The following is a 64861-nucleotide window of genomic DNA, read 5'->3' as shown; positions in this document are numbered from 1 at the left end:
TGCTCGGATGGGTCCAGCTCCATTATCACCAGTGGTTAGATTTTTCAAAGAAGAAACCAAGACATCTTCTGACTTTTAGAATACTGGCTTTTTTCCTTTCCTTTCCTGTTTTTTTAGATTATGAAAGTATGATAACACATTTACAGGAGACTTGGAAAATACAGAACTACATGTAGTTCCACTATATATTATAATTATTTTTTTAGGTAGATAAATTAAGATTTGTAGTTGGAGTTTCAATATCAAACATTCAAAAATTAATAGAATGAATACACAGAGAAGCAAAAGGATATACTAGCCCTAAAAAGCACTGTGAATCAATTCAGCACAATTAAGATTCATACAATTCTCAAACAACAGTAGGATACAGATCTATTCAAGTTCCCATAGACTGTAAACTAGGAGACACTGGAACATATCTAGGGACGTAAAACAAGGTGCAAAAATTTCATGGTCTAAAGCTGAAACTCCAATACATTGGCCACCTCATGCGAAGAGTTGACTCACTGGAAAAGACTCTGATGCTGGGAGGGATTGGGGGCAGGAGGAGACAGGGACAACAGAGAATGAGATGGCTGGATGGCATCACTGACTCTATGGAGGTGGGTTTGAGTGAACTCTGGGAGTTGGTGATGGACAGGGAGGTCTGGCGTGCTGCGACTTGCAAAGAGTCAGACACGACTGAGCGACTGAACTGAACTGAACTGAAAGCTATCAAAATCATACAGAGTCTAAGCTCTTATCACTGTGGTTATGTTAGAATTCAATATCAAAAGATATTTGAAATTAACCCAAATATATTTTCAAGTGCAATCTGGTTGTCTACAGTAAGACAAAAGAGTCTGTCTGAGATCCATTCTGAGAGTGTGTTTGTAAGTCCAATTTGTTTGTAAGTCCAACAAAGTTAGCCTAGGGACCCAACTAACACAATAGGCTGTATAGACTGTACTGTAATAGGCTTATAATACTTTTCACACAATACATAAAAAACGAACACAAAATATAAAGAAAATCTTTGTAATCTTACAATTAAAAAAAAATCCTCAATAAAGTTAGACTGAAAAAAACAGAGGGTGCTTAAAGCATTTAAGTGAGAAATTAATATTGAAGATACTTTAAACAAATCCCCACGTATTTCGAACGTAAACGTCCATTTTTAAATGATGTGTGTATCTACCTTTTTTCCTTTTTTTGTTTTTTTAATGCTTGCGGCCACTCTCACAATCAGCCCCAGTTTGTGAACTCTGGACTAGGTGTGTGATAAGGAGCATTCCAGCCTGACTAGGAGTCCGTGGGGAACAATGGAACAAGAGCCTAAGAACTGCCCAGACTCCAGGAGGAAATAAAAGCCGTCATTAACTTAAAAGCCCCTGAGACTGCCAGACACCCCTCCTTTGACAGACGATGAACAGGAAGGAAACCGAGACTGGATAAAAAGCAACCAGACAAGCCTGCTGGGGCCTGCCCGTGGCACCTCAAGCGGAGAGGGTCCTGACCACCAGCGGCCGGGCACCACCTTCCTCAGGCCGCAGGATGCCATGAGGTCTCCGTCCATGAGGGGCTTCCAGAGCTTGCACGTGCTCAGAGGCCCAGGCTCAAAGAGCCAAGAATTAGGGCAACAGTTGCTCAGCTGGGGACCCTGAGGCCAAGGGTGGGGGAAGGTGCTGGGCAATCTTCTATTTTGACATTTTTAAGTTACACAGGCATCACTCTGCTTGAAACATGTTTAAAATATGTTTAAGATCCTGAACAACCCCACTGCCCCACCACCACTAGGCAACCATATGGTATCAGTGTGATGGCGTCCTGGGCTGCGGACATAGATGGTGGGAGCAAGAGCAACCAGGTCCGAGGCTCAGGGTGGAGGCGATGGGGGAGGTGAGAAGGAGCCAGACTCTGAGCATGTTTGGAAGTCAGAGCTGATAGGATCTGCTGATGCAGGGTGTGCAGGAGGGGAATGAAGAGGAAACCAAGGCTTTAGTTCTGAGTATCTGAAGGTGGAAGTTCTCATTTCCTGAGACCTTAATCCCATCACCCAGGATATTTTTGATGTCTTGCCCTCCCCCACCCTGACCTCTCTGCCTCCTGCAAGCTCCATGATTCAATCAGAGTCCTGAGTGAGACTGCCCAGACTGCAATCTATTTTTTTTTAATTTATTAATTTTAAAAATTTTAATTGGAGGATAATTGCTTTACAATGCTGTGTTGGTTTCTGCTGTAAACCATCTGCTGCTCCTGCTGCTGCTAAGTCGCTTCAGTCGTGTCCGACTCTGTGCGACCCCATAGATGGCAGCTGACCGACCAGGCTTCGCCGTCCCTGGGATTCTCCAGGCAAGAACACTGGAATCAGCTATAAATACATATATCCCCTCCCTGTTGAGCCTCCTTCCCACTCCTCTGGCATCCCACCCTCTAAGTCATCACAGTGCAGGGAGCTGAGCTCCCTGTGCTATATAGTAGCTTCCCACTAGCTATTTATTTTACACATGCTAGTGTATATGTCAGTGCCGCCGTCCTGACCTTGATTCTTTCTAGTTGATGATCTGAGGCAAGCTACTTAACCCCAGATTCCTCATTTGTAGAATGGGATAATAAGGAATACCTCCTTTATAGAGTTATATGAAGATCAATTGCTGCCTGGTATGTAGATGGCACCAAGTGTGAGCCCAAATTAGTATATAATCATGAAGTTGTAATCACCTGAATGCAGTTTTGCATCCTGCTTCTTCTAAGCCCCAAATTATCTCATGAGTATTTTTATGAGATATCTTAAAAATATCTTTCAAAAATATTTTCAGGGGCTTCTTTGGTGGCCTAGTGTTTAAGATTTTGAGCTTTCACTGCTGTGGCTCAGGTTCAATCCATTGTTGGGGAACTAAGATTCTCCAAGCTGCCCAGCACACCCCCCAAAAAAAAATAATGACAATATTTTTCAATGGCTGTATAATATTCTAGCATATTGCCAAATCATTTATTTAATTAGTCTTTTATTTTTGGATAATTTAAAATATGACCAAGAGTATTGGTAACACACTGCAGGGGTTGTTTTTTTTCTTGTGTATGTGTGTACAATATAAATAAAATCCTAAAGACATACTGTCTTTATTCTTTGCCAATTCTATCCTGAGGATTCACTCCTAGAAGTAAGATTGCTGTGGTAAAGAGTATAACAGTTTTACACCTTCTAAAATAGATTATAAATGGGCCTCTAGCAGCTTTCTCCCAAAACATATTTTGTCAATACAATGTTAGAAAGTACCTGCTTCCCTGGACCCACCAAGACTAAATAATCATTAAAAAAAATTTTTTTAAGAGAAAGTATGTTAAAATTTCTCCAAACTGATTATGAAATTGAATATACTGTTTTAGTTCACATTTCTTTGCTCTCCAGTGAGACTGGAGTTTTAAAATGTGATTATTTGTGTTTCTTCTACAAACTGTCCTTTATCCATCTTTGTGTTGGCATGTTAGAGTTTTGCTAAAGAAAGTGCTAGTTATATATTAAAACTAGCAAGACTGTTAAATTTGTGGCAAATGTTTTTCCTGCTGTCTTAAGTTTTATGTTAGATTTTTATGATACATATAGTCAAACCTATCTTCCCTTCCTGAGAGTATGTGCTTCCAACCGCACCTGGGAAGCCAGAGTTCAGGCCCTTCCTGCCCTAACTTGACGTGCACCTGCAGGCATGTGACATCTGTCAGATCACAGAGCCTCTGCCTGGCAGTGGGGGGCAGATCTGATTAGACCTTGGAGCTTCCTCCCAGCTCTGGCATTCTGTGATTCTAGTTCTAGAACCGGAAATTTGCCTCTGAGCGCACATTTCAAGAAGCTGTCATTGCCAATTACAATACTCTGTCTTACCCCAGGCTGCTCTGACAAATTACCATAGCCTGGGCAACTTAGACAGCAGACATTTACTTCTCACAGTTTTGGAGTCTGGAAGTCCAGGATCAGGGAGCCAGCATGGTCCGGTTCTTGGGGAGAAGCCTATTCTAGTTACAGATGGCCTCTTTCTTGCTGTATCCTCACATGGCAGGGAAAGAAAGCTCTGGTCCCATCATCCCCCTATAAAGGCACCAATTGTAGAGGCTCCACCTCTCTGACATTATTCAAACCCCATTACTTTCCAAAGGCCCTAGCTACAAACACCATCACATTGGGGATTAGAAATTCAATGTATGAATTGAGGGTGGGGGATACAAACATTCAATCCCATTTGCGACCCCTTCATGGTCTGATCTTTTATTTATTTATTTATGGCTGTACTGGTCTTAGTTGCAGCATGTGGGCTCTTTCGTTGTGGTGATGGGCTCAGTTTGCAGTGCCAGGACTTAGTTGCCCTGTGCCCTGTGGCATGTGGCATCAACCAGGGATTGAACCCACATCCCCTGCATTGCAAAGAGGATTCTTAACCACTGAACCGCCAGGGAAGTCCCTTCATGGTGTGGTCTTTTAAGTGGCATTGCTATCAACAGGGACCTTCCTAAAGGGAAGCTCTGAACACCCTGCTCAAGGTTCGTTACCAGACTCCAAGCAAGCCTTTGATCTCCTTTCCTGTTCTCCCAGGCTTATCGACCCCTGCTCTCTGTCAAAATGAATATTTGTGGTTCCCCAAATATTTCTGTTCATGCCATTACCTTTGCCTTTACAGTGCACCCACACTGTAAATTTTACGTGGAAAAATATTACTTAACTTTTAACTCCAGCTATGCACTGCCTTCTCATAAAGGCTTCCCAGTCCAGAGAGAATTTTCTCTTTGAACGACAGTGTCTTTCCCAGGCCACTTGCATTATGGCCATTGATATTTATGCTTTACTTCCCGAACAGAAGTATACAGACCTCTGAGGCTATATGAGAAGCCACTGCATGTGTGAGCGCAAACTGGCAGTCTGTATGAGATTTTCAGAACTGGGAATTTTCATGTAAAGTCCCAATTTCCATCTTCCGTTGGAAAATCAGAAGATCTGGACTACATTCCTTTAAGGCAGGGGTCAGTAGACTACAGCCCAAGGGCCAAAGCACCCATCATCTGTTTTTGTAAAGCATGTTGTTTTATTGGAACACAGCCACACCCATTTGCTTACAAATGCTCAGTGGCTACTTTCTTGCTACAAAGCAGAGGTGAGTAGCTGCCACAGAGATTATACGGCTCCCTAAACCTATTTACTACCAGGCCCTTTGCAAAAAAGGTTCACTGACCCCTGCTATTAGACACCAGCTGTGGGCCACCACCGAAGCTTCCTCTAAATGGAGCACGTGCCCTCCAGTGTGTGGCAGATCTTCCCCAGTTGTTCTTATATCAAACCAGTCCAACTCCAAGTGTTTATCTTGCTTTCCAAGGCCTTTGAGTCATTTGCATTTTTTATTCTTATTCATTCTCTAAATCATACCCTAATACCACCTGAAAGCATTATGCCATAGAAGCAGGACAACCTCTAAAAAGTACCTAAAACTCATTTATTGCCAAAACTAAATGTGATGACCAAGTCTAATGATCTTTCCCAGTAACTATAGCTGCTGATGAAGGAAGTTCTTGTCGTTCTCAGCTTTGGGGTCTAAAATCAGAGTGCTTGGGTTGATAATTCCAGCTGTACCACAGCTGCAACCGCAAGTAAGCAAGACTGAGTCTTAGTTTTCTCATCGAAAAATGAGGATAACAGCAATACATGCGCTTGGATTGATGAAAGGATTAAATTCCTTCAACTAGTATTTGTTGATACCTGCTATCTGCCAGGCACCATGCTGTACTCTTGGAAAATAGCAGTGAGCAGAAAGAACAGATTTCTCTCACTAAAAGTTTACACTCTAGTGGGGAGACAGGCAGCAGACACCTGAGCCCGTAGTGAAGGCTTTCAGCCTCGCTTTGAATTTAGATAGACCTGTGCTGACTTGCCTCTGGTGGCAGGTGTTAGTTGCTTAATCATGTCTGACTCTTTGCAACCCTATGGACGGTAGCCCACCAGGCTCCTCTGTCCATGGGATTCTCTAGGCAAGAATACTGAAGTGGGTTGCCATCCCCTTCATCCAGGGAATCTTCCCAACCAGGGGATCAAACCCAGGTCTCCTACATTGCGTGCAGATTCTTTACCATCTGAGCTACCAGGGAAGCCCAGAGCCTTCTCCAATACAGCTTTGCAGCTGAAACTAGCTTGGCCCAAAGGCAAGCAGAGCCTAGAAGTCAGGGAATTAAAGCCTCAGAGGCAGCCTTCGGTGAAAGAGCCATCAGAGCCAGCAGTTGAAGGCGTAGCCCCTATATATAGCAGGACAACCCTGTGAGGTGTTCTCTGTGCTTAAAATGGGGCTAATAATAGTATCCAACACAGAGGGATTTTGTGAGCATTAAGCGAGTGAACTTATCGCGGAGGGGGTTAGGACAATGCCTAGCACACAGAAGGCCCTATTTGTGTTTTCCATTCTTTTCTTTCTTTCCTTTTTTTTGGCCACCCTGCTTGTGGGACCCTAGTTTCTGACCAGGGATCGAATTCCCTGGTAGTGAGGCTGTAAACATGCACAGATCTTGTACCCTCCCTGTCTCACTGTCCCTGCATTTTCACTGCTGCTTTTTGGCCACATCTTCCAAATAAGCCATCTGCACCCAAATCCAACTCTCAGTCCCTGTCTGCGGGGGAGGGTGGAGGGGGGGTAATGCAGAGTAGAACAGACAGAAGCAAAGCAAACAGGGTAGTGAGGATCCTCAGAGAACTGAAACTGGCATGAACGAAATTAGTGAGCAAAGGCCACATGACATTGGGGATGTGGAAGGCCTTAGCTGAGACCTCAGGGACAAGAAGAATCTAGCCGTGCAAAGACTGGGAAAAACAATCACCTGGGCAGAGAAAACAGCTGGGCAAAGACCCAACTCAGGAGTGTGCTTGGCATGTTAAGGAAGGGAAAGGCCAGTGACTTTGGGACATAGTAGGAAATGAGGTAGAGGGGAATACCAGATGGTGAGGGATGTAGTAATCCAGGAATAATGATCTGGGACTTCATTCTAAATGCCACGGGTGAGCAGTCAGAGGTAGTTTTTAAGCAGAGCAGCAACACAGATTGATTTGCAGTTTTGAAGGATCCCCTGGCAGCTGTGTGCGAGTGGGTTAGAAACAGAAGTGAGAACAGGACTCCCCAGCGGCAATGACAGTGTCGGACCAGTGTTATCACAGCAGGGGTAGAGAGAAGGAGATTTGGGATATGTGTGATAAAGCATGAAAGCACAGGGGGGTTCCCGCGGTCCAGTGGTTAGGACTCTGTGCTTTCACTGCCGAGGGCCTGGGTTCCATCCCTGGTCTGGAAACTAAGATCCTACAGGCAGAGTGTCCCCCCGCCCCCTGACCCTGGCAAAATAAAAAAAAAGGAAAGAAAGAAAAGAATGAAAAACACAAACAGGGCCTCCTGTATATATTCTTCTAATCCCCTCCGTGCTACTGCTGAGTCGCTTTAGCCATGTCCGACTCTGTGCGACCCCATAGACAGCAGCCCACCAGGCTTCCCCATCCCTGGGATTCTCGAGGCAAGAACACTGGAGTGGGTTGCCATTTCCTTCTCCAATGCATGAAAGTGAAAAGTGAAAGCAAAGTCACTCAGTCGTGTCCAACTCTCAGTGACCCCATGGACTGCAGACCACCAGGCTCCTCAGTCCATGGGATTTTCCAGGCAAGAGTACTGGAGTGGGGTGCCATTGCCAATCCCCTCCATAATTTAACTCATTTAATGCTCACAAAATCCCTCTGTGTTGGATACTATTATTAGCCCCATTTTACCATTGGGAAAATGGAGGTGCAGAGAGATTAATTTGCCTAAAGTCACCCAGAGCAGAGATTTGAACCAAGTTCTTCTGACTCCATAGTCTCAGCCCTGACTGTGGCAGTACCCTCTTATCCATAGAGGATACATTTCAAGATCCTCAGTGGTGTCCTGAAATCTTCAGTTCAGTTCAGTTCAGTTCAGTCGCTCAGTCGTGTCCGACTCTCTGCGACCCCATGAATCACAGCATGCCAGGCCTCCCTGTCCATCACCAACTCCCGGAGTTCACTCAAACTCATGTCCACAGAGTCGGTGATGCCATCCAGCCATCTCATTCTCTGTCGTCCCCTTCTCCTCCCACCCCCAACCTTTCCCAGCATCAGAGTCTTTTCCAGTGAGTCAACTCGTCGCATGAGGTGGCCAAAGTACTGCAGTTTCAGCTTTAGTGCCAAATGTTATATATATACCATGTTTTTTCCTATACATACATACAACTCCAGTATTCTTTTTTAAAAGTATCTATATATTTGGCCTCACTGAGTGGGTATTAGTTGCAGCCTGCAGGATCTTCAATTTTTGTCGAAGAATGTGGAATCTTTTAGTTGTGGCATGCAGAATCTAGTTCCCTGATCAGGGATTGAATCCAGGCACCCTGCATTGGGAGCATGGAGTCTTAGCCACTGGACCACCAGGGAAGTCTCCACTCCTGTATTCTTGCCTGGAGAATTCCATAGACAGAGAAGCCTGATGGGCTACAGTCCATGGGGTCGAAAAGAGTCGGAGGTGACCGAGCAACTAAGTACACACACATGTTTTTTTCCTACACATACATACCTATGACAAAGTTTAATCTATAAGTTAGGCACAGTGGGAGATTAACAACTAATGATAAAATAGAACAACCGTAGCAATATACTGGAATAAAAATTATATGGAGGTAGGCTCTCAAAATTTAATGTCTTGTACAGAATCTGCCTGCAGTACAGGAAACCCAGGTTCAATCCCTGGGTTGGGAAGATCCCCTGGAGAAGGAAATGGCAACCCACTCCAGTATCCTTGCCTGGAAAATCTCATGGACACAGAAGGCCGGTGGGCTGCAGTTCATGGGGTCACAAAGAGTTGGGCATGACTGAGCAACTAACAAATGTAATGCGTTTTCCTTCTTAACAAAACACTTCTCACACACTGTGGTTGTAATTTTTGCAGTTTGAGGTGCAACAGCAAATCTATCATGAGTGTTTTTTTCTTATTCACAAGTTGATAGAAAATTCATTCTTACTGCAGATCCTAGAAACCTCAGTGTATGATTTTTTTTCCTTATTAATCAAGAACTTTCACCTTTCCACTTAAAGGAAGCACTTCCAGCTCTTCTTTGGCAGATCTGAATTACCAGCATCATGGATGGCTCTTGCACTTTGGAGCCATGTGAGTAAAATGAGGGTGACTTGGACACAAGCATTGTGACACCATGATAGTCTATCTGATGATGGAGCCTCGAGTGCTAAGGGATGATTCAGGGAGCAGGAGGGGGGCAGATTTCATCACACAACTCAGGATGGCAAGCAATTTAAAACTTAGGAATTGCTTATTTCTGGAATTCTCCTTTTAATATTTTCAGACTGAGTAACTGAAACTGCAGAAAGACAGCCCTTCCCTTGGATGGGGGGGGGGGGGGCAGGGGCTTACATTGCCCTGCCTCTCTGGAGGGTGATGTGCTGGGGAATCTGATGGGAAGGAGGCAGCTGGGAGTCAGTGGGAGGCCCAGAGTCCCAGGTGGTCCTTTAGGACAGGCTTCCCTCAGCCTCCAGGCCCCTGCGTTGGTGCAGTGGGCCACCGCCTTCTCTGTGCTCCAGGCAAAACCCTGCCCGTCCGGCTCCCCAGCACTCATGGCTTCACCACCACACGATCCAGATCTTCAGCCCAGATCCTCCAGGCCTCCCGTCCCTTCCCCAGGCTCTCATCCCCATGCTCACCACCCTCCCTTGTTCTAACCTGTCCCTAACGTCCACCGTTTTCCCTCTAACCCCAGGCCAATCCTGGGCAAAGCCCCCCACATCCTCAAAGTCCTTTCTGTGTCCCCTTTAGCTTCTATTGTCATTCCGGGCTGCACATTTAAGTCGTCTCCAGGACTCAAGAGCACACTAAAGTCCAGGCTCCTCACCAGACTAATTAAATGAAAATGCCGGATGGTGGGGTCCAGGCACTGACGGAGACACGAAGTCCCCCCATGCTGATCATTTGTGGCTCAGGTGGAGAACCACAGACCCTGGCTCTCCAGGGAGCTCAGCTTCTCAGCCCTCTCTGCAGGTGGAGGCTGTGGCGCTCCTGCCTCTCTGCTTATGGACCTGGAGGTGGGGGGCTCTCCCTGCTCCCCTGTGCCTCTGCCAGACCTTCTTCCATTGTCGTTTCTGTAAAACCTTCTGGCTTGGAACCACTTGTCATCAGAGTGCAGCTCCTGTCACCTTTCCTTATGGCAGTCACCTCCTGACCACTAGCCCATGACTTCTTTGCTTGAGGATTTTAATGTCTGTCTGGCTCACTGTCACTCTCTCTAAGCGACTTCTGTTTTAATTCTTCGTATTTTTAATATCCAAGGAGATAGATGTACCTTCCAGGATTCTGGCCTCTTATTTCTTGACTTCCCATCTTCCAATCACCCCATCTTCCTTACCGTGGTCTCACCCCATCCATAAGCTCAATTTCTAGTTTTCTCCCTCTAGGACCCAGACCCCAATAATCCTTGCAGTCCTGAATCCTACCTCTCTATGGTCTCACCTAGTCCAGATTCAGTTCCAAGGTCAATCAGTTGAGTCACTCTGGTGGCACTAGTGGTAAAGAACCCACCCACCAATGCAGGAGACATAAGAGACTTGGATTCAATCCCTGGCTTGGGGAGATCCCCTGGAAGAGGGCATGGCAACCATTCCAGTGCTTGCCTGGAGAATCCTGTGGACAGAGGAGGCTGGCAGGCTACAGTCCATGGGGTTGCCAAGAGTTAGACATGACTGAGCGACTGAGCATGCATGCACCAAAGATTTCAACCTGATGATACTGATGGCTTTTTCTTAGATTTATGCTTCATCTTACAAATTGTCACTGACTTGCTTTCAGTGATACATTAATGCTGACCCAGAAAGTACCTTTTCATCTGTTACCCATATTTGCCAAGAGGCAAGCTGTGGTTGACTAATTGGAAACACACAAGCAAATGGATTGACTTTATCAATGTGTTCTGCGTACCCAAGGCCATGGCCCATTTCCCATCAAACTTCAATGTTATTCAAAGATTTGGCTAAGAAAAACATATTGTTTCTGTGTTCATACAATGTTAATGAGTAGAATGTCAGTCACATATATTTTAAAGATTAAAACATATCAGCAAAATTCAGGAGCTGGGCCATGGAGCAAAAAATCAACAGATGGGAATTATGTTAGGAGGCTCCATCTGCCGAGGTTCTGCTAGTTGAAGATTTAAAAGAACGCTGTGTGTCGGCACTGTGATAGAGGGAATGGCCTGACACGCCTGAGTAAGCATCAAACGTGATGACCTTTGTTGTTGCTGTTTAGTTGCTAAGTCGAGGCTGAGTCTTTGTGACCCCACGGACTGTAGCCTGCCGGGCTCCTCTGCCAGCTACTAAACAGGGGACCTCGCGGTAGAACCAAGGGTTGTGGGTTCAAGTCTCTAGTTTTATGCTTCTAACTGCAGGAGTCTTGATTTAATTATCTGAAATGGATGACTCCAAATTGCTTCAATTCTGTCATTCACTTTTTGACATTTCTAATACTGAGAGTGTATCTTAAAATTAACCCGTTTGAAGGAAGAGTGTTTGTTTGTAAATGAAAAAAGAATAAAACAGAAAGGAATTCTATTTCTTAGTGTTGAGTTATAGTGAAGCAGAGAGGCCCCTGATGCAGCACATAAGGCTGTTGAGAGGATTAAGTTAGCAGAAGTGAGTTGTTGTAGGTAAAGCATTTAAGGGAGTGCCTGAGCCTGGAGGGTGGGGAGGAAGGGATGCTGCAGCCCTCTGTGTCACCCTCCCCAGCCCCGAATGCGGCTAAGATTTCCATGTCATCTTATCTACGCTGTGACCTGGCAGAGTAAGGCAGAAAAAGGAGAAGGAAAACATCCCTACCCTGCTCTGCAGGGTTACTTCTTATCTATAATTTGTCATAACGAGGTTCAGGGACGTGGATTTCTGTGATGCTATTTCCTACCCGCCTTCCTTTATTTTGTTGATCACCTTGAATCCTACTTCAGAACCCTGTCAGATCTCGCCCACACGGTCAGCACCTCCACAGGGGGATCTGCAGCCTGCATTTACTTCCGGTTTACCTGTGCATCATTTATGCAAAACCATTGTTCAACCGCTCCAGGGACTCTCCAGGTTCAGTTTAGTTGCTCAGTCATGTTCGGCTCTTTGCTACCCCATGGACTGCAGCACGCCAGGCTTCCCTGTCCATCACCAACTCCCAGAGCTTGCGCAAACTCATGTCCATTGAGTCAGTGATACCATCCAACCATCTCATCCTCTGTCTTCCCATTCTCCTCCTGCCTTCAATCTTTCCCAGCATCAGGGTCTTTTCAAATGAGTCAGTTCTTTGCATGAGGTGGCCAAAGTATTGGAGTTTTAGCTTCAGCATCAATTCTTCCAATGAATATGCAGGACTGATTTCCTTTAGGATTGACTGGTTTGATCTCCTTTGAGTCCAAGGGACTCTCAAGAGTCTTCTCCAACACCACAGTTCGAAAGCATCAATTCTTCGGCACTCAGCTTTCTTTGTAGTCCAACTCTCACATCCATAAATGACTACTGGAAGACCCATAGCTTTGACTAGATGGACCTTTGTTGGCAAAGTAACATCTCTGTTTTTTAATATACTGTCTAGGTTGGTCACAGATTTTTTTCCAAGGAACAAGCATCTTTTAATTTCATGGCTGCAGTGTCTGTCTGCATGCTAAGCCCACGTGAGGCAAAGGCCCTTAATGATCTCCTGCCATTGGTTCTCTAGCCAAGGTGGCCAGTTGGCTGAACACAGGGTGTGAGCTGCCAGCTCAAGCCTTTGCCTGTGTCATTCCTTCTGTCTGAAGTGCTCCCCTCCCCCATAGCACCCTCAGATAGTTGCAACTCAGTCTTGAAGAGTGAGATGGCTAATGCTCAAGTGCCACCTTTGCAGTAACACCTTGGATTTCCCTGGTAGTTTAGCTGGTAAAGAATCTGACTGCAATGTAGGAAATCCCCTTCAATTCCTGGGTCGGGAAGATCCCCTGGAGAAGGAATAGGCTACCCACTCCAGTATCCTTGCCTGGAAAATCCCCCTGAATCAAGGAGCCTGGCAAGGTACAGTCCATGGGGTTGCAAAGAGTCAGACAGAACTGAACGACTAAACACAGCACGGTTCACCTTTTCTGAACATAGTCCACCTTTTCTGTCATTAAATTCCTTACCTGCCTCGAACAAGTTCCCTGTGTCCTCTCCTATTGTATTCTCTCTCCATAGTAATTAAGAACACGCAACATATTATATTATCTTTTTAGCTGGTTTATTGCCTCTCTTTATTAGAGTACAAGTTTCATGAAGGCAGGAATCTTGCTCTGTTGTGTTTGCTGCTTTATCAGCACTGTCCAGAACAGAGCTGCACATATAGGTACTCAGTAAGAACTAGTTCTTAGGTGTCCCAGGTGGCTCAGTGGTAAAGAATCTGCCTGCCAATGCAGGGGGCACAGGTTCCATCCCTGGTCTGGGAAGATCCCACATGCTGCAGAGCCACTGAGCCCATACGCTACAACTACTAAGCCAGTTCTCTAGAGCCTGGGAGGCGTACCTACTGAACCCACTTGCCCTAGGGCCTGTAGCTCACAATAAGAGAAGCTACTTCAGCTAGAAGCCAGCACACTGCAACTAGAGAGTAACCCCTGCTCTCTGCAAGTAGAGAAAATCCCACATAGCAACGAAGGCCCAGCACAGTCAAAAAATCAATCAAGCAATAAAATTATTTAAAAAGAAAAGAATACCTAGTCTTTATATGTTTCACACATCCCTTCTTTAAATTGGAACTAAAAGAGGAGTCAAGAGAACTGGGCACAACCTCCAAAAGAATGACATAACCCTTGAGGATACAATATAAATTGGTTAGACCCAACTAGATCCAAGACGGGGAAAGGTTCAGCTTCCAGGAGATCCTGAACCTCTTTACATGCTCATTGTAATATATTCATGGGTGCTAAGTTGATTCAATCAGGTCTGATTCTTTGTGACCCTATGAACTGTAACCAGCTAGCCTCTGTCCATGGGATTCTTCATGCAAAATTACTGGAGTGGGTTGCCATGTCCTCTTCCAGGGGATCTTCTCGACCCAGGGATTGAACTCAAGTCTCTTACTTTTCCTGCTTGGCAGGATAGTTCTTTACCACTAGCACCACCTGGGAAGCCATTGTAATACATTAGCAAAGCTAAATGATACCCATAAGCACCAGGACAGTTCCAAGGCTGACCATAAAAGGCCCAAAAGTGGGTGGTGGCCCAATTGCTGGAAATTTCCACCCCCTCTTCCAAAATAGAGGGATAATCCTCCCACTATTTAGCCTATGAAACTACCCAGCCCGTAAAAATTAGCCACCCCCATATTTCAGGGTCTCTCACCTTCTGAGATGGCCTCCACTTTGTCTGTGGAGTGTGTTTCTCCCAGAGCCCTTCTCACCTTTTGAGACAGACTGCTTGTTGTCTGTGGAATGTGTGTCTCTAAATAAATTCACTTCTTACCTATTACTTTTTCCCTCACTGAATTCTTTTTTATGGCTTTGCTGCATGTGAGATCTTAGTTCCTTGACCAGGGATCAAACACCTGTTCCTGCAGTCCTGCAGTGGAAGCACAGAGGCCCAACCACTGGATCGCCAGGGAATTTCCCTAAATCTGTGATCAATTTTGAGTTACTTTGTGTAATAAAGTGCTAGATTAGGTTGAGATTTTTTTGTTTGTTTGTCTTGTTTTTCCTATGGATGTCTAATTCAGAGCCTGCATTTTAACAGATCTTTGGGAACATCAAGGTCTGAGAAATTTCCGGGAGGGATTGGTAGGATTCAGATGATGATGTGATGGTAAATGTTTCACAGCCAGATCTTGGTGGGGGAGGGATAGTTTCTGTCATATAAATACAACACTTCTAGCTGATTGCTAGCAACTAATAGGATGCCCCTGAGCACAGAGTTAGGAAGAGATTCGTAGGAGCACACTGTTATGTAATATGCTCACACTTACAATAGATGCATATGACCTCAGAAGTATAGAGAATAATAAAAGGTAGTAGGAAGTGATGCGTTTTGAGTATTTATCAACTTTATGTTAAATATAACTTATTCAATTTTAGTGTATATCAAAAACTTTGGAGGTTCTAAGAGTTTGTTGTACTTGCCAGTTAATACATTGTCAGTTTCATGGAAGCTGGTGGAAGACATGAGATTCCTGGGTCAGAGACAATGGACTTTATTATTTACAGCAACTGCAGGAACTAACGGAGAAGGCACTGGCGACCCACTCCAGTCCTCTTGCCTGGAAACTCCCATGGATGGAGGAGCCTGGTGGGCTGCAGTCCAAGGGATCGCTAAGAGTCGGACATGACTGAGCGACTTCACTTTCACTTGTCACTTTCATGCATTGGAGAAGGAAATGGCAACCCACTCCAGTGTTCTTGCCTGGAGAATCCCAGGGATAGGGGAGCCTGGTGGGCTGCTGTCTATGGGGTCGCACAGAGTCAGACACGACTGACATGACTTAGCAGCAGCAGTAACTAAATTGTCAGCATTGTCTTGCACTGGTTCCCTGAGCCCCAGTTCCCAAATGGTGATGCAAAATGGACCAGCTGGCACTTGCACGTGTAGTGAGTTGTACACAGGGACCCAAATCTTTTATAATGCTAAGTAATCATCTTTTATAATGCTCAGAGCCAGACATTATCTTTATTATTCTGGACGATAAGCAAACCTGCCCTTTTTTTTTTTTTAAAGGGAAACACGATACAAACAAGCTTGAAAAGATAATCCTGAGCAAAGACTGTTAGTGCTCCCTCTCACAGTACCAAATGAAACAAGAGAAACTCTTGAAGAATTGGCTCCAAACAGCTTATATAGTTTAATTTTTAATAATGGCTGTGTTTAACAACCAGCCAACAAAGTTCCTGAAAATGGAACAACAGGCCCTCAGAAGCCAGTACAAATTGGCTCCAGTAAACCAATGTATTTTGAGGGGAAAAAAAAAAAAGGAAAGACAAAAAGGAGAGACTCCCTCTGGGTTGATTTCACAAGCTGGGAGCCCAGGAGGCCTCATCCTCAGAGAAGCTGTTTTAATGGTTTGTTTTCCATAATGTTTAATTTTTATTTTTGGCTGGGTCTCCTGGCATATGGGATCTTAGTTCCCTGACTATGGATTGAACCTGTGCCTGCTATAGTGGAAGCTCAGAGTCTTAATGACTGGACTGATAGAGAAGTCCTAGAATGGTTAGTATTATAATGGAAACTCTACTAAGGGTTATTAAAGTAAAAATAGCAACTACTCTTTGCTGCCTGTGAGTACAGTTTATTCATTTGGTGGGCTTTTTACCTCATTTAATCCTCACAATGATCTATGAACTAAGGACTATTGCTATCCTCATTAATAATTTAATGAGAAAACTGAGACTCCTAAGTGGTCAAGGAAAAAAGCTGAGCTGGGATTGAGCTTGTCAGGCAAACTCTAACATTGAGCAGTTGAGAACTCATAGTCTTAAAAGCAACTTTTCCGTTCATGTCAACTGGCATTATGGGGACCCTGCCTGCCTTTTCTCTGCCCTTCTCAGAAGCAGAGCTGTGTGATGTCATACTGGCAAGGGCCAAGGGTGCAGATTTCTGGTCTCTGTTCCCCAGTGAGGTCCATTGTGACCTTGGGCAGATTGTTCATCTCTGTACCTCTATTTCGTTATCTGTCCAATGGGCTGATGATACTGTTCTGCCAGTCTTGCAGAACTATCCTGAAAATCAAACGTGCATCGACATCATCTATGATTGCAGTTTAGGCCGCATCAGCCATAAAGTCTCTGCAACAACCACCCCCTGAAGTTTCTTATTTGCATTATGGGGCAGGGTATATGCAGTCTCCATAAAGCTGTCAGATTCTGAGTCTATAAGTGAGATAATAGCTACAGAAGGTTCTAGAAAAGGCAGAAAGAAGCCCCCAGATGTGAGGTATTGTTTTTTGCTCTCTGCTGCCCCATCTCTTTCTAACTTCTTGTGGTTGTGCAGTCATGAGTCAGAGAGAATCAAGTAAGCATTTGTGACTTGAGTCTTTGGACTGCAGGAATGATGGCAGTTCAGGGTGGGTGGAGGCTGGTTTCCCTGGGGGCAGATAAAAACTTATCCCAGGTATCAGAGAGGAGGCGTCTGGGAGGAGCAGGAGCCTTGGGTAAAGCCTGCCTCTGGGCCTCTCAACTCAGAGTCTGTTCAGAGCTCTGTCTGGGCCCCACCTGGGTTCCAGACCTGGAGTTGCCAAGTGACTGGCTGGGGGAAGGCATTGCAAGCCCAGGGACCAGCAAGTACCAAGGCCTGGAAGGGGGAATGAACTGGGCAGGTTCATGTGGCTGGAGAGGGAAAAGGGAGAGGGTCAAATACCCATATGCTGCTCCCAGTAGCAGAAACCCCAAGAAGCCAAGCAGGCCCAAGGGGGCAGGTCAGAGCTGTTCCCACTACTCTCTAATGCTCCAGAGGCTCTCAGAGCCTCCATCAGTCTCTGGTAACAGGGCCGACCTAAGATCCGCTGACCATTTCTCTTCCTCCTCTCCATTTGTCTGCAGGCTGGGTCTGGGCCAAAGGTGAGTGGCTGGCAGGGCTTAGAGATGCAGCCTGGAGGACTTGGCTTTCCCTGCTCAGCCATTAAAGCCAAACTGATGTCACCAAGGTCCCTCAGCTTTCATCTGTCAGTTCCTAAAAACTAGTCACTTTGGGAGAAAGGCTTCTGACAGCAGAACTAGTGAAATCACAGCCAATCTGAGCAGGAAGGGAATTCACAATAGACTCACCTATCTACAAAAATTCCTAAAGTCCTGGCTTCACTCCGAGCTAATTACAAGAAAACCTCTTCGGGGGAGGATTTGAATATGTACACTCCACTCAGGAGATTCCATTGTGCAACCTTGGTTGAGGACCAGGGCTGTGGCCCCTGGGAGCTTTCGGTGGTTCGGAAATCAGATGAAATTTGATTTGAGCTCCAGCTCTGCAACTTCACCAACTGAATGAGCTCAACCAACTATCTGAGCCTCTGCGAGCCTTGATTCCCCCTTCTGTGAAAAGTGTATCATAATAATACAAATACCTTACACGCTGTTTTCAAGGACAAAGATATTCATGCATGATAAACACACGGCACAGAGGGCTCATTCCTAACAGAACACAATCAGTTCAGTTCAGTCACTCAGTCATGTCTGATTCTTTGCGACCCCATGGACAGCAGTACGCCAGGCTTCCCTGTCCATCACCAACTCCCAGAGCTTACTCAAACTCATGTCCATCGAGTTGGTGATGCCATCCAACCATCTCATCATTTGTCGTCCCCTTCTCCTCCTGCCTTCTTTCTTTCCCAGCATCAGGGTCTTTTCCAATGAGTCAGCTCTTCACATAAGGTGGCCAAAGTTTTGGAGTTTCAGCTTCAGCATCAGTCCTTCCAATGAATATTCAGCACTGATTTTCTTTAGGGTGAACTGGTTGGATCTACTTGCAGTCCAAGGGACTCTCAAGAGTCTTCTCCAACACCACAGTTCAAAAGCATCAATTCTTCGGCGATCAGCTTTCTTCACAGTCCAACTCTCACATCCATACATGACCACAGGAAAAACCATAGCCTTGACTAGACAGAACTTGTTGGCAAAGTAATGTCTCTGCTTTTTAATATGCTATCTAGGTTGGTCATAACTTTTCTTCCAAGGAGCAATTGTCTTTTAATTTCATGGCTGCAAGCACCATCTGCAGTGATTTTTGGAACCCCCAAAATAAAATCTGTCAGTGTTTCCATTGTTTCCCCATCTACTTGCTATGAAGTGATGGGACCGGATGCCATGATCTTAGTTTTCTGAATGTTGAGTTTAAGCCAGCTTTTTCATTCTCCTCTTTCACTTTCATCAAGAGGCTCTTTAGTTCTTCTTCACTTTCTGCTATAAGGGTGGTGTCATCTGTATATCTGAGGCTATTGATATTTCTCCCGGCAATCTTGATTCCAGCTTGTGCTTCATCCAGCCCGGCATTTCGTGTGATGTACTCTGTATATAAGTTAAATAAGCAGGGTGATAATATGCAGCCTTGACATATTCCTTTCCCGATTCAGAATGAGTGTGTTGTTCCATGTCCAGTTCTAATTGTTGCTTCTTGACCTGCACACAGATTTCTCAGGAGGCAGGTCAGGTGGTCTGGTATTCCCATCTCTTTCAGAATTTTCCATAGTTTGCTGTGATCCACACAGTCAAAGGCTTTGGCAGTAAAGCAGAAGTAGATGTTTTTCTGGAACTCTCTTGCTTTTTTGATGATCCAGTGGATGTTGGCAATTTGATCTTTGGTTCTTCTGCCTTTTCTAAATCCAGCTTGAACATCTAGAAGTTCATGGTTCACATACTGCTGAAGCCTGGCTTAGAGAATTTTAAGCATTACTTTACTAGCATGTAAGATGAGTGCAATTGTGCAGTAGTTTGAGCATTCTTTGGTACTGCCTTTCTTTGGGATTGGAATGAAAACTGACCTTTTCCAGTCCTGTGGCCACTGTTGAGTTTTCCAAATTTGCTGGCATATTGAGTGCAGCACTTTCACAGCATCATCTTTTAGGATTTGAAATAACTCAACTGGAATTCCATCACCTTCACTAGCTTTTATCATAGTGATGCTTCCTAAGGCCCCCTTGACTTCGCATTCCAGGATGTCTGGTTCTAGGTGAGTGGTCACAACATCATGGTTATCTGGGTCATGAAGATCTTTCTTGTATAATTCTTCTGTGTGTTCTTGCCACCTCTTCTTAATATCTTCTGCTTCTGTTAGGTCCATACCATTTCTGTCCTTTATTGAGCCCATCTTTGTGTGAAATGTTCCCTTGGTATCTCTAATTTTGTTGAAGAGATCTCTAGTTTTTCCCATTCTATTGTGTTCCTCTCTTTCTTTGCATTGATCACTGAGGAAGGCTTTCTTATCTCTTCTTGCTGTTCTTTGGAACTCTGCATTCAAACGGGTATATCTTTTCTCTTCTCCTTTGCCTTTAGCTTCTTTTCTTTTCTCAGCTATTTGTAAGGCCTCTTCAGACAACCATTTTGCCTTTTTTTTTCCCTTGGGGATGGTCTTGAGCACTGCCTCCTGTACAATGTCAGGAACCTCCGTCCATGGTTCTTCAGGCAGTCTGTCAATCAGATCTAATCCCTTGAATCTACTTATCACTTACACTGTATAATTGTAAAGCATTTGATTTAGGTCCTATCTGAATGGTCTAGTGGTTTTCCTTTCTTTCTTCAATTTAAGTCTGAAGTTTGCAATAAGCAGTTCATGATCTGAGCCATAGTAAACCCCTGGTCTTGTTTTTGCTGAATGTATAGAGTTTCTTCATCTTCAGCTGCAAAATATATAACCAATCTGATTACAGTATTGACCATCTGGTGATGTTCATGTGTAGAGTATTCTCTTGTGTTGTTGGAAGAGGGTGTTTGCTACGACCAGTGCGTTCTCTTGGCAAAATTCTGTTAGCCTTTGCCCTGTTTCATTTTGTACTCCAAGGCCAAATTTGCATGTTACTCCAGGTATCTCTTGACTTCCTACTTTTGCATTCCAGTCCCCTATAATGAAAATGACATATTTTGGGGGTGTTGGTTCTAGAAGGTCTTGTAGGTCTTCATAAAACTGTTCATCTTCAGTTTCTTCAGCATTACTGGTTGAGGCATAGACATGGATTATTGTGATAGTGAATGGTTTGCCTTGGAAATGAACAGAGATCATTCTGTCATTTTTGAAACTGCACCGAAGTACTGTATTTTGGACTGTTTTGTTGACTATGAGAGCTACTCCATTTCTTCTGAGGGATTCTTGCCCACAGTAGTAGATATAATGGTAATCTGAATTAAGTTCACCCATTCCAGTCCATTTTAGTTCACTGATTCCTAAAATGTCAATATTCACTCCTGCCATCTCCTGTTTGACCACTTCCAATTTACCTTGATTCATGGACCTAACATTCCAGGTTCCTATGCAGCAATTCATGTGTTTATTGTTATTACTTTCCCAAGACTAAGCATTCCATTGCAAAGCTCCTCTTTAGGTTAAATTGCAATGGCTACAACAAGAGTGACCTTCTCAAAATCCAAGTTTGCTTATGTCACCCATCCACTTAAAATCATTCTGTGGTTTTTTCCTTTATGCTCAGAGTCAAGACAAAAGTCTTGAATTTGACCTAGCAGCCTTCAAGCTCTGAGCTCAGCCCCCTCACCTTATTATTTTGCAGTGTCCCTCTATCCCCCCATCGTGACCTGGGGATCATGGTGGTCATCACACTTTAATTCCCCCATCCTGCCCTTCTGGTCCCACCACAGGGCCTTTGCATATGATGATCTCTCCCCTTCTCCCCTCAGATATCTTCCCCACCCTGCTGCAGGACTTCCCTGGTAGCTCAACTGGTAAAGAATCTGCCTGCAATGCAGGAGATCCCGGTTTGATTCCTGGGTTGGGAAATTCCCCTGGAGAAGGAATAGGCTAGCCACTTCAGTATTCTTAGGCTTCCCTGGTGGCTCAGTTGGTTAAAAATCTGCCTACAATGTGGGTGACCTGGGCTCGATCCCTGGGTTGGGAAGATTCCTTGGAGGAGGGCATGGCAACTCACTCCAATATTCTTGCCTGGAGAATCCCTATGAACAGAGGAGCCTAGCAGAGTGCAGTCCATGGGGTCACAAAGAGTTGGACGCCACTGAGCGACTAAGCACACACATACCCTTCTTCTCCAATAACTTAGCCTGCAATTTTCAGCTTGTTCGTATCACTCAACCAGTAAAGTTCTCCTACCTTGCCATTCTCATGACACCATCTGGCAGCTGACATTTTACATTTAGTGCCCTGGTCATTTGTCCAGGGCTTGTTGCCTGTGCTAGACTCAAGGGCCCAGGAAGTCAGAGACCATGTTTGCATTTTGCTTATCCCAGCATCTCCAGTGCCTACCTCAGGGTTTGGTGATAAGTTGAGGGTTGTTCAAATACTGTTGAATAAATGAACTGGCCAAAACTGGCCTCATGATAAAGTCCACCGGTTCAAATACAGCTGCTCACAGCAGTCAGTGCCCTGGACTACAGGACTGCCCTACAGGAGTGGGTGGGCAGGCACCCTGGGGACCCTACTCTTCTCTCCTCTCCATTCCTTACAGAAGGTGGCTCTTCCAGACCTCCGAGCGACTGGTCTGTGCAGTTGTGCCAGGTGAAGGGGCTGCTCAGAAGTGTTTCAGAATGTAATGCCCGCCTTGAACTGTGGTGTTGGAGAAGACTCTTGAGAGTCCCTTGGACTGCAAGGAGATCCAACCAGTCCATTCTAAAGGAGATCAATCCTGGATGTTCACTGGAAGGACTGATGCTAAAGCTGAAACTGCAATACTTCGGCCACCTCATGCGACGAGTTGACTCACTGGAAAAGACTGATGCTGGGAAAGGTTGGGGGCGGGAGGAGAAGGGGACGACGGAGAATGAGATGGCTGGATGGCATCACCGACTCTGTGGACATGAGTTTGAGTGAACTCCGGGAGTTGGTGATGGACAGGGAGGCCTGGCGTGCTGTGATTCATGGGGTCGCGGAGAGTCAGACACGACTGAGCAACTGAACTGAACTGGACTTAGCTTTTTACCTCTGTGGCCCTTTTTCTCCATGTAACTAAGCCCATGCATTCAATGAGTTTTATAGAATGGGAAAGCCGGATGTAGAATACCACTTTTTCATACCAGGAGACCACTTGGGGCAATTGTCAGCCTCAGCTTGAAAAATCACTTGGGGTAGAGATGAATGTGTGTTGTGAGTTTACAAGGGCGTTGGTGAAAATAAATTCCAAGGATGAAGTTGAACTCTTCTTTTTTGTTTTTTTAAAAAAATTTTTTCCCTTTTTTGTCTGTGCTCTGTGGCTTGTGGAGTCTTAGTTCCCCGAATAGGGATTGAACCCAGGCCCATGGCAGTGAAAGTGCAGAGTCCTAACCACTGACCGCCAGGGAAGTTCCTTCCTTCTTATTTTTCATCAGGGTCAATCTGAGGCAAAATGATAAAGCAGATGATGAATGTCTTTTCTTTTTTTAAAAAATGACTTGCCCAGAGCCATTTGGGGTGCTTTCTGAGAGATTCTGTTTAGGCTTTTGTCTCTGAAGCAGGGAGAGGCCTGGGATTTTGCAGAGGTTCTTAGGAGCCAGTAAGTAAGCACCTGCCCTCCTCATGGCCTTGGCTGCTGCCTGAGGAGCTGGACCTCTCAGGGGAGGTTAGCTTCCATCTCAACCTCAGAGTGCCACGCCCAGCGGCCACTGGGGCCTGAGGACGGCTGTGGAAGGGACTCCAGGAAAGGAGAAAATCATGGAAAGGGACACCCACAGGTTCCAGCCCCCATTACAGACTAGAATCTGAGCCTTTTGTTTGGTAGTTTTCCCCTCAGCCTGGCCCAGGGATTGGCAAAGTGGCTGTACTCCAGAGTTGGCTTGAGGACCTTGGTTAATGGGCCAGACACCCAAGCCCTGCCGAGGAAGCTGGAGGTGTGGCCGTGTCCACACCCTCCTCTGCCCTGGGAGCTTCTGACTCCCCACCTGTCTTTGGGCCCACGGGCAAGTCCCCTGGCCTCACCACACTGAGGCCTTAGGAGGTGTCTGCTTAAAATGAAATCTGTAATCTTTAACAGTTTAGACAGAATCTTGTTGTGGGAAGGAAGTATTTGGGGCCCAACCCGTACCGTGCAGGAGTGCTTCTAAATCTGGGCTGTCTTGATTTCTCTGGATCACCTCCCACGGGGTGGGGTAGGGGGGTACACAATGTGACAGGGAAGTCCTGTTTTCCACCAAGGGGCCCGTTCATGGCCAATGTCGCTCAAAGTGCAGACTTCAGATTCACCAATTTGGTTCCAGTCTTAGCTATTGGATTTGATCTTGGTGAGACAGCAGTGAGCGGAGGTGTGAGGTGAGATCTTAATTTCCTACCCAGGAATTAAACCTGGGTAGCCTGCAAGGGTTGGCATTGGGCCAAGGAGTGTCCAAACCATGACAAGTCTCCTAAAATGGCTTGCTACAAATGCCATCAACTGGGACACTGGGCAGCACTCTGCCCTCAGGACCCAAGAGCCTCAATGTCAAGTGCCAAGTCTTCCTCACAATGGTTCAAGAGGACTGAAGAGGCCCGCTCCAGCCAGCCTACCTGTCACAGATAACTATCACGGGGCTATAGGAAAAGCAACTACTAAAAGATTCACCCAAGCACTTCTTTGTTGCTGGGATGGACAAATATTTTCCCACCAGTTTCTGGTGGTCCCTGAGTGTCCTACTCCCTTAATGGGAAGAGACATACTCACTAAATTGGGGACCACCCTTGTGGTGGGAGGTTTTTCAGTCCCTAGAGTTCATCATTGGAGAAGGAAATGGCAACCCACTCCAATGTTCTTGCCTGGAGATTCCCAGGGACGGGGAAGACTGGTGGGCTGCCGTCTATGGGGTCGCACAGAGTCGGACACGACTGAAGTGACTTAGCAGCAGTAGCAGCCTGCAAGGAGATCCAACCAGTCCATTCTAAAGGAGATCAATCCTGGGTGTTCATTGGAAGGACTGATGCTAAAGCTGAAACTCCAATACTTTGGCCACCTCATGCGAAGAGTTGACTCACTGGAAAAGACTCTGATGCTGGGAGGGACTGGGAGCAGGAGGAGAAGGGGATGACAGAGGATGAGATGGCTGGATGGCATCACCAACTCGATGGACATGAGTTTGAGTGAACTCCGGGAGTTGGTGATGGACAGGGAGGCCTGGTGTGCTGTGATTCACGGGGTCGCAAAGAGTCAGACACGACTGAGTGACTGAACTGAACTGAGCCTGGATGAAAAGCAGGAATCCAGACCAACCACGGATATAGGCTAAAGATCCAGGGAGAAAAGATCTAGGGGCAAATGCCCCCCAGTGAAAAATGTATTTGTCACGGAGGCAAAAACTATAAATGCACGTATAAAGTTTATTACTAGACAGATAACACAACAACAATTTGTTGTGTGCTATGAGGAGCACACAGAGAAATGACTTGTTAAGACAGAAGTAAGGTAGAGATGCACACCCAAAGAGAAAGGGTGTGAGTGTCCCCCCTAGTGAGGGGGAGCGCAGTAAAGGGGTGGTTAAGTCATTGATATAGGTCAGTTCTTCCAGCTCTTTATTTACCTTTAGCCAATTAGCTGGTTTCTTTTTCCACACCGGACCTACCCTAGGAAACTCCCCTGAGTGTGCATGCATCCCTCAGCCAAGATGGATCTTGAAGTGAAGGCTTCTGGGAGGAACAAGACTCATGGACTGGTGTTATCCCCGGACTTTTGACCCACAGGAGAATATACGTATGTGTAGTGTCTTCCTTGTCCCAAAGAAGGTGGTGGCGGGGACTCAGAGATCCCGTAACCTTTACTCTAACAGGGCTTTGTCGCTCTTTGTCCTTCTCGTGACTGTTACCTTGACCATCGTCATGACTGTTGCCTTAAGGTGTTTACAGGAGACAAACACTGGCTGTTTACCCTGTTTCTATTGTTACTTTCATTTTGGAGGAAAACAGGACGCTGATTGTAAAATTGCTGAACTGGAGCCCACCTATCTCTTGCCTCAGGAAGTGCTAAGAGTTGTAAGCATCCAGTCTGAAGCCCACTTCTTTGTGGCGCATGAAATGCAAATAGGAGGCCAGTTGTAAATGTCTAACCTGGAGCCCATCTATCTCCTTTGGCATTGACCCAAGCTTTTGAGGACTCAACTGTCCCCATCTGTAAAGTGGGGATGGTGGTCATAACTGCTCACAGCAGGGTTGAGAAACTGAGAAGAGACGATGCATGTAACACCCAGCATGTGGCTAATAATGTTCACTAGTAGTGAGTCTTCTTGTCTTCCAGCTCAGGAAACCTAATAATAGCAACCGGCGATTGTCTTCCCAAGAAGCAGAGGGCCAGATGTGAAAGTTCATTGCTGCAGAGCATGCTGGCTTGATTCATCCAGCTGTTTTAATTTATGTTTCATTAATTTCAGTTTCTTTTCTTATCTCTGCTTTGGAGACCGAAGCACAAATGTTTAGCGCTAGATGGATTCTGAGACCATCTGGTCCATCCTTTGCTTCACAGATAGTGATTCTGAGGCCATCTGACGTGAAATGACTTGGCTGAAGCCTCACAAGCAATGGGAAGACAGAGCTAGGACTGGAACCCAGATTTCTTGTTTCCTGGACCACTGCTGTATTCCTGCACTCTGCCAGCTGCCTCTGTAATTGTGAATGTATGCACGGAGAAGCCTGGTGGGCTACAGTCCGTAAGCTCACAAAGAGCCAGACACGGCTGAGTGAGCACAGCATGCACGCACAATCCCTCTAACTGAAAATGCTAGGAAGATGTGTGGCTCTTGGGTTCTTTATCTTTTCTCCAGCAGAGGGTCATGGTCGAATAATATCATGGATCAGAATCTCTCTTTCTCCCCACCTCCCACCCCCGCCCCCTTTTTTCCTCCTTTGGCTCAGAATCTAGAAACAGCAGACAGAAGACACCAGGGATGTCTTCCAGCCTCTAAGCTGGTGGGACTGCTGAGGTTTGTGTGGTACACGCTCGCCCCCTAGTGGAAACAGTGAAGATGACACCCATGGGGCTGAAGAAGAGTTTCCGCCTCTAGGGCCTGGCTGCCCAGGGAGTCTGAGGCATGCTTGCACAACTGAGCCTCCCTTACCTTGTCCGAATGTCGGCACTGTCAGACCCCATCTTTACTTAACATTTTGATATTTTGTTCATCAAAACTTTTTTTGTATTAATTTTAATTTATTAAAATGTTGCATTAAATATTACTTCTATTGACTACTTTGGGGGGCACCCCTTGAATTCTGTGCCTGAGGTGACTGCTTTGTTTACCTCCCCTTGATCACAGTCTTAATTCAGAAGGTAGCATTGGAAGACCCTGCTGGTACCTGATGTGCTGACCCCGTCGTCGTCAGAGGCGCCCTGAGGTCGGCTGAGTGCTGGGCTGGGCTGGCCTGTGAGGGCAGTGTGGGTCTGGGGCTCCCTGCCCTGTAATAGTCAGAGCTGCAGATTCCCCAGGCGTTCTCCAGAAGTGAATGGTGACAAAGACGCTCTCCTTGCTCAAACTCTAGCCAGGCTCCTTCTTCTTTACTGGGCCTGTGGATGGCAGCCATAAACACTTGAACAAACACTAATAAAGCTTTCAATAGCTCAAGGCCACATCCTTAGGACAACCCATCCCCCCACTTAAAGTGTCTGCCTGAAAACACTCAAGGCAGCCAAAAGAATGTACTGACTGTTCCACCCAGCATCTGAAGATAGCACCCCATTTCTCAGTCTTAAAGGCCTGTTTTTTTGTTGTTGTTCAGTCGCTCAGTTGTGTCTGACTCTTTGTGACCCCATGGACTGCAGACACAAGGTTTCCCTGTCCTTCACCATGGGCTTGCTAACAGGCATAAAGGCACATCTGTGATTCACCTGGATCAGCCCCTCCCCCTTCTGTAATTTTCCATTTCCCTGAGTCTACAGAGCTCCTCCCCCCAGCCCCACCCCACTCCCTCATCCTTCATTTTAAACACTGCTGCATAAACCAAAGTGAGTCCAGTGTGAACTCACTGAGAACTCCTACCGCAGTGATACATGACTGATTAAAATCAGTCCTTACCGCTTTAACCAGTGATCAGCTTTGTTCCTGTTTGATAACGGCTGCCTTTTGAAGTGTGTCTTTTATGAGAAAAGACCCTGGGGCCAAGGGAAATTTTATTTCACAAAGATGCAGTGAGTTCTTCATGACCCAGATAATCATGATGGTGTGATCACTCACTAGAGCCAGACATCCTGGAATGCGAAGTCAAGTGGGCCTTACCAAGCATCACTACAAACAAAGCTTGTGGAGGTGGTGGAATTCCGGTTGAGCTATTTCAAATCCTAAAAGATGACGCTGTGAAAGTGCTGCACTCAATATGCCAGCAAATTGTGGCCTCAACAGTGGCTACAGGACTGGAAAAGGTCAGTTTTCATTCCAATCCCAAAGAAAGGCAATGCCAAAGAATGCTCAAACTACTACACAATTGCACTAATCTCACACCCTAGCAAAGTAATGCTTAAAATTCTCTAAGCCAGGCTTCAACAGTGAACCGTGAACTTCCAGATGTTCAAGCTGGATTTAGAAAAGGCAGAGGAACCAGAGATCAAATTGCCAACATCCGATGGATCATCAAAAAAGCAGGAGAGTTCCAGAAAAATATCTGCTTTATTGACTATGCCAAAGCCTTTGACTGTGTGGACCACAACAAACTGTGGAAAATTCTGAAAGAGATGGGAATACCAGACCACCTGACCTGCTCTTGAGAAACCTGTATGCAGGTCAGGAAGCAACAGTTAGAACTGGACATGGAACAACAGACTGGTTCCAAATAGGAAAAGGAGTACATCAAGGCTGCATATTGTCACCCTGCTTATTTAACTTACATGCAGAGTACATCATGAGAAATGCCAGGCTGGATGAAGCACAAGCTGGAATCAAGATTGCCAGAAGAAATATCAATAACCTCATATATACAGATGACACCACCCTTATGGCATAAAGTGAAGAAGAACTAAAAAACCTCTTGATGAAAGTTAAGGGGGAGAGTGAAAAAGTAGGCTTAAAACTCAACATTCAGAAAACTAAGATCATGGCATCTGGTCCTGTCACTTCATGGGAAATAGATGGGGAAACACTGGAAACAGTGAGAGATTTTATTTAGGGGGCTCCAAAACCACTGCAAATGGTGACTGCAGGCATGAAATTAAAAGATACTTGCTCCTTGGAAGAAAGTTATGAGCAACCTAGACAGCATATTAAAAAGCAGAGGCATTATTTTGCCAACAAAGGTCCACCTAATCAAAACTGTGGTTTTTCCAGTAGTCATGTATGAATGTGAGAGTTCGGTGATAAAGAAAGCTGAGCACTGAAGAATTGATGCTTTTGAACTGTGGTATTGGAGAAGACTCTTGAGAGTCCCTTGGACAGTAAGGAGATCCAACCAGTCAATCCTAAAGGAAATCATTCCCGAATATTCATTGGAAGGACTGATGCTGAAGCTGAAACTCCAATACTTTGGCCACCTGATGTGAAGAACTGACTCATTGGAAAAGCCCCTGATGCTGGGAAAGATTGAAGGCGGGAGGAGAAGGGGACGACAGAGGATGAGATGGTTGGATGGCATCACCGACTCAATGGACATGAGTTTGAGTAAGCTCCGGGAGTTGGTGATGGACAGGGAGGCCTGGCATGCTACAGTCCATGGGGTCGCAAAGAGTCGGACACGATGGAGTAACTGAACTGAATTGCACTGAGTTCTGAGTCTTCCTCAGTGCCTAAAGCATAAAGGCCTAAAGACAGGTGCTGTTTGCCGAATCCCACAGGAAGCAGCCAGACTTGGAGGAGGGGCTGGTGCCCCAGGATGTCTGGGAAGGCCACCTCCTTGGAACACCTTCCTCGACTGGGCCTGCATCCTGCATCACCTGCTGGAGGACTCCAAGTCCTCGTGGCACCTAGGAGGCAGGCACCCTCAGAAGTGTTAGGGGTACATCAGCCCTCATCCTTGCTATCAGAGACCCCTCAGCTGTGTCACCTGCTTCTGTCCACCTGCCACAAACCCAGCTATCCTATCCCACCCTTTCCAGCAGCCCTGGGTCACATCCAGGGAAGATGAGACCCTGGCCCTTCGTTCCTGCAAGGCCTCTGTGTGCCTCTGCCCCACGCCCACGAAGAGCGCTGAGTGATCCGCATCATCCCTACCACCCTTTCTGGGGGTTTCCTGGCAGGCTGTTAATGGGACATGGGTTTAGGTCAGGCCCAGAAGTGGCAACTACAGACCTTCAGGGACCTGCCCATCTTTATCAGGCTGGATTTATTACCCAGGCTTCACAGGATTGTCACCTGCCTTCAGATATCTGCAGCCCTAGAGGAAGGGAGAGGAAATGGCTAAAGATGCTCTTTTAAAAAGAGTAAAAGAAAGAAAGAGACAAAAGAATTGTTCATAGACAATGATGCTTCTTGAGCTCAGAAGCTGGCCCTTTTTTACAGGGAGCGGGGAGGGTCCCAACCACATACTAATCTGCTTGGGCCCCAAACCCTCCCCGCCCCATAGGTTTTATATATCAACGAGAATGGAATTATTTTAAGCAAACTCCATTTTGTTTATGGATGGGTCCACTCCTTCCAGGACTACTCCAGGCAGTGTTTCCTGTCCCCGAGGGTCCCCCTGGTCCCTCTTTTCCAGCCAGAAGTCAGTCAGCACAATCTGCTGCCAATGTGGCTCCATCAGAAAGTCCTCTCCAGTAACCGACCTGGGAGGGATGGGGGCCTTCTCAGCAGCAGCCCCTCAGATCCCTGCACGCTGGAAACCCCTGGGCTGGGGGCAAGATTCATCTGTAGGCTCCTCACGTCTGTCCGGTGGTTCTTAGGCAGGCTGGCGTGTCCCGTGTATCCCACTGAGGGAGAAGTGGGCCTGGGGGTGATTTGTAGCTGATAAGGAACCACTTAAGTATGACGTTGACTTGACTCACGCCTGGAACAGATTCAAGGCCATCCCTGTCTGACCGTCACACTCACTCTTGCTTTCTCGAGCAGAGTGACCTCTCCGCCATGGCCTGTGAGGTTCTGAATAAACTTCCGGCCTCGTGTGTTTTGTCCTTGTCTCCTCTCTCACTCACTCAGCCCTCTGGCCTTCAGCTGGCTCCTCGGATAGGCCAAGTTCTTTCCTGCATCCGGGCTGCTCCTTCTGCCAGGACACCCCTCCCGCCTTGCGTCTTGCTATAGCTCGAGTTTCGGGGCCCAGCTTAAAAATTAACCTCTTTCTGTACTGATGTGGAGGGGACTTCAGACTGCCTTGAGGAGCTGGTGATATTCTGCACTTGATCTACATGAAGGTGACAAGGTGTGCAAATACATGAAAATTCACCGAGCTGTCCATTTAAGATTTGTAGACTTTATGTGCATGCTAAGCTGCTTCAGTCAAGTCCGACTCTTTGTGACCCCATGGACTGTAGCCCGCCAGGCTCCTCTGTCCATGGGATTCTCCAGGCAAGAATACTGGAGTGGGTTGCCATACTCTCCTCCAGGGGATCTTCCCGACCTAGGGATCGAACCCAGGTCCCCTGCATTTCAGGCCGATTCTTCACCGCCTGAGCCACCAGGGAAGCCCAGATTTTATGTAAATAAACCCCAAAAGACAATAGCTTAAAAAAAACAATTTCACCCACTTCCCTGTCTCCTGTTCTTCTATGACTCTCCACCGCGGGATGTGCCTTTCCATTCTGGCATAATAATTACACTATTTGTTGTTTTGTTTGTAAATTCTTTCTCCCATTAGAATGTAAGCCCTGTGAGGAGAGAACCTTCCTCTGTCTTGTTCACTGAGGTACCTTCTGGAGTGTAGCGCAGTGCCTTTCACATCGTGCCTATTAAGAAAATTAGCAAATGGATAGATGGAAGAATGAATAAAAAAGCTTGGATTTAATGATGGAGGAAAAAGGGGTGGAGGAGGTCAGCCTGAGGTTAGATGCTCCCGACTTCCAGCCCCCAACAGTTTAGGGGTCTTGTGCTGGAAGCCCAAGTCCAGGAGCAGCTGGGAGACCCAGCACCGTCCGGTCTACACCTCACTGGGGCTGTCCTGGTCGGCGTAGATGAGGAAGCCCGTGAAGAGGCTGTCAGTCCAGTATGGGTCGTAGAAGAGCCCATTCTGCTCAGAGTAGAAGATCTGCAGCCAGACCTCGTCCCCCTGCCTGAGCGCCAGGATGGTGGAGCCCGAGGCCACGTCATGGTTGCCCGTGTTGGCGTCGAAGGTCCGGATGCGATACTGGCCGTTGTGCACCAGGCCGATGGCCAGGTGCTTGTTGGCCAGCGTGATGTCGTAGGTGAAGTAGTAGATGCCCGGCACGCCACAGACGAACTTGCCACTGGAAGCGTTGTAGTGTCCGCCCTCGTTCATCAGTATCTTGTCGAATTTGATGGGCAGCCGCTCCCGCGGATAGCTCTTGGTCACTGCCACGGAGAAGGCTGACTTGGCGTGGCTGCTGCCGCAGCTGCAGGGCCCCGGGAGGCCCGGCTCCCCTTTCTTGCCCTTGGGCCCCTTCTTGCCCGGTATGCCGTGCTTGCCCGGGGCACCGCTGACCCCTTTGGGGCCACGTGGGCCGGCCCGCCCAATGGCCCCGGCTTTGCCCTTCGGGCCTGGCTTCCCCCGATTACCTGTCCGGCCAGGTGAACCTGGAAGACAGAACAGCTGGTGTTATGGAGGGGACCACAGAGAACTAGGCAGATGGCTGGCTTTGGCTTTCCATCCTTGGAACACAAGGCTTCGGGTAAAGGAAAGAACACAGTCTGTGCAGTCACACAGAAATGGATGCAAATCATGATGCTATTACCAGCGGCATTTCTCCCATCTTATCTGGAAGGTGGGAATGGTAATATGCACCTTCCAGAATCATGTGGATTGGGGCAAAGATAACTTGTCACAATTCATGCCCTTCCCTTGTCCTGCCTTTGAAGGAAGAGTCTGGTTTGTCTGCCAGGTCAGCCCTTCCCCAGGCTGTGCTAATAATGGGTTGAGACAAGAATTGTAAGAAGCAAACCTCTTGACTTCAAAGGATAGACATTAGTGAAATCCTTGACCAGTGCCTGAGATTCCTGCCCACATGGGCAAGGGTTTTTACAGCAGCATTGCTTACAATAACAAAAACTAGGAACAATTAAATGCCTATCCAAAGGGAGATGATGAGAAAAATTATGGTCCATCCCTTATATGCAATTCTCTGTAGGAGTTTAAAAAAAAAATGACACAGATTTACACGTACCATATGAAAACTTCTCTAAGGTATACTGTTAAGTGGAAAAAGAAGGTGGCAGAAACTCTTTTTTTGTTCAAAGGAAACCACAATGCCCATTACTTTGCACATTTGAGTGCCTGACACCTAGTAACCGTTTGCTAGACGTATACACTTGGTGTATCCTGCAGAACATTTCCATGGTAATGTGTGCCTACAGAACACTTCTGGGTTTTTAATTCCCATATTCTAATAATGTGCATTTCTCTCAACACAGTAGTTTGGCTGATGATTATATAAAAACATTTGTATTTATGTCCCCCAAACTCAATACAACATTTTACATTTTAAACAAAACGTACGGGTGACTGGAGTCATATCCAAACACAATGGTTAATTGAAACAGTTGGCAGGCTGGCAGAGCTGGGGGGTGGGCAGATGTTTTGGAAAGCATGTTTATGCTTAGTCGTGTCCCACTCTTTGCGACCCTTTGGACTATAGCGTGCCAGGCTCCTCTGCCCCTGGGGATTCTCCAGGCAAGAATACTAGAGTGAGTTCCCAGACCCTCCTCCAGGGGATCTTCCCGATCCAGGGGTTGAATCTGGGTCTCCTGTGTCTCCTGCATTGCCAGTGTATTCTTACCCGCTGAGCCATCAGGGAAACATGCTGGATGTCAATTAAGGAGCCTGCGGCTGGAGGTTGCCAGGTGTAAGCAGTGTCTTAGCATCACTGCACACAAAGCAAGGGTCCGTTAACCACCTTATGAACTGGGTGATCAGCAAGTAATGCTGCAGATATTTTACATCCTAACAAGGTGCCTTGCTTCTCATATGTATATATGCAGGCCTTTTTTTTCCCCTGTGTCATTTAGAGTTTTGGGTTAATGTGTAATGCATTTAATTTTTTCCTATTTTAAGTATTGGGAAACAAATTCCCAAACAGCATTTTCTCACTGAACATCTAGTTTTCAGGAACAGATTGCTTATGCTAAGTACTTGGCAATGTTTGGTATTAGTATCAGTTCAGTTCAGTCGCTCAGTCGTGTCCAACTCTTTGCGACTCCAAGAATCACGCATATATGTAAATACACAGAAAGAGACCAGGAAAGATATGCATTTAACCAGTTAATAGTGATAACTTTGGAGGATGACAGGAGGATGCTGAGGTGGAGTGGACAGTTTCCAATTTGTCTATTGTCTGCCTGGCACCCCTTCCTTTGGAAAACTGATGTTCACTACTTAATGTGGTCCTAGTGAGGAGCCTGGTAGGCTGCAGTCCGTGGGGTCGCTAAGGGTCGGACACGACTGAGCGACTTCACTTTCACTTCTCACTTTCACACATTGGAGAAGGAAATGGCAACCCACTCCAGTGTTCTTGCCTGGAGAATCCCAGGGACGGGGGAGCCTGGTGGGCTTCCGTCTATGGGGTCACACAGAGTCGGACACGACTGAAGTGACGCAGCAGCAGCAGCAGCAGTGAGGCTGTCAATCACAGTGATCAACTGCCCTCACCACACACACAACGCACACTCACACCCAGGGGTGGGCACTTGACCCAGTCCTGGCGAATGGTGGTACCTGACCTCTATGGTCAAAGTGATTGGTTCAGAATGAATATGTGATCAAGAAGAATCAGTCATCCTGAGAACTGCTCTATGGATCAAGAGGGCATTTCATAAATTCCAACCTTTGTGAGAACCAAGCCAATATACATAGAAGCAAAGACTTGACAATATTTGAGCTCCTGGATGCAGCTATTCCTGAAGCTTGGCTCTCGGACTTTCTAGTTGTATGAGCCAATAAATTCCATTTGGGGCTATAAATTGGGTTTCTTTTTTAATTTCTATTTATTTATTTAAATTGGGTTGCTGTCTCTTGCAACCTAGAGAGTTTTGAGTACTATTTCAGGAGACTTGCTTAAAGTCACTGAGCAAATCAACAGTGCAGCTGGGCCAGGAACAGAAAATTTGAGTCTCACTGTTCCTTCCCAGAGAATACACCATTTTTTTTTTAATTAAAAAAATTTTTTTTGGCTGCGCTGTGCAATGTATGGGATCTTAGTTCCCCAACCAGGGATTGAACTCATGCCGCCTGAAGTGGAATGTCCTAAACACTGGACTGCTGGATAATTCCTACTTTGTTTTGTAAAGAGACATTAGTTTGGTTTATAAAGAAATAAGATTCATATATATTAGTTTTCATGACTTTGCAAATCCCTTTTGAGTCGGATGTTATCAACAGGTGGGAACAGGTGGGACAGGGACTAAGCTTCTTACCTTCCTCTCCGCTCGCCCCTCGGTCCCCGTCCTGACCATCCTGGCCATCTTTGCCTGGAAAGCCCATTCTTCCCACCATTCCTGAGGGCCCTGGGGCTCCTGGGGGGCCGGGTGGACCCTGGGGGCCAGGCATGCTGCAGATGAGTTGAGGGGAGCCCTTCTGGAAGTCTCTGCGGGCGAAGGCACCCAGCAGTGGGTCGGCCGCACAAGGAAGGGCACAGGCCAGGAGCACCCAGGGGATCATGGTGGTCACCTGTGGGAGGTAAGAGAGCTGTGAGTAGGTGAGTCTGGCCATGGAGCTAACTGGAGGTCAGTCGTCCAGAGAAGGAGAGGGCACCTGGGAGAGACATGGTTATACTTCCGCTCCTCCCTCTCTCTCACATCACACGCAAGTAGCCGGACAGTGTTCCCACACCTGGACGTCCCTGGATGAGCCGAGTCATGGACTCAGAATACACTGTGGAGGGGTCCTGGATGGGGGAGGCACTCATCCTCACATCCTCGTGCTCTGGAGTGGCAGGACTGAGCCCAGTGACCACTGATGGGGAGGAGCTGAGGATGGAGAGAATCGATCCATGGTTTCATTCAGCTATGTGGCCTGAATGGAAAGTTGCAAGGGCAGAGATACTTCAGACTGCTGGTGGTGATTTGTAACTATGCTAGAGGATTCGGGGCAGCACATTAACAGGTGAGAACTGAGGCGTCGGTTCTGAGCGTCAGTGCAGCAAGCCTGAGCAGCACTGGCAGACGATGGGCACAGCTCTTCTGCTGAGGGCTCCCTGTGTACCAGGCCTGGGACAGGAGCTTTCCACATGCTACTTAATCTCATAGCATCCTAACCGAATAGATATGAGGAGGAAAGGGAGCTCAGAGAAGTTCACAAGGTGACTAAGGCAGATAATTAGTGTGGCAGGGCTGGGATTTGAATGAGGCTGTGAAGATCCAGAGCTCATGTGCTTTGCTCCAGACTACACTGTTTTTGTTTTCATTTAAAGAATAATAAAAATGATATACTCACATTGTTATAAAGTCAAATAATAACATAAAGCTTATAATGAAAAACCATGCGTGATCTTCAGCCCCACCCATCCTCCACATCAACCCTCTCCCCTCCCCCAAACTCTTTTGGCTATTTCTTCTGGAATTTACTGACATTAGAAGATAATATGCTTACGTAGCTTCTTTTTATCTGTTTTAAAGTTGTTTGTTGTTTTCTTTTTTTCTGTACTGTGCTGTACAGCAGGCGGGATTCTAGTTCCCTCATTAGGCATTGAACCTGTGCCCCTTGCAGTGAAAGTTCAGAGTCCCAATCACTGAACCACCAGCAGGTCCCATCAATTTCAGACATTGCCTTTTGAATTCCTATTATGACAGATGAGGATTCAGCCCTCTTGCATCATTCAAGGACCCTGTTTTCTCCCTCATGCAGTTTAAACATAATTTTTGACTAAACCAAAGTTCATTCTTTGAAGTATTAAAACTATTATTTACTGCTAAGCTAAGCACCATACTATAATTATACTCCCTTTGTTATATACACTTTTCTTACTGGAGATATTAATAATTTTATTTGCTTAGTTTTCTATATCACTAATTTGTACATTATCAAATATATCAGATAATTTACCTCTCCCATTTATTTTCCTGAAGACATAAGTCCCAGAGCCCTCCCTCCTCCTGTGTCAACTGTGCACACACTTTACAGCCCAGGATTTTCCTTTATAACCATTGTGGTGATTCTCTTTGCCTCTCTCCTGTGTTTTATCTCCTGCTTTACAAATCCATGCCTGCCTTTTTTCACTCTCTCATTTTGATGGCACATATCCTACAATAGCTACAATAAGAAGTGTGGCATGTAATTTTGGGGGACACTTTGCAAGTCTCAATGTCTTAATTTCATGCCATGTTCTTAAGGCTGGGGCAGTGGCGACATGATCACACCAGAGACCAGAGTGTTACATGACCAGAGATTATCTACCCCAGACCCTCTCCGGAAAGATGCCAAAGCAAAGGCCCAGAGCAGAAATAAGCCATTTGTTCAAGATCTCTCAACAAACTGACTCAGTCACTTTGCAACCAATAGCTTCTCTCCTAGGAATGAAACCAGGAGGGAGAATATTCTAAGCAAGACTTTCTGCCTCTAGGATGGGCTCTGAAGTGGTAACTGGCTTTGTGAATTTAGGTAAGCCCTTTTCCCTCTCTGGGCCTCAGTTTCTACTCCCTGAAACATAAGGGATTGGAGGACTTCCCTGGTGGTCCAGTGGTTAAGAGTCCACCTGCCAAAGCAGGGGACATGGGTTCAATCCTTGGTCTAGGAAGACTCTACATGCCCGTGGGCCACAACTCCCGAGACTGTGCTCCAGCACTTTCGAGCAGCAACCACTGAGCCCACGAGCCACAGATACTGAAGCCGGGACGCCCTAGATACCATGTTCGAAAACATGATAAGCCAGAAAATGCGAAAAGCCTGTGTACCAAGGAGGTGACCCTCCCAGACACCCTGGTGGACCAGCCCTTCCTTGAGTCTGGCTGCTTCCTGTGTGACTCGGCAAACACCATCTGTCTTTAGGCCTTCATGCTTTAGGCACTGAGGAAGGCCCAGAACTCAGTGCATCTCTTGGAAATAAAATTGTCCTTGGCCCTGGGGTCTTTTCTCATAAGGGACACACTTCAAAAGGCACAGCTAGAGAAAGTCCACACTCGGCAATGAAGACTCAGCACAGCCAAAAATAAAAACAAAAAAAAAATTAAAATTTACCAAAAATAAGGGGTTAGTTTCCACACTTGAGTGTGCATCAGACTCAACTGGAGGGCTTGTCTAAACCCAGATTTCTGGGTCCAACCCCCAGAGTTTGCGGTTCAGAAGGTCTGCGTTGGGGCTGGAGGATTTGAGGTACTTTGAGGAATGCTGAAGCTGGTGGTCCAGGGACCCATTTGACTGCAACTTGGGCTTCCCAGGTGGCGCTAACTGGTAAATAACCCACCTGCCAAGGCAGGAGACACCAGAGAAGGGGGTTTGATCCCTGGTCAGGACAATTCCTTGGAGGAAGGCATGGAAACCCACTCCAGTATTCTTTCCTGGAGAATCCCTTGGACCGAGAAGTCAGACAGGCTACAGTCCATGGGGGGTCACAAGAGTTGGACACAACTGAAGCAACTTAGCACACACAGACTAAATGATTTCTAAGGCCCTTTCACCTCTGATGCTGACTGTGACTCTCAGACTCCACTCTGCCCTCTCTTAACAGGTGCAAAGCCTTGCTGGCTTCTCTGTTCCCACATAACCTTCGACCACTTCATCAGCGCCTTCAAGCCTGAGAGGGCTTCCTGCAGCCGTCGGGCTGGCAGTAAAGCTGAAACGCTGCTCAGGTCTCACTTTCAAGGCTCACGCTTCCCTCCTGGGCCCTCAGTCTTCCTTCACATCCTGCTTTGCCTGGGGCCTGCGCGCCTGTCCAGACCTCTGCGCTGGCTCTGGAAATAGGCTGACTCTGCCCCTCCTCCTAGCCCCTCCAAATCTTTAACCCTGGGAACACATGGAGAGGAAAGACCAGGCCTCCCCTGCCAGGAAGAGGAGTGGAGATGGCGCTGGGACTCGAGGAGCTGGTCTCGTTTCAGCTCCGTGCTCACCAACCTGGTGACTTTGCACCAGTCACTTTCCTTCTCTGGACTTCAGAGAAGAAATGTCACAGAAGTGTCCCTGGCCAGGGAGAGATGATTTAGTACCAGACACTGCCTTAAATAACATGTAGTAACAAAGTTATTATCTTTTCAATTTCTGAAATCCTAATTAAGTAAAGAAAAAAGGTTTCAGTTTGCTGACAGTGTATCTTTCAAGTCTCCATACCCCTTCCTAATGCTGCTGCTGCTAAGTTGCTTCAGTCGTGTCCGACTCTGTGCGACCCCATAGACGGCAGCCCATGAGGCTCCCCTGTCCCTGGGATTCTCCAGGCAAGAATACTGGAGTGGGTTGCCATTTCCTTCTCCAATGCATGAAAGTGAAAAGTGAAAGTGAGGTTGCTCAGTCGTGTCCAACTCTTCGCGACCCCTTGGACTGCAGCCTACCAGGCTCCTCCGTCCATGGGATTTTCTAGGCAAGAGTACTGGAGTCGGTTGCCATTCCCTTCTCCACCACTTCCTAATATCCCTTTTCAATAAAGAACACTGTCATCTGTGGCAGTGCATACATACCCATTCTTATGAAATTTTGTGCAATTTGGAAACCTTGGAGACCCCCAGACAGGACTATGGTGCCAGACACCCTGGGACAGAGCATCTGCTGGGGTGCAAGGAAGGCCTGTGGCCCGATGTGAGGAAAGGGACTCAATAAGGGTGCAAGTTAGCTCTGGGGATCTAGTCCTTTGGAGAGGATGCAAAGAAAGACTTAGTGGGTGATAGAAAGAGTGTGTTAAAAATCCATATTTTCATCTGGGCACCAGGACATATGCGAGGACATATTGCACGCTCAATCGAGGGGTTGGGCCACAGTGAAGAACTGACAAAGGAGGAGCTTTTTTTGTTGCTTTGTTTTTAAAGTTTTCTTTCTTTTTATTTATTTACTTATTTTTGGCTGCACTGGGTCTTCACTGCTATGCACAGGCTTACTGTAGTTACAGTGAGCTGGGACTATTTTCTAGTTGCAGCTCACAGGCTTCTTATTGTGATGGCTTCTCTTGTTGCAGAGCAGGTTCAGGAGTTGTGGCTCTAGAGTTCATGCTCAGTAGCTGTGGTGCAGGAGCTAAACTGCTCCACGGCATGAGGGATATTCCTGAACCAGGGATCAAACCCGTGACCCCTGCATTGACAAGCAGATTCTTAACCACTGAACCACCAGGGAAATCCAAAGGAACAGTTTTGAGAGCTCATTCCATGACTCTGGGCACTCTTGGATTTTAAAAGGCAAGCTTTGGGAATTCCCTGGTGGTCTAGTGGCTAAGATACTATTCTCCCGATGCAGGGGGCCCAGGTTGGATCCCTGGTCAGGGAACTAGATCCCACATGCTGCAGCGAAGAGTTCATATACTGCAACTAAAGATCCCGCATGCCACAGCAAAGACCTGGAACAACCAAATAAGTAAATATTTTTTTTTTAAGAAGTGCCACTCGTGAGGCTGGGAGGGGGAGAGCTGTGGACATGCATCTGAGGATTGCATGCCAAGTTGGCCGCTGGGAGAGCAGCTGCCTGCCGAATGGAAGGAGGAAGAGAGCTCTCTGGGGCACAGGGAAGGAGCAGACTGCCTTCTCACCCTCCCTGGTATGCGGAAGGTACCAGACATTCTGTAGTAGTAGCCAGCCTGGGCCAGAGGGACCAGGACAGGAAGTGAGGAGCCCAGCGGGGATCATCATGCAGAGTCAGAGGGCTTAACTTGGGAATGCCCACAGAAGGTACCCCCAAGAAAGAGACATCATCCGTGTCTGCCGGGTCCAGGGGAGCTTAGCCCCATCTCAGCCGTGAGACAGGAAGCATCTGTTCCGTTGGTGCTTCTTCTGCTCCTTCCTGCAACCTGGAAAGAGGTGAGCTAAGGTGTCCCAGCCAGCATCACAGCTGCACTGTGGGACAGGAGGAAGCCTCACCTTTGAATGATGATTGAAGAGCAGATTACCTGGGAGTAGACTGCCAGGTGGAAGGGGGAGCACCTTTGAAGAGGAAAAGTTAAAAATTTACCTCCTTCTCCTTCTGCCTCTGTAACTCAGCTTCCTCCTTGCAAAGTCTAGATCATGTAGGTCTCAGAAAGTGGGGACTCACAATACTAGGAACTGGAGCTTATCTCACTCACCCTTATCCTGCTTTTTGCAATCATCCTAGCCCCTGCAAACCCGAAAACCCACTTAATCACGCCTGTCCATGTATAAAAACTCTGTAACCCCTTTGTTTGGGGTTCAGAGCTTGGAGTGTTAACTCCTCTGGGCCCGCCAGCATAATAAACCTGAGTTCTCCAACTCTCCAAGTGTGGTGCTTGGTTTCTCGAGTACTGGTTTCTGCAACACCTTCACTGGCTAAATTATAAAGGGGCATGCGTGCTAAGTTGCTTCAGGTGTGTCTGACTCTTCAATCCCATGGACTGGAGCCCTTCAGGCTCTTCTGTCCATGAGTCTTCAGGCAAGAATACTAGAGTGGGTTGCCATGCCCTCTTCCAAGGGATCTTCCGATCCCGGGATCAAACTCATATCTCCTGGATTGCCAGGCAGGTTCTTTACCACTAGCGCCACCTGGGAAGCCCTATAGAGGAGCTTTATAGTACCCAAGAATACTGGAGGGGGTTGCCATCTCCTTCTCCTGGGGATCTCCCTGACCCAGGGATTAAACCTGGGTCTCCTGCATTGCAGACAGATTCCTTACCATCTGAGCTATAGGGAAACCCCTATAAAAGAGCAGAGGGAGGAAAAATTAAGCTGCAGTTTAATTAAGCTGCTGTCTTCTGGTGCCTCCTGTGCTCAACATGGGCTGTGTAGTTAGTGGCAGAGATGGGAGGCAGCCTTAGGAAACGTGGTGGAAGCTTACATGTCTGATGTACTTTTGGAAAACTGTGTCCTAGATTCCCCAGGCTCCAGGAATCTCCATCTCCTTCCCTTGTCTGCTTGACGGGAGTCTTGCAAAACTAGTCTTAGTGTTACTTGTGAGCTGGGACACATCTGGGACCAGAGAAGAGAAACCCACTTCTCAAAACAGATTTGAAATAATTTGGAAAGTTACAACCTGCAAATATTTTGGATGAGGGAAGGAAGGAAGGAGGAAGGAAGGAAGGAAGCAGTTGGGAGCAAGTCTTCCAGGCAGATGAGAGTCTGCAAGACAGGCAGGAGAGAAGGCAAGAGGAGAGAAAGGTGAAAGGGGAACCCTGTGCTTCAGGTTGGCTACACTCCTGCTTCTCATCTCTACTCCAGACACACAAGCCCGGCAAGAGGGAGCAGGGTCCGTGCTCTCCAGCCTCTGCGGACAGCAAGGGATCTGGCTCAGTGAAGCTGGCCCAGGGCAGGCCCCAGGGGCTGGGTGGAGGCGTGGGGGTCTGGAACTCAAAGGGAGGAAGGGATTTCTCTGAGCTGGAGCCTGAAGGTTCCTGCAGCTCCAGCCAGCAACTGTTTTGGAAATAGAGGCGGGGAGACTAGGTTCTGACTCCAAACCCATAGGGAGGGAGAGGAGAGTTTCCTTCCCTGTGGGGCACCTCCAAAACAACCAGCTCCACACAGCCCTGCTCCCAGCCTACTCTCCACACCACAGTGGTGAAAAAACTAGGGGTGAGTGCGTTGAGAATGGACAAGTGCCCAGGCATCCAGACAAGTGAACTCTTGCTGAGTTTTAAAAATAAATTTAGGTGCTCATTTTGGCAGCAAATGTAGTAAAATTGGAACTATAGAGGGAAGATTAGCATGGCCCCTGAACAAGGATGACATGCAAATCTGTGAAGCGTTCCTTATTTTTAAAAATAGATAGCCAGTGGGAATTTACTGTATGACACAGGGAGCTCAAACCAGTGCTCTGTGACAAGCTAGAGGGGAGGGATGGAGTGGGAGGTGAGAGGGAGGTTCAAGAGGGAGGGGACATATGTATACCTATGGCTGATTCATGTTGATGTATGGCAGAAACTAACATTTCTAACAACAACAACATTGTAACTAACATTGAACATTGAAACTAACAACACTGTAAAGCAGTTATCCTCCAATTAAAAATAAACATATTTTTAAAATTTAGAATTACAAACTTGAGGAGAGCCCCAAGGGACCATCCAATCCAACCTGATTGGTTACAGAGAGGGAAACTGAGACAGAGGCAAACTGACTTAACTGGACTCCTAAAAAGTTCCTGGCACTGTGCAAAGCTCTTTACTGGAATTATTTTATTTGAAGTTTACAATAAACCCTACAAGGCAGTAAACTTACTGTCTCATTTTTCATCAGAAGAAACAGAGGCTCTGAGAAGTGAAATGATTTACCCCAAATCACACAATTTGAGTTCTGGGAGAATATTTGAACCCAAGTCTGATGGGCTCTGGAGACGATGTGTAATGAACTATACCTTGTTTCCTTCTCTGCTATTTTTTTCCCCCTCTCTGATTTATAGAAGAGGAAACTGAACTCAGAGAGCCCAATTTGCTCGTGTTTATACAACTAGTTCGTGGCAGAAGTTATATTTGAATTTGGGTTTGGCTGACCCTAGTGCCCAAATGCTTTCCATTATGTCAGCATTTCTTAGATTTTTCTTCCTGAATATCCCAAATCATAGCAGAGACCTTAAAGCATAGGCCAAAGCCATGCACGGCAATAGAGAAATTTCTTTGATATCTTTATATCATTTTATACACACAGACACACATGCCAAACATACACACATATATAAAATACATGATTTGGAAACTGTAAAAGTGATGCTTTTTCTCCCTCAGGATATTTGAGATTGACATTTGAGGGAAACTCCTGTCCTCTGAGAGGCCCATACATACCTTAGCCAAGGTGATTAGGAGCAGTCTCCTGAGCCCTGACATCCCACTATTGGGATGCCCCTTTGGAATGTCAATGGGGTGTTCCCAGGGACTGAACCAAAAGAAGAGGGTGCACAAAGCACCTCCCCCCAAGCGCCATCAGCTCATTCCTTGCTTAGACCTGGCAAGTGCCTGCATCCAGGTCTCTTGTTCCCCTGATGGCCATTCGCCTGCCCAAGCCAGAGGGATCATTTACAAATGTAACTCAGCCACATCACTTTCTAGACAGTCTTACTCCAGTGGCTGCTGGCTGCAAAGAGCAAATATTGGAACCCCTGATGCGGACCTAAAGGAAATGGCCCCCTGCTTCCATCCTAACCCAGGCTAGTCCCCTCCCTTCCTACGCTCCCCTCCCTTCAGGCCAGGCTGTAACCCACCCCTTGGTCTGCAAGCTCTGTTCCACCACCTTCTTTTTCACCTCATAGAACACAGGGCTCCACCCCTCCTCTGGGGAGAAAAAAAAAAAAAAAAGTATTGATCCTTCCTTATCTTTTATTTACTTATTTGGCCACATTGGGTCTTAGTTGCAGCATGCGGGATCTAGTTCCCTGACCAGGGATTGAATCCAGGGCCCCTGCATTTGGAGTGTGGAGCCTTAGCCACTGGACCACCAGGGAAGTCCCCTTCCTCATCTTTTAAAAAAAACTCTCTTAGTTCCTAAATTGTCCTTCCTGGTGTGAGTTGAACAGGGAAGGCCGCATGGTAGTTTTCCTGCTGAAGGGAAAACAATATTAGCTGGTTCAACCCCTAAAATGGAATCATGAGGTGCTGAACTTGTAGTTCTTCAGTCTAGTTTTAATTTGCTCAGTCCCTGGGTTCCTCATCTCTCAGTTAAGTAGCTAATGAATCATAAAGCCATGTGTTCTAGGAAAACAGTAGACGCTAAAGGGCCTAGGCCTGAGGTCCACTGTCAGGACCTCCTCCCTGCTCCTGTGCACGGTCCTCAGGACACAAATCCCTGCTTCATTCCCAAGGGCCCTCTATTCACAAAGTGCCGTGAGAAGGGCCAGCAGCGGGGACATGGGTCTCTCACAGCCTCTGCCTGAATGTGGCTGCCAGTGCAAACTCCAGAGACACTTGTCTGGGCCTTGAGGCTGCTGAGTCTGAGTTTTGCACAATCTTCCTTGGACACTGGAAGATATAAATTGTGCTCAAATAATTCGACCTGTTAGTTATCAGGTTGTTACACGCTGACAGGCAGTGGTGGTGTTTTACTCAGGGCTAGCAGCTGTAGGAAACAGTCACTCAGTTTCCTCAGTTACCCAATGGGAATAACAGTATACTCAACTCATGGAGTTTGTGCAGGAATAATAGCTAATGTATTCAAAGCTTCTAGCTCCAAGAGTGACACAGTAAAAGTTCAGCTGAGGAGAACTCTGAACTCTGCCTAACTGGCTTCCCTTGGAAGCCTTCAGACAGCTGCCTGCCTCATGCTTCATGTCTCAGGGCTAATGCCTCCTCACAGAGGCCCACCCCTGCCTGTTTGCTCAGACCACCCTGGTCTTCCTTCCAAAGCACTTGGCCCAAGTTGTGATTATATATTTTTTGTTTCTTGGCTCATTATCTTTCTGCTGTCTGTCTTCCCCCTAGATTGGAAGGTCTAGGAATACAGAGGCCCTGCCTGTCTTGCTCTCCGTTACGTCACCGGCGCCCAGAGCTCAGCTCAGCTGTTCAATAGCCTTGTATGAAATGGTCACTCGTACGTAATAAAAGAGCAACAGGAGCAAAAAGATGACAAAGCCACACTTGGCTACTGAGGAAAACCCAACGAGACCACTGGTCTTGGATTCAGAAGAGGTGGTCCCCGTCCTAGTTTTGTAACTCATTGGCCGTGTGACTTCGGAAAAGTCATTTCCTCTTAGCTGGGCCTCCACTTCCTCACCTGGAAGATGGAGATCGTAACCCTCACCCTGGCTGCCTTACAGGGTTCTGCTGAGAATCTAATAAGACAACCAAAGTTGAAAGCAAAACATGATACAAAAGTTAGAGCCTTGTTTAAAACCAACTGCAGCGGAACTAACAGCAGCACCGTCCTGACCTCCCAGCAGAAGCCCCTGGAATGCTTCGGCGGGAGGACACCTGACTCTGACCCAGCCGGGCAATTCTCCCCGTGTTTGCAGTTGAAAGAAAAGGGCTGGTGGTGAGAATGGGGTGGGGCTTGCTCGCTGAAAATTCGCTTTGATGGGAGTGAAAATTTCATGTTGAAAAACATCCCATGCCCTCCCTGAATTCCAGGAAGCAAATTGGAAACAGCTTCTCTGAGAAGCTGAGAGGCCCGATGGAATGAGAGAGGGGTTGGCTGCCGATCCTCCCACAGGGCTCACGGAACCAGCCCCCTTTTTCCTGGTATCTGGAGACGGATGCCCATATGGAAACACTGCAGCACCGAGTCTAAACACAAAGGATTAAAGTCATGGGGCCCACTTGCCAGGAAACCTCCGAAAATATCTGGTCCGCTGCTTTCTCCTTCTCCCACCCTCTGCCCCTGTTTTTGGCTCAGACGAGAGAATAAAAAGGGTCCACCGCCAAAGCGTGACCTAGCGAGGCTGAGGAGCCAGATATCGCGAGACTTGCCTCAGCCGGAACTCTGACGGCACACCGGAAGTCACTTTGGCGGGCACTGCAGTATGCCAGCAAGTTCTAGTCTCCGACAGATAGGGCCAGTCTCTTACACACCAACGCGCGTGATATGTGGTGGGCGTGCAGCCTGCTTCACATGGGACCTCAGCTGCGGTCGGAGTCAGACTCTGAGGCGGCTGAAGCCAAAGCCGTCTCGTTTGAATGCTACCCACAGCTTTCTCTGCCCTGGAGACCAAAGACCGCAGTGAGAGAAGCACGCAGCTGATGTATAGGGTGTGAGGACGGGCGACGAGGCCCGAACGTGTTCAGAACCCTGTGTTCAGCTTCTACTGAGTTCTGCCCTCCAGCTGGCCTTCCAAGGTGCTGCCCAATAGGAGGAGATGAGTCACATGTGTCTTTTTAATTGGTTTCACCGCCACGTGAGAAAGATAAAAAGAAGCAGATGAAATTAATTTTCATGCTATTTAGCCCCATATGTCTCAAATAACATCATTTCAACATGTAGTCAATGTAAAAGTTGTTGAGGCATTTTATATTCTTTAATTACCACTAAGTCTTTGAAACCCAGTGTGTATTTCACACTTGCAGCACTGGCCACTAGCTGTGGGTCCTTCTACGGGTTACTTATGCTCTCTCCCTCATCCTCATCCCCCCTCCAAAATGGGGATGATAATAATGGTACCTACCTTAGAAGGTTTTTATAAGGATTTAATTTTCCTAGAGTAAGGCCTGGTATAGGGGAAGAAATATAAAAGCACTGACTATTCTGTCCTTCTGAAAAGCAAATAAGGTGATGGATTTTTTTTTTTTTTTTTTGGATGATGGAGTTGAAAGGAAATATGATACAAAAATTCAGACCTTGTTTAAAATTGTGACCAACAGAAATTGAATCAACGAAAAATTACCCTCACCTCCTCCATGAGTCCTGTGGCATTTCACCTGGAGCCTCTGTATTCTCCTAATAAATTCTCCATTTTCAGGTAAGATAGTTTGTTTTTCTGTCTCTTGCTACCAAAGGAGAGTCCTATGGAGGCTTGGCCTTCACTCCTGCCATTTCATCAAGAGGGAAGAATGGGGGTGTCTGGCTTCGCCCCCTTACCCCTGATCCATTTGGCATGTTCAAGCTCCACAGAACAAAAATAGGGGAGTCAGTCAAATTGTTGATCTCACTAACTGACAGGAGGGCCAAATGGGCTATCATGTATGCAGATAGTTGGTACCGTGACTTGGAAAGGATGCCTAATGGTGTGGCTTATTCTTATTGCGTTGGAGCCTAGACATTGGGGATCTGAAGTTGAAAAGATGTGGGTGCTGCTCTTATAGGGCACATGATCTGGTTATACTGAGGGTCCCACTGGCATACCTATGCGACCAGGAGAGAAACAAGCCTTGCTCCTCCTTTCTCTTTGAACCAGGCTCCCTTGAGGAGCATCCAGGACCATATAGAGGCTGCTGCTGCTAAGTCACTTCAGTCGTGTCTGACTCTGTGTGACCCCATAGACGGAAGCCCACCAGGCTCCCCCGTCCCTGGGATTCTCCAGGCAAGAACACCAGAGTGGGCTGCCATTTCCTTCTCCAATGTGTGAAAGTGAAAAGTGAAAGTGAAGTCACTCAGTCGTGTCCGACCCTTAGCGACCCCACGGACTGCAGCCTACCAGGCTCCTCCATCCATGGGATTTTCTAGGCAAGAGTACCGGAGTGGCTTGCCATTGCCTTCTCCGCATACAGAGGCAGGGGAAGGCAATTTGGGAACTAGATGATCCCTCAAGAAGGGACTGTGCTTGAGGATTCAGGAACTAAGGGAGAGGAACAAAGTCTGTACTTTGAGGGGTTTGGGAGGAAAAACTGTTTTCCTTGACTTCCTTGGGCTTGCTGGTTTTCAGGAACTCACTTCCAGTCAGGCCATGATGGGCATTCAGGGTAACTTTAAAGGTGTTACACAATGCTAGCTTTTGAGAGCACACGGTTGAACTGGTGGTTAAGAAGTGGTTAACAGTCATTTTCTAGCTGTTTGACCTCTGTTATGTTATTTAAGCTCTCAGTTTCCTTGTCTGTGAAATAGAAAAAGACATGTGTATGGTCTTATTTGAATTATTAAATTTGAAGAAGCATGGTATAACATTTATTGTTTCATTTTATATGTGAAAATTTGTCAAGAACCTTGCAAGGATATTCAATAAGCAGAAATTCTAATGGGTAAGCAGAAATACCTGTCATCCTTCAGCAGGTGAGTACTGAGTTACATCAGTTTGAATTATTTGAGGACTTTAGGAATGTCTTCATGAATAATTTGATTGCTCATACCTCATTATAGAGTAATTGTGAATATTAAATAGGATCATTCAGTAAATAGCTCACAGTAAGCCCTCAGTAATATTAATAATGGTATTATTCTGATATAATGGTAAAATTTGAAGACAATGAGAGATATAATGGGAGAAGGATAAACGAGCAGATCTGGGTCTGCTGTTTCCTCATCTGTAAAATGGTAAGAACAGTGACCTTGTGAGGAGTTGAACAGTTGTGAGCTTTGGGATAAACGGCATTGAAGACAGTTGTAACAGTTGAGGTGATTTTATAACATGGCATGAATGCAAAGGATTTGCAGGATTTCTATGGGTGTACCCTACTTTAAACAAGGATCTAAAATTGGAATTTAGTCATTCAATGATCAGCTTTTTGTTGAGATTGCAATGTGCAAGGACTTCTGGCTGAGAGCTGTGGAAGATGGTCCTGCCACTGATGAAGTTATAATCTAGACAAGAGGTGACCAACTGGCTTATCAATGGCCTTATGCAAACCACAGACTGCACTGTGCTTTCATTCATTCATTTATTTATTTTTAACTTTGAAATTGTTGCCAATGTAAAATTTTGGAGATTTTATGTTAAAATCAAGATTTCAAAATAAAATACAGAATATATCTAACCAAGGAGGTAAAAGGCTTATACTTAGAAAACTATAAGAATTTGATGAAAGAAATTAAAGGTGACAGAAACAGATAGAAAGATATATAGTGCTCATGGATGAAATAATTAATATGGTTAAGATGACTATACTACCCAAGGTAATCTACAGGTTCAGTGCAATCTCTATCAAAATACTAATGGCATTTTTCACAGAATTAAAACAAATGATTCTAATATTTGCATGGAAACACAAAAGACCCCAAATAGCCAAAACAATCTTGAAAAAGGAGAACAAAGCTGAAGGTGTCATGCTCCCTGATTGCAAACAATACTACAAAGCTACAGTGTGGCTCTGGCACAAAAACAGACACTTAGATTAATGGAACAGAATAAAGAGCCCAGAAATAAACCCATACTTGTATGGTCAATTAATCTATGACCAAGGAGGCAAGAACATAGAATGAGACAAAGACAGCCTCTTCAAACTTGATGTTGAGAAACTGAACCACTTTCACATACTATATACAAAAATAAACTCAAAATTGATTAAAGACTTAAATGTGGGACTTGCGATCATAAGACTTATAGAAGAAAACATAGGTAGTATGCTTTTTGGCATCACTCGGAGCAATAATTTTTTTAGTATGTATCTTCAGCCACAGGCAACAAAAGTAAAAATAAACAAATGGTAGTACATCAAATTAAAAAGCTTCTGCATAGCAAAGGAAACTATCAACAAAATGAAAAGACAGCCAACTGAACAAGAGAAAATATTTGCAAACAATATATCTGATAAAGGGTTAATATCCACAATATACAGAGAACTCATATAACTCAGCAGCAAAACAAACAAGCAAACAAAAGCAAACCTGATGAAAAATAAACAGAGGACCTGAATGGGCATGTTTCCAAAGATGGCCAATAGACACATGAAAAGATACTCAGTATCACTAATAATCAAAGAAATGCAAATCTAAACCACAATATCATCTCACAGTTGCCAGAATGGCAGTTATCAAAAAGACAACATGTAAATGTTGGACAGAATGGGGAGAAAAAGGAACCCTTGTACATTGTTGACATGAATGTAAATGGGTGCGGCCACTGTGGATAACAGTAAGGAAGTCCCTAATAAAATTAAAAGTGGAACTTCCATATGATCCAGAAATTGTACTTCTAGGTATTTATCTGAAGAGAACAAAAGCACCAATTTGAAAAGATATGTGTACCCTTATGATCATTGTAGCACTATTTACAATAGCCAAAATATGGAGGCAACCTAAGTGTCCATTGATAGATAAATGGATAAAGAAGATACAGAATAGTACCAGCCATGAAAAAGAATGAAATCTTGACATTTGTGACAACATAGACCTAGAATGAACAGAGAGGATTTTATTTCATGGGAAATACTCCAGAGAAGACAAATACCATATGATTTTCACTTACGTGTGGAATCTAAAAAACAAAACAAATGAAAAACACAACAAAACAGAAACAGAGTCATAGACACAGAGAACAGACAGATATTTGCCGGGGGGGAGGCAGAGGAGACATGGGTGAAATAGGTGAAGGAGAGTAAGAGATAAACAAATCCAGTTACGCAGAGAAATGTAACGTGCAGCCTAGGGAATAGTCAATAACACTGTAATAAACTTGTATACTAACAGATGATAACTAGACTTATTGTGATTATTTTGTAGTGTGTAAAAATATTGAATCCCTGTGTTATACATTTGAAACTAATATCCTAAGTCAGTTGTATTTCAGTTAAAAAAAAGATTTCCAGGCACCCCTGCAAAAGTGGCGCTGTGAGCAGCCAGTGTGAGTGTTCAGGCTGTGGTCTGTTGCCTGAGCACCATCTCTGCACCCAACGTGCCCTGCCCACCGTGGCCCTGGGGACCCTGCTCTGAAGACAGTGTGGAAATTCAGAGAAAAACATGAATGGGTAACAACAGAAAATGGTGTTGGAACAGTGGCAATCAGCAGTTTTGCACAGGAAGTTTTGGGAGATGTTGTTTACTGTAGTCTGTCTGAATTGGAGGACCAAATTGAACAAACCAGGAATTTGGTGCTTTGGAAATTGTGAAAGCTGCTGGGGAACTCTTTTCTCCTCTATCAGGAGAAGTAACTGAAATTAATGAAGCTCTAGCAGCAAATCCAGGACTTGTTAACAAAACTTGTTGTGAAGATGGTTCGCTGATGAAGATGACACTCCATAACTCTTCAGAAATAGATGAACTAATGAGTGAAGAAGTATATGAGAAATACACAAAATCTATTGAGGACTGAAAACGGAACCCCTAAATAAACTAGTTTGAAACAAAAAAAGATTTCCAGCTGTTTTTCAGGATCTGGAGGACCTGGCAGCATTCTGGCAGGGCACCAATTGACTGCCTCTTAGACAAAGTGTTATGGGCTGAACTGTGTTTCTCCAAAATTCATGTGTTGAAGTCCTAACCCCTGGAATCCCAGAGTGGGACTGTACTTAGAGACAGGATCTTTAAAGAGGTAATTAATGTCAAAGTCATATTGATGAGTCCTAATCCAATATGACTGATATCTTTAGAATAAAAGGAGATTAGGACACAACACCCAGACTGAGAGATGACCATGCGAGGTCACAGTCAAAAGGTAGGCATCTGCAAGCCAAGGAGAGAGGCCTCTGAAGAAATCAAATCTGCGATCACCTTAACCATAGATTTCTAGTTTCCAGAACTGTGAGAAAATACATTTTTGTTGTTTAAGCCATCTAGTTGTGTTACTTTGCTAAGACAGCCCTAGCAAACTAATACCCAGGACCTACGTTCTTCAGTGTCCAGTCCTCACCACTTCTAAATGCTATGCATCCTGTTCACTTAGTATCATGCATGGTCCCTGTTGGCATATGAGTTTGCAACCCCTGATCTAGAGGAAGATGGTATTCTCCCTATGTGTTCTCCATATAAGTTGTGTGTTTCTGTTTCAAAGCTTTCATGTTCATTTTTTCTCCGTTCATTTTCTCCAAACTTCCAAGAGGTTGGTTCTGTCATCCCCATTTGGCAGGAGAGAATACAGAGCTCAGAAAAGTGAACTCATTTTTCCTAGGTCAAAGCTGGGACAGAACCCAAGCCTTAACTAACTGGGCAGCTGTGTGTGTGTGTGTGTGTATAGTATTAGCCAGTTACAGCAATGTATAAATCCAAAGGAAGATTATTTTCTTGAAAAAATATTTGGCATAGAATTCCCTTCATAAGTGAAACCTAGATTAGAACTTGATTAACAGAAATCTGACTTATGCAGCAGTTGGGAGGCAATGCCAGCTTGGCAGGCCTTTGACCTGGAGGAAGGAGTCGGGGAAGCTATGAGTAACACAGGGACTGTGCTGCCCATAATGAGCGTTTGGGAGTAGAAAGCATCACAGCTTGGGACTGTGGCAGAGAAGGTCCAGTCAGCAGATAAAGATGAGAGGAGGAACAGCAAGATAGGGAAGAATGGAGGGATGTACAGAGAAAGAAGTAACTTCCTGGGGGAACTCGCTGAATATCTGATGGAGGCTGAGTGGCTTTCAAGATGCCCCAGATTGTGAAAGAAAATTCATTTGTGTAATGACACACTATACACAGGAACAAAGTATATGCTGATACAGAAAGATGAAAAAGCAAGCTGCAGCAGGGAATGTCAAGTATGAATTTTCAGTTAAACAAGACAGACTCAGATAAATAGAGATGTATATATAGACAGATTTTATATATATAATGAAATTTCTGCAAGGACACACATCTTGTTAAAGGGGTTACCTTCCAGAATCGGGAAAAAGTGTGTGGATTTTTACTTCTCACTTTCCACCTTTATATGAATTTATATAAAGGTTATATAATTATGTAAGTTATATAATTATATGAAAGAGTGTGTGAATTTCTTAAGAGAAACATTGTTAGTTTTGTGTCATTTAAAACAAAAGGTAACCTTAAGGCTTGAGGATTGGAAGATAGGCATGGTTGTGTCCCTGCTAGGGAATGTGGAGAAGTCAGACATCTGGCAAGAAAGGAAGCCTGGATGTATTAGAGTGAAGGGCAGTAGTGAGGGTCTGAGAAGTGGGAAGGGGTTGCAGAGAGGCAATTGAAAGTGGACATAATGGGTATGATTACCAGACAACAGATGAATCAGAGGGGAGCTGTGTAGGTGGGAGGGCAGAAATGGAGGAACAGAGAGGGTTTTGAACAGTGCTAACTGAGCATCAGCTTTGCGTCGACAGATAGAGGAGGACAGTGTCATTGCAGTTGCTGCTGGTTCAGTGGTGTCTCTGGGAGATGGCAAGTCTAGGGAGGGGACCCTTGAAGGATTCCACGCAGGAGAGTTTTTCAGTCAAAGGGTAGAGGAGGATTGCACTGAGGTTGTGCAAACGACTGACCTGAGCTGCGAGGCTACAGGGGGGCAGTGCAGCTGTTTAGTTGAGAGGAGCAGTCCCAGAAAGGGGCAGTGGCAGTGGGGATGGAGAAATAAGAACAAAGTAAATAAGACAAGGCTTGGAGAGAGGCAGCAGGGAGGGAAAGTGAAGCGCATCGTGAAGAACTGAGTGCAGATCTCAGCTTGCCCATCTGTATGATATATTTAATTAAAGTAATGTCAAGAGTCAATGAAATAATGCACTAGTTAGGTAACAATGATTATTAGCTCAGGTATTGGGCTCAGACTTACCAGGGTTCAGATCCTTTTACCACCAACGCCTAGCTGTGTGATCTGAGCAAGTCATTATTGTCTCTGAACCCGGTGCCCCTTCTGCAGGTGGGCATACCTGTTGCCATGGAAATGATGCTGGCAGGGCCTGGCACAAAATAAGCGCTCAACCAACAGTCGAGCAATTACCATTACTATCAAGAAAACCACTGAGCACAGATCCTGCCACAGGCTCTGTAAGCGCTCAGTAAATGTCAATTCATGTTGTAATTCATAAGGAAGAGGACGAGAGCCAGGAATCCGTGGGTTGCCCGGCCTGCGAAGAGGGGCTGTTGGCAGTTCCCTCCCTCGCACTTACTCCTACCCCCGCAGTCACTGTGTATTCTCCCCATCCCTGCCCGCACTTAATGTCCCTGCCGGAGGGCGGCGGAGGTGCGGGCCCGGGCGGACCGCCTGTGGACACTTACCCTCACCGCCGCCGGCCACGTCCAGGGGCGTCTGCAGCCACAAAGCTCTGGGCCGTCCCGCCTCCCGCTGCTGCAGCCCAGCCCGCGCCCGCCCCAGGCATACTTTTCCCATCCCGTCATGGGCGGGAGAGCGTTGCACCCGGTCACGTGGGCCGGCCCGCAGAGCGGCCGCGCTCTTGGGCTTTGGTTGGAAAAAACGTTTCAGCTCCTGTGACAACTTGATTGTGTCGATGGACCGTTCTGTGCGTAGAACTTGTCAGTGCATTTGAAGGGTTCTGTGCAGGAGAGTGACACTTATCCAGGCGTTTGCAAGGGTGTGGGTATGTGGCACGTGTCTAATGAGGCCTGTGTGTGAGCATGCATCTCGCTGTGAATCTAGGCGTACTGTGGACGTGACAGCTTATAAGAGAGTACCTTTCCATGTGTACTGAATGTAAGGGTGCTCGAGAGAGATTATGAATTATGTGCGTGTGTTTAGTTTTATGTGTGTGTGTGCATAAGAGCATGTATCCAAATACACATCAGGGCTCCGTCTGCACATACACATGCATATATCCAAGTTTGCAGCTTGGTGTGCAGCAGACGTGTACCTCGGTTGCGGTGTGTACACAGTAGTGGTTGGATGTCTATGTTGGGTGCACGTTTAAATGTGTGTATGAGTATGCAATAAGTGCTTATCATTGTGTATGTGTATGATACTGTGTGCACCTGTTTGTGCAGTGTTTATATGTAAATGTACCTTGCTGTGGGTTTTGTCCAGATGTGAGTGTGTGCACACACATAATAATGGATGGGGGCCCCTGTGACCCCACCCTCATCTCCCTTCTCCCCAGAGGATGAGGCTTCACTGGCCTCACTAACTCTCTGGTCCAGCCTCAGGTCCTTGAGAGACATGCCCCTGCTGGAGGACCCCAGCCCCCAGGTGGGCAGGGTGACCATGTTTAGGTAGCAAGCAGACACCAGAGGAAAGAAAAGTGATTAGAGGCCTGGCTTTTGCTTCTCCCTATTCCTTCCCCGGCTCTCTTTCATTAGCTACCAGTATTTCACTTGGTTGCCAGAGCATCTGATGAACAGATGGTATATGACCCATGGTTTATTTGAATGCAGATATGCATTCACATTCTCAGGCTGGTTCCACCACTGTAGACATGTCAGTTACCTCAGGTGATATTTCACTTTCTGAAAAATAGGGAGAATAATAATTATATTACTTGCCCTATCTTTCCCCCTGGAGTTGTGACACTCACTCACAGAGAGGTTTGGTAAGCCATCGAGCTCTGTAGAGAATTAATATTATGTAAATATTATTTGCGGAGAAGGCAATGGCAAGCCACTCCAGTACTCTTGCCTAGAAAATCCCATGGATGGAGGAGCCTGGTAGGCTGCAGTCTGTGGGGTCGCTAAGGGTCGGACACGACTGAGCAACTTCACTTTAACTTTTCACTTTCACACATTGGAGAAGGAAATGGCAACCCACTCCAGTGTTCTTGCCTGGAGAATCCCAGGGACAGGGGAGCCTGGTGGGCTGCCGTCTATGGGGTCACACAGAGTCGGACACGACTGAAGTGACTTGGCAGCAAATATTATTTGAGGATGAAAGTTAGTGGTTTCAGCAAACAGTAAACATCTAGTATGTGTCAGCCCCCATCTAAGTGCTGGGGATCTAGATGCCCCCGTACTCAGTTGTATCTGACTCTTTGTGACCCTACGGACTGTGACCTGCCAGGTTCCTCTGTCCATGGGGTTCTCCAGGCAAGAATATAGAGTGGGTAGCTGTTCCCTCCTCCAGGGGGTCTTCCTGACCCAGGGATTAAACCCATGTCTCCTGTGTCTCCTGCATGGCAGGCAGATTCTTTACCTCTGAGCCACCTGGCGATCTAGAGGTAAACCAAATAGACTTGGTGCCTGGCCTTGTGGAACTTAGAATCTAGTGGGGATGATTCAGGTGGTTTCATGTGAAATGTATTACAGAAGAGGGAGATACTGAATATGAAACCGGGAGGTCAGGGGAAGACCTGGGGAAGCAACGTTCAGTTGAGCCTGAGGGATGGCGGGGACTTGTCTAGGTGTAGGGGAGTTGAGAGGGTGAGAGCTCTAAACTGACTGAAAGATAACATGTGAAGTAGAGTTTAGTGTTTCAGTTCACAGGTGGTTGGAAAGGGGACCTTGGTCTGTTCCCAGATGTGCCAGGAATAGACAAGGTGAGGGAACCTGGCTAAGGATGCCTGGAGGCCATTCAGAATCTAAAGGGCTCAGGAAAGCCCCCCTCCTAGGGTAGGGTAAGAATCTCACCCCCTACGGGGCTCCACTGTAACTCAGGTTGAGATCACTGGCATGCCCTTGTTGGCAAGAAAATGGTTAATGAACAGTATAGGGAAAGGCAGTGGTGCCACACTTAGCACCGGGCAAGCATCTAATAAGTGTTTACTGGCTGCGTTAATGGGAGTGGATGTTTTCCCAACTTTTGGAGGTGCCCTGGAACCTAGGTCCCCTGAAGCCAAGGAGATTCCTGGGGACCCTGTCCTGTGGGTCTTTGCAGTGGTGATTGTTTCACAGAGCAGGAGATCTAAAATATCCAAGACATGGCTATTCCGGGAGCTACTTCTAGCTACATGGGGGCTCGGGACTTCTTCTCACTAACTTGTTTATGTTTTTTATTCAGTCCACAAACATGTATTACCTGTTATGAATATGGAGACAGAGAGATGAACTTCTGGTCTACAGGGAAATGAATGTGAGCACAAATTACACTGAGATACAAAATACAATATGTCAGAGGAAAAGTACAGTGTGCTATAAAAAATGAGAAGGCTTTCCCCCTTTGATTCAGTTCAGTTCATTTCACAGTTTCACTCATGTCTGGAGAACATGCTCACCGTTAAATGAGAGAAGATGAATCCATTAGGATACGGATGACCACAGAGGGTTTACAGTCTGATAGGGCCAGCCGTGTGCCTCACAGGGTAAATTTGCTTTTCCACACCTGTCCGCGCCTCTCATGAGTGTGCCATCTCATACTGCAGAGGCAGCTGTTGTTCCGTCACTCAGTTGTGTCTGACTCTTAGCTACCCCTAAGGACTGCAGCATGTCCTTCACTCTCTCTGAGTTTGCTCAGACTCATGTCCGTTGAGATGATGATGCCATGGCTGGAAAACTAAAAACCCGTTTGCTAGGCTCCTTGCTGCTGGGTTCCTGTTTGAGGTTTAGGTTTAGCTAGTCCTGTGTGCTTGTGCAAGACCTGAATTCAAAACTGAGTTAGGAAGAAAAACTGATTGAGTTTGGAGAGGAGGCAACAGCCTGGGAGAAATCCATTTTGCTGGGATCAGCCCAAAAGGCACAGCATGGCTCTGGAGTTCAGGCAGTAGCTCTTGGTCTCCAGATTATACCTAGGATGGTGTGTTCCTGGAGCCAGAGACTGGGCCAGTTCATCCCTGAACTCTAGCTTCCAGATTGGATGTGTGTGGGGCAGCGGGTATGGGGGTCCAGTACTATGGATGGTGTTCTGGGAATCATTCCTGGAAGCCCAGGCAGAACTGGCTCTGTGCTGATTCTGAACTCACTTAATTTTATTAATTCTATGTTTTCTTAAAATAGCTGGAAGGGTTTTATCTCTTCACTTGAACCCTAATTGATATGCTGTGAAGTACAGGTGCCAGAAAAGTCACAGAAGGGACATGAATGCACAGTGGAACAAGCAGGGAAGAAATCCAGAGGACTGCAGTTCTTTCCTCTTTCAATTTCACCTCCTACCCTCAGCCCCTCTTCCATCCTATAATCAATCTTCAAATGAATTAATCAATTGAATTGATTGTGTCAAACAACTACAGTGCACAAGGCACTCTGACGTTGAGGGTCACAGTCATGAATGGATACACAGGGTCTCCACTTACGCAAAGACGGATGTTCTACTAGCACTCAAATAAACACAGAATTCAAAATCATGGTAAGAGTTATGAAGGAAAAGAAGAGGGAACTGTGGGAGAAAATGATGGTGTGGAGTCTGCAAGAGAACTTATTTTGATTGGGAGGTCTGGGAAGATTGTTCAAGTAGGTAACATTTAAGGTGAGCCGCACAGGAATAAAAAGAACCAACTGTTCCAAGGGCAGAGGAGGTGCAGGAGAGGTGTCCAGCAGCAGGAGCAGTGGTAAGAGCCATGTGAGCCTTTCTCAACATCTTCCTGTTGCTCCCTGTGTAATAGCCATAGGATAATGCCTCAATCCTTAGCCTTTTTGTGCCTCAGTAACTGAAAGCCCTCTGTGGTTTGTCATCCTCCCAGACATTTCTCCTGTTTTTCCCATGTGACGCTGTTCCTCAGTCTTGGCATTAGTGACATCTGGGGCTGGACTGAGTCCTCCACTGTGGGGACTGTCCTGTGCCCTGTTGGATGTTACCGCTGGCCTCTGCTCTCTAGGTCACAGTACTTAGGCTTCTGCCCCTAGTTGTGACAACCAAAAATAACTCCAGACATCGCCAGATGTCCCGAGAGGGGCGATGTCACCTTTCTTTGAAAACTGCCGCCTCTCTGCCTGCTCCCCACCCCCTCCGCTTTGATCAGGTGGTCTTGCTGGCTCCCAAATGCACCTTTAACCTTGTATGTTTCTGCACCTCCACTTAAGCAGTTCCCTCTAATTATTACCTGCTCTTCTGCCCCTCCACAAAGCCTTACCCATATTTCTACTAGAAATGCATGGCTCTTATCTACCCAGCACCTCTCTGTCCTTTGGGGCATTTGTACTGGATGACTCTCCTGTGTTTGAGCCGTAGAGGAAGAGTGTCCTGCCTGCCCATGTGTGTGGACCCGTGACCTTTCCTTCTGTGTCCAGTTAAGAGCCAGAGACTGGATGTAAATGAGCCAGGCATCCAAGCAGAGCCAGCCAGGCTTTCCATGGGAGGGTACTCTTCTCTTCTGAACTGTTAACTCTAAGTACAGAGCCCTGGACTGCCACCGGCAGGGAGCCTGCCACTTGGAGAGGGCCTGCTTCAAGCCTGTGACCACAGTATTAGAGCCTTTTGTTTAGAGACTTGTGCTAAAGCATTCACATTCTATGTTCTCTCTCACCCCACTTAAGTTAGTTTGGATTGTTTCTGTCAGTTATCACGAAAAGTGTCCTAATTCAGTTTCCCTAAATGCCTGGTTCAAATCTCTCCCCTTTCATGAAATTCTCTCAACTTAGGACAGTCTGAAGGAAATGCTTGCTTTGAATCCATTGCTGGTGATTTTCTGGAGCCAGCAGCCAATTCTTTGCCTCTTTTCTCAAGTTTGAGTTTAGTGACATCAAGCTGCTATTTGAAATCATCATAGAATAATTATACCATGGAAATCAGCAGATACTACAAATCAAGGGTCTCTTTTTTCCCACTCAGCTAGTTTACCAGCATACCACTGCCTAAATCTTCTCAGTTGTACCTCCATTTGAGTATTAATCATTCACTAATTTGTGACATCTCCTGCTTTTTGAATATGGTGAGGTTGGGAAGACAAGCGCCCTCAACATAGGCTGCATCTAAGTCTTCAGAATCTCAAAGGAGGAAAGGTCTTGAGAAATAATTGGGTCCAAGGTCTTCACTTCACACACAAGGACAGAGAGATCAAGACCTTCAGTGACTTGGTAGTTAGTTGTGAAGTCAAGATAAAGCCCGAGATCTTTTGACTTACACACATTATTAAAATACAGGCCTTCCTGCTCTTCCTCTGTGCCTTTTTCAACCTTTCCTTTCTCCGATTTTGGTACAAAAGAGGGTTTTGAAATGATTGTTGAATCATTCCAAATAGCTAATGGTCACGATCCAAGTTGTCAGTGCTTACATTCAACAAGGGACTTTGAGGTTGTGAAGTCTCCAGAATGAGATCATTCCAGATGGGGTCTTAATAATGTGGCAACGCTGGGGAGACAGCTGTTCACAAAGGGACTTGCTATCTTCCCATGGAAAGATCACAATGCTGGAGTGAAGGTTGCCTGCCCTGGGTGTTATAACCCTTAGAATGAAACAAGATGATAGTTGAATTGCAAGGAAAGCTTTGCAGATTTATTAAAATTCAAAATACACTATTTTTTTAAATATAGCTGTTCTATGTCCAGTAATTTATCCTGGAAGTATTCATAAGGGTATCCATTGCAACCTTGTTTGAACTAATAAAAGACTGGAAACAATCTAAATGTTAAGCAATAGGGGACTAATTAAAGAAAGCATTTTATATATATATATAAATGTATGTATGTATATATACACACACACAGGCAGAACTCTATATACTGTTATGGAATTTTCTCCAAGACATACTGTTTAGTTATAAAAATAAGGAACAGAATGGTGTGTGTAGTTTGCTGCCATTCAAATTTTAAAAAGGAGAGGAGAGGCTTCCCTGGTGACTCAGTGGGTACAGAGTCTACCCACTGCAGGAGACATGAGTTTGATTGCTGGTCTGGGAAGATTCCATATGCCACGGAGCAACTGAGCCTGTGTGATGCAACTCCTGAGCCTGTGCTCTGGAGCCCGAGAACTACAGCTCCTGAAACCTGTGTGCCCTGGAGCCTGTGCTCCATAACAGGAGAAGCGATCACAGAGAGAGGTCTGTGCATCACAACCAGAGAATAGCCCCCACCACAATGAGAGAGAGAAAAAGCCCACACAGCAATGAAGATGCAGCGCAGCCAAAAATAAACAAATAAAAATTTTTAAAAAAAGAAGAGGTGAGGAAAACACAGATGCACATGGATGTATGAGCGTATTCTATCTCTAGGAGGACATACAAAAACTTGTAACAGCAGAAGTTGTCTCTGAGAGAGGAACTGGAAAATAGCAATAAGAGAGAGTTGTATTTTTTCGCTTATGTCTTTTGGAATAATTTGATTTTTAAAACAATGGAAATCATTGAACACATTTTTAACACTCAATAAAATAAAAAATAAATGCTGTGTTGTGCTTCTTAGAAATTCTTTTGCTCTGATAGATGAGTCAGATCTGGGGATGTGGCAGAGAGTTCAGTTCAGTTCAGTTGCTCAGTTGTGTCCGACTCTTTGTGACCCCGTGAATCACAGCACGCCAGGCCTTCTGTCCATCACCAACTCCCGGAGTTCACTCAAACTCATGTCCACAGAGTCGGTGATGCCATCCAGCCATCTCATTCTCTGTTGTCCCCTTCTCCTCCTGCCCCCAATCCCTCCCAGCATCAGAGTCTTTTCCAGTGAGTCAACTCGTCGCATGAGGTGGCCAAAGTATTGGAGTTTCAGCTTTAGCATCAGTCCTTCCAATGAACACCCAGAACTGATCTCCTTTAGAATGGACTGGTTGGATCTCCTTGCGGTCCAAGGGACTCTCAAGAGTCTTCTCCAGCACCACAGTTCAAAAGCATCAATTCTTTAGCGATCAGCTTGCTTCACAGTCCAACTCTCACATCCATACATGACCACTGGAAAAACCATAGCCTTGACTAGACGGACCTTTGTTGGCAAAGTAATGTCTCAAAAAAAAAAAAAAAGGCAGAGAGTTTAGGGAGCTAATATTACTTAAAAAAAAAAACATTCTCAAAGAACAGTCTGTTGCAGTCTTCCATTTTTGGGACAAGTATTTTCCCCCGTGTACAGTTGAAGGAACTGGGGTCCAGAAGCAAGGCCATCTTCCCAAGGTCGCACAGTGAGAGAGGGGCAGCACTGGGATGAGAGCTCAGAACTTGCCCAGGCTTAAGCTCCTTCTTCTTGGCCATGTTTAGCTGGGCAGAGGGCTTCAACAAGCATAGTTTCCATGGAAAGAAAAAGAAGAACCAGAGAATTCTAAGGGGCTCTTCTGGTCTGAGGTTTCAGGAAAGTTAAAGGCCTGAGCCAGCTACAGTGAAGCCAGACCAAAATAGACACCACTTACATTCAGCGGGAAATGACCCAGAAAAGATCCAACCCGTTTCCAGATGTCACTTGAAAGGCTTCAGTTGGAGAGACTTCATTTTGGAATCTGATGCAAAAACCTCTTTATGAGATTTCTCAAGTTTGTGGATCGAAAAATGAACAGATGTTTGATTTGAGGGAGATGCTCTGTTAAGAAAGTCTAGAACCTTCTGGTTTGTAGAATCAAGCTTAGAGAAAGTAGCCTATGAGTATAGGAGGCAAATCTTTCCATGCTTTGCCAGCATAATTTTGGGAGGGAATATATGAAATATAGGGTCTGTCCCTGCCTTTTGGCTGAGAGGAAGAGCAGACATCCCAGATTGAGGAAATGAGGCTTGTTGAAATTGCATAAATGAGATTTACCTTGTGGCTAGAAAGAAATGTTTTATTCTGTTAGCTGCTGTGATGTGGAAAGAGATTAATTTCTCTAAATCTTGTATTTTAAAAGATTTCTGCAGATTTAATAAATACTCAGAAGACACTTGTCTCTACACATCTCATCCACTTTATTATAGGTATGATAAAAAATTTAAAGAGCACACAAGAGTCTGTCTAATGTGCTACTGATTATGAAGATAAAAGTTTATGTGCACACACATTTTTAACCACTCTTTAAAGACATGTAACCTGGTAGCCGTGACTGCCTCTTAGGAAGAGAACTGTGGAGCTGAGATGGGGTGGGAGGTACAGCCTTCACTGTACTGTCTGAACTTACTATATGCCTGTTTCACATTTTAAAAGTAAAACATGCTCTTAAAAACCTCAAAGGGAAAAACATACCTTTATAATGGAGAGATTTGGTGGCCACTCTGTTAATCAAGTAGGGAAATTTAGCATTACCAAGTGCATGAAACCTGACATCTACATGATGCATCCAGGTTTTAACCTGACTATAATTAAACCGTCACACCTAACCTCTGATTAGCAGAAAGTGTAGGGAATAGAGAAACTAGGTAAACAACACAGGAGAAAACAATCAATCCAGAGAGTGAAGCATTCTTCAAAATGTTAATGTCATAGAAATAGTAAAAGGAGGTTTAAAAAATTAGGAGTAAAAAATGTTTGGGGGGCAATTGGAAGAAGTTTGAATATGGTCTGAGTATTAGACAATATTAGGGAATTATTGATAATTTTCTTGTGTGTGAATAGTGGTTTTGCGGTTATATAGGATAATGTCCTATTCTTAGCGGATGCTCGCTAAGTATGGAGGGAGGAATCATGATGTTGGGAACTTATTTTTAAATGGTTTAGAAAACACATATGAACACACAGAAACTCACATACACACATGAACAACCCCTCCACTCCACCCCACTCCCGCTACACACGCACACAAAGCTGATTAATATTAAGCTGTAGTCTTAGTTTCAAACTGAGCTATGTGATGTCAGGGCTGGGACTCTGCAAATGACGTTTCTCCTCTGCTGTTGGACTTTCTGTTAGTCTGCCTGTAGGGGACTCTGGAAGAGAATTAGGAATCTAAAGGAGTCGCAAAGAGCTTGCTTGTTTCTGTTTTGCTTCTGTTACTCTCAGCCTCACCCAAGCCAACAGTCCCTCACCCTGGGAATGACATTTATTTCCTGTAGGAGCAGCTTGTTTAAGTTTACATTTTTTCCACGGTCTCAGAACCAGCCTCATTATGCTTCTTCAGACATACCTGTTGTTGTTGTTCAGTAACTCAGTTGTGTCTGACTCCTTGCGACCCCACAGACTGCACTTCCCTGTCCTTCTCTATCTCCTGGAATTGCTCAAACTCATGTCCATTGAGTCGGTGATACCATCCAGCCATCTCATCCTGTGTCCCTTCTCCTCCTGCCCTCAATCTTTTCCAGCATCAGGGTCTTTTCCAGTGAGTCAGTTCTTCACATTAGGTGGCCAAAATAATTGGAGCTTCAACTTCAGCATCAGTCCTTCCAATGAATATTCAGGACTGATTTCCTTTGACTAGTTTGAACTCATTTCAGTACAAGGGACTCTCGAAAGTCTTCTCTAACACCACAGTTCGAAAGCATAAATTCTTCGGTGCTCAGCCTTCTTTATGGTCCAACTCTCACATCCACACATTACTACTGGAAAAAACATAGCTTTGACTATACAGACCTTTGTTGGCAAAGTGATGTCTCTGCTTTTGAATATGCTACCAAGGTTTGTGACAGCTTTTCTTCCAAGGAGCAAGCATCTTTTAATTTCATGGCTGCATTCACCATCTGCAGTGATTTTGCAGCCCAAGAAAATATGTGAATCAGCTGGCTAATGCCTTCTCAGTCCCAGCTCCATGGGACCCCTAATCCAAGCTTCTAAATTCTATTAATCCTGAGCTCTTCTCCTATTTTCCCAGCCCTAGGGATGGTAACTGCTTTCTGTGTTTACTACAGTATTCCTTTTACCTTTCTAGTTCTCTAATACCTGGTTGACAGCTCTTTAAATTCTTTCTGCAAAAGTACCTGGTGGCGTTTGTGTCTCCTGACTGAACCTTGACTGATACAGAAATTGGAACAAGGGATCTCAGGAAACAGACCCTCTTTTTTTAGGTGTTTGGGTTTGCCTTTAGAATTGAGTGCAATGTTGAACTCCTTGTCATGGAAATGAGATGCTAGTAACTCATGGCATGGAGTGGCCCTGATTAATCAAATTATTGGCTGTAGATTATTGTGATAAGGAGCCTCCTGGGGACTTCCACTGCGGGGGGTATAGGTTCAATCCCCTGTTGGGGAACTAAGATCCTGCATGCCACAAGGTGCAGCCAAAAAAAAAAAAATCTTCTAAAGCAGGTACTGTAGGAAGCAAGTACAAGAGAGAAAAAGCAGACCCCAAGAAAGGCATGCAAAAGCATTATCAATCT

General features: G+C 45.8%; 1 protein-coding gene and 1 non-coding gene across 3 annotated transcripts; one reads left to right on the top strand and one right to left on the bottom strand.

The window, feature by feature from the left end:
* Window positions 1–27532: 27532 nt before the first annotated feature.
* On the bottom strand, window positions 27533–54258 carry C1QTNF2 (C1q and TNF related 2). 2 transcript variants are annotated; one of them, XM_055429464.2, is made up of 4 exons: window positions 54139–54218; window positions 35050–35302; window positions 32200–32217; window positions 27533–31995 (listed from the first exon to the last, which is right to left on the bottom strand). In XM_055429464.2, exons 2-4 carry the CDS (start codon window positions 35291–35293, stop codon window positions 31604–31606), a joined length of 654 nt encoding a protein of 217 aa, XP_055285439.1. In that variant the 5' UTR covers window positions 35294–35302; window positions 54139–54218; the 3' UTR covers window positions 27533–31603. The 2 variants fall into 2 exon arrangements, with proteins under 2 accessions (XP_055285439.1, XP_055285438.2); XM_055429463.2 differs by having other exon boundaries at window positions 27533–32217; window positions 54139–54258.
* LOC129559713 (U6 spliceosomal RNA) lies at window positions 42357–42463 on the top strand. Its single transcript, XR_008686644.1, has one exon. It is a non-coding gene; the product is annotated as a U6 spliceosomal RNA (small nuclear RNA).
* Window positions 54259–64861: the final 10603 nt, after the last annotated feature.

The sequence above is a fragment of the Moschus berezovskii genome, chromosome 8, assembly GCF_049115385.1.
Source record: "Moschus berezovskii isolate FMDL1 chromosome 8, NW_MosBer_1.0, whole genome shotgun sequence".
NCBI lineage: Eukaryota > Metazoa > Chordata > Mammalia > Artiodactyla > Moschidae > Moschus > Moschus berezovskii.
Note: the sequence above shows the minus strand (reverse complement) of the source record. Positions and strands in the feature narration are given on the sequence as shown.

Coding starts and splice junctions, on each gene's coding strand:
- C1QTNF2 (XM_055429463.2), bottom strand. CDS start 54,258: ATGACGGGATGGGAAAAGTATGCCTGGGGCGGGCGCGGGCTGGGCTGC. Junction 35,303..54,138: donor CGTGGCCGGCGGCGGTGAGG/GTAAGTGTCCAC, acceptor TACCTCCCACAG/GTGACCACCATGATCCCCTG. Junction 32,218..35,049: donor AGGGGCGAGCGGAGAGGAAG/GTAAGAAGCTTA, acceptor TCTGTCTTCCAG/GTTCACCTGGCCGGACAGGT.